We start from the raw sequence: 72,089 nt of genomic DNA, 5'->3' as shown, positions 1-72,089 counted from the left end.
GGGTTGTTGTTTTTTCTGTTCAGTTTGGGAAGTTTCTATTTATTGATCTATCTTCAAGCTCACTGATTCTTCCCTCAGCCATGTCCAGTCTACTGATATGCCCATCAAAGACATTCTTCATTTCCATTACAGCATTTTTTATTTCTAGTACAGTTAGCCATCCATAACTGCAGTTCTGCATCTGTGGATTCAACCAACCATGAATTGATCAGCAGTTGGTTGAATCCACAAATGCAGAACCTGTGGATACAAAACCTGTGGATATGGGGGGCAAACTCTACTATGCCATTTCATACAAGGGACTTGAGCATCTGCAGATTTTGGTATCCATGGGGAGTCCTGAAACCAATCCCCATGGATACTGAGGCATGACTGTTTTTACTTTTGAATCTTTCTTAGAATTTCCATATTTCTGCTTACATTACCTATCTGTTCTTTCATGTTGTCTACTTTTTTCATTAAATTTCTAATATAGTAACCATAGTTATTTTAAATTCTCTGATACTTTCAAATCTGGGTTACATCTGAGCCTGTTCTGATACTTGCTTTGTTTCTTTAGCCTATGCACTTCCTTATTGTGGCATGTCGTTTTTTTTAAAGCTGGATATGACATATCACATAATAGGAATTAAGGTAAATAGGACTTTATTGTACTGATTTCTGTTAATCTGCCTAAGAATTGGGTTGTTTTTAATATTTGCTGTAGTTGTAGGTGTCAGAAGCTTCCAATTCCTGTACCATCCTTGTTTTTGTCTCCTGTCTTGACTTTGCGTTTCCCTTAGTACTCTTTCTCCGAGAAGGTCTGTCTTATAGCTCTTTCAGCTGTAATCTGTTATAATGCTGGAAACTGTTGGTACAGTGAGAAAGTGTGGGGGACAGGAAGAATTCTATAATCTTATGATTAAATCTCAGTCTTTTAGTGTGTCTTTGTCTCTGGTGACGACCTTTACAATAGTTTCTTCAGTGATATAGCCCATCATTACCTCAGGTGATACAGGAAGGCTAGAGGGGACTGAAGTTGGAGACATGTCCTTCCCCCAATTGGAATAAAACTCTGATAGTATTTTTCCCTTGAGAGTAGGCCTTTGTCATGGAGAATACTTGTATATTTCACAATGATTATACCCTCCCCTCCCCCTTCCCCACCAGAGACATGAAACCATTTTCTTGGGTCTTTAATTTTATAATCTTATGGGATGCCTGGAGTTAAAACCCACAAAACTGTGGGAATCTTTCTAAGACTGCATCCCGCATTTTTCACATCCCCATGGTAGTCTGTACTCAGCCTCTAGCACTCATCAAAATCACCATTCAATTTTTCCTATCAGTTTATAACTTTACTGCCTTTTGCTCTAGGTAAGTGGATCTCAGCTGTGTCTCTCTGAATTCATCTGTCTCTGTAGGGTGGTGGTTTGCCCTTCAATCTCACTTCTCTGATGGGTCAAAGAAAAGTCATTGATTTTCAATTTGTTCAGCTTCTTCTTGTTGTAAGGACAGGAGTGACGACTTCTAAGCTCTTTACACCGTTGGCACTGAAGTCAGAAGTTGGCTGTGAAATGGTAAAAGAAAGAGACATATATATGCTGTACCTTATTAAACTTTGCCTTAAGCTTTAAGCCCAGGAGAATAGAGTAGGAAGCTCAACAGATTGTAAAGTATTAGTGTTGAGTCAACAGAAAGGGACAAACTGTCCCACACATCAGGAAACTAGTATACTTAACAGAGTCAGTGAATATTCCTAAGTGTAATAATTACATAAATCATAGAAGAGATGTACAATACAAAGGCATAATAATGTTTTGCAGTGTTAGACGTGTATTCTTGAATAGAATTACTATTTTATACCAAGCAGGTTATTATTCATGTCGCTTATAAACCTATAAATTTTCACCAAACAATAGCACCCACACAATTAATTCACATGTCTGCTGGTTCCCAAGCACCAGATTTTACACAGCTGCCTGGAATTTTGGCAGAGAACGTCCCAGATGCTGCCAAGATTGTGAAAGAGGAAATGAGTCTTAACCTAGCTGATTTCAAATTTTAGGAGGCAAGATTGTACATTTCTGAGTGTTTAGAAAATGTAGAGTTGGGAGGTGAGAACAGTGGGTGAGGAGGAGAAAATTTCTATATGATTGAGACTAAATTCCTAATAAGTACTCATTAATAGAATGTAGGTTTAAGTTATAGTCCTATGTTCAATAATAAATCAAACAAATATTTTATATGGGTTTAATTGTGTGGTTCTGCCTTATATTTGTCTTCCTTTCCTACTGGCAAATTTTTCACAGGATAACTATCTTTTTCCCACCCAAGCCATGCAAAACCTGACCATTTCCTTCAGTAGTGTTGACTTTTGAAGCTCTATGTTTTTGTTTACATTAATATAAAGAGCTCCTCTGCCATTAAAATCTTACCATTTTTTTCAGGAAGATTAGAATGAACCTTGGGATAGTGGATTAGAATCAGAGATACCAGTATAAACTCCTGGTTTTCATGCAGACACACAGATACAGAAATGAAAAAAGATGTCTGTGTACACTTGGTCAGTTTATATACATATATTTCTAAGATTTTAACATCAGGGAATGCTGAATGTAGTTATGTGGGAAGTCTATTTACTATTTTTGCAACTTTCCTGTAAGTCTAAAATTATTTCAATATAAATAAAGGAAAAGAGAAGAGCTCTAAGAGTCCATATAACATGTAAAAATGTTTAAACAAACTAAAAAACTTGCTATGACTTTAAAGCCTAAGTCAGCGGGACCTTCACCAACATCCCCAGAAGTCATCTGTCCTTTTCCCCATACGTCTAGAGGCTTGAACCTCTATGATGCAATTTCAGAGATATTTTTTCTTATTCCTAATGGGATGAGTTAAGAAAAAGGTTAGATGTGAAGGAGAAACCTGGTAACGCTCTAACAAGTAACTCCTCATTCCTTCCCTGCCGCATTCATGGAGTAGAATTCCATTTGGAATCCAATTGAGTCTCAGAGCAAGTATGCTAAGTGGTCATTCTTTCCCAGCAGCTGTGGAGCAGAAAAACCTGGCTGTAGTTATTGGAGATGCACAAACCTGGCTTGAGGCAGGAATTTAGGAGTGGATTTTAAAGGGAGCTCATGCTCCCAGGAAAGGATTTTTTTTCTCAGCTTAAAACAAGAATCAATCACACAGAAATTGTAAGTATCCCCAAACTCTTACACTCAGATTTTAAGTTCAGTAAATAATTGTGATGTTTATCCTGGGAAAGGAATATATTATAGCAAAGGAGTCTGGATTGAGAATCAAGAAAAACCCATGTAACTCCAATCAGGTCTATAATACCAGATGTGGGCATGCTACAATCCCCCTGTATGCCCATTTCTAATAACTATAAATACCCTTTTCCTGAAAGGAAGATGTATCCACATTGCTGTCTATAGCTATCATGTGTTAATTTTTCATTGTTTCAAAGTTTTCCATTGTATAACTATACCACAATTTATTTGTCCTTTATTGATGGACATTTGCCTATCATAAATTGTGTTACAATTAATATTCTTGTACATGTAGCCTATTGCACACATGCAATAATTTCTTAAATCCTAGTTTTTGTTAGATTTTATGGAAATAAATAAAGACCAGCTAAATGAGAAAAGCAAAACTTGTTTACCGAGAACTTGCTACGGCAAAAGTGTCCGTCACTGTCACTTGCATTTTGGCAAAGATTCAAAGGCAGGCAGAGGAGTGGGAAATTTTTACAGGAGAAAAAAAGGAAAGGCTACAGGTATACCATGATTAGAGGCTGTTGGTGTGGGGAAGATATAGGGGTACATATTTGACTTTCTCTTTTTGGTCCTAAGTTGGAATTGGGGAGTATTAGGGAGGCTGTCAGTTAATAATCAAGTCCTGATCATTTGGGGTCAATTATTACAAGAATTACTGTTCAGCTTACTGGATTGTTACTAGAGAAGAAATCTGGCTTCCTACAAGTCCTTATTATAGAAGGCTGGCTTCCTGGACTGTTTCTTGTAGATAAAAAGTTGATTTTCTGGGCAGGTTGCTTTAGGTAGTGGGTCAGAGCTCTATTTTTATATATGGTCTGACCATTGTCTATTTGTATATTCAGTCTCTCACTTTTGTGATTTCGGTCAATTATCTAGTTTTCTTGAGCTTCAGAGCATAATAATAAAAATAAATTTCATATTTTTGTCAAAGCAGAATAATATGTTGAATACCTACCTAGCTCTTTGACACGTATAAATATTCTCTCTTCTTTACATCTCTTTCAATTCAATAGATGCTTGAGTGTCTATCAGTGAACTTCAAGCAGCATTGCCTGAAGTGTAGATGTTAAAAAAATTCAAATATCAAAGTGCTGGAATAGTCATCTTGATATTCTTTCAATTCCAAGCATCCATGGAAGTGCTCCCAGTTGTAGCATCTTTGTGTTCTTTGTAAAGATAAAGATCCTTGGGTAAGGGCCAAAGACCTTGCCCAAGGTCATATAGTTAGTAAGTAGAACTGAGATTTAAATCTTGTTCTGATTATAAATTATATGCATAATTTTTTTCTTTCCTATATATAAATGTCTCCCAATACTTTAGATATTTTCCTAACTCATCAGACCACAGGAATACTTATAAGGTTATAATGTATTAATAGAAATCCAACAGAGAATCATGAGCAATAATAAGCAATTTGAGTACAGTGGATAGCTAAAAATGATTTCACAACTGAATTGTTGCCAGCAATGATAAACATTCATTTTTCCAATGAGTTGCTTTTAACTTTATAACAGATAAAAATAGAGAATTCAAGTTAAATTATATTTTGTATTTTATTTTGAGTACCACTTAACATGAAAATCCTATTTTATACCTATCCATTATAGTAAAGAGAAGATGAACCACCCGGTAATAAGCTGGTAGTCTTGAATTAGGATATTCTAAACATTATTAATGCTTACATCTTGGAAAGATTATCACTTTTTTAAAACAAAGGCTGTGGTTATTTAATTTATTTTAAGGAAATCTGAATTTTTGCTTATTTCACTCCGTCATAGTTTGAGAACCTCAAGATTTTGTTTTGTTTTGTTTTCTCCTCTTAGCCACAGAATATGTTTTAGTATAACTTAGTTATTCAAAATAAATATGTAAGACATTGCATTTTAAATAATGAAAGGATACAAAATATGTTTGATATTTCCTAACATAATATTAAAATTAAATTATGGAAGGAGATATTTCTTTCATTATTTTTTCATAAGAACATCTATTAGCATTTTCTCAAGGACCTTTTAGGAAATACTCTTGTGTTAAAGCTACAGGGACTAAGCTCTCAGCATAAGTGACAATTAGGATGCATTGAAATTTTCCGACTTTGCCACGCTTTTTATAGCTGATCTTCACTCTCCTCTTATCCTACCAGCTGTTACTGAGAAGTTGGATTTTTTAAATAGCACTAAACTATAAAGAAAGAGGCATTCAATGTTTGAAATATTCCAACCGGAACATCAGTTTGTTTATACCTCCAACATAGAGTAGTGCTGAAGTTAGCTGATACTTATCACGGAGGGTTTTCTCCACCACGACTTTTAGAAAATAATTTTATGCATGTCTGATCCATGGAAATTATAAGGCATGGAATTATGGAATCCTTTCTACAGCTTAGTAACATTTGCCACCTTGTTACTGTCCTTTCAGAAAAGTCTAGGCCAGCTTCCGTCCAGCCCCTGTGGAATCAGGCTGGCTCGTTCCAGTCACCTGGCAAGAAAAAAAAAAAAAAAAAAAAAGCCTGGCAAATGCTGCAGCTCAGAAAGGTTTTATTCTGTTTACAAGAGACACGTTTACAACATAAGGATATAGAAAGAATGAAAGCAGACGGATAGAGACAAATATACCAGGCAAATAATAACCAAAAGGAAACCAGTGTAGCTATTGTAATATCAGACAAGATTTTTAACAAAAGAATTTCTAGAAATAAATAGGGTCACCTCAAAATGATTAAATACTTAATTTATAAAGAAGATATAATTCTTAATTGTATGCAGATAATAATGCAGACAACTAATAACACAGACTCAAACGACATATGATAAAAGTTACATAACAAAACAACAAAAGTCAATTTCTCAATGAATATTTGAAAAATATAAATGAAAACTTGATCTAATTGTATAGTATAAAATACTATACTCCAAACTTTAGAATGTACTTTTTTTTTTTCCAATTACTGAAGGAGCATTTACAATAATTGACCAACTCTATACCATAAGGCAAATCTCAGCACATTTCAATGGACTGAGATCACAGTGTGTGTCTTTTAACCAAAACACAATTAAAATAGAAATTAATGATTTAAAAAAGATAGATAGAACAAAAATTTTTACTTTTTAAAAATTATGATATGAACTTTAAAATAGCCTGTGGATCAATGAAATAACAATGGAAGTTAGAACATGTGTTTAACTGGATGCTAACACAAGTACGACATTTCAAAACCTACAGATTGCAGGGTAAGCTGTTCTTAGAGGAAAATTTTTATCTTTAAATTCATATTTGAGAAAAGAAATGAGACAGAAAACTCAATCTTAGCTCATCTATCTCAAGAAGTATTTTTTTAATAACAGCAAATTAAATTCAAATAAAATAGAATGAAAGACATAGAGAATATAGATACCAATGAAATAAACAAATATCCTGTAGAGAAGATCTAAAAAAAAGTCAAATGTTGATTGCTGGAAAAGGCAAATAAAATTGCAAATTCTTGGTGAAATTATCAAGGGAAGAAAAAGGTAAGAAGGAAAACAGATTTGTTTCACTTTAATGATGGAGTGTGGGTAGAATGAAGAAAAGAGATTGTACTTTGCAAAGCAGCTGTTTATAAATGATCCACTTTTATCCACAGGGATTTACTATACCAGCTGGATTTTCCTTATGAGACTACTTATAAAACTCTCAATTGCTGATTAAAAAAAAATAGGTATTGTATCTTCCTCTAACGTGCTAACACAATGCAGAACATAGCCTCTTTTCCTCCTTGAAGTTCTATACAAAGACAGAGAGAAATTCCTCAACTCTATCGGTGAATGGAACCAAAACACTTGAATTTCTCTCTATGTTTACAATAGGCAAGAGAATGTGATTTGAGTTATTTGTTCTGACATGTCTTGTGGCTTGTAATGAAACCAAGCATATATGAAAACACACTTGTTATGAATATGTTCACTTTTGTGCCCAAAGAATTTAAAGCATAAGATACAATGATTCCTGAAATCTTTTAGTAATAACCTAAGTATCTGTACTTTAAGTAGAGGAATTGGATAGATCTTATGCTTGGATTTTGAGTGTTGTTACGTTTTTTGTCTAAATATTGTAGAATCTGAAACTGGGCAGCAAAATATATGGAAAGATATAAAAATACAATAGTAAACACTGCTGTCAAAGATTTCCTTATTGGCTATGAGATCAGGTGTACATTGTTCATTCTGATGTCCTAAACATTCCACAAAATATTCCGAATCCCTTTCTCCCACTTAGTTACTACTACTATTTACAAGAATCCTAAGCACAATCAGACTATTCCATGCTCCCCACAAATATCTCTGACATTCCTGGGATATCTTTGCTCAGACAGTTCATGATGAAACCATATTATCTTTCAAGTCTCCTCCATAATCTCTTTTCTTAATTCCCTAACAAGATGTGATTTTTCAACTCTGCAACACCATAATACCTTTCTTATATTTCTTGGGTAACTGTTTGTTTTTTTTATAAATTAGGCATCATCATTTGAGAACTTGTCTAATTTTTAATTGCTTAAGGGCTGGACTTAAGGGCTAATTGCTTAAGGGCTGTCTTCAAGATATTTATATGTTTATTATCATGACTTTCACTGAATTGAATCAAGTTGTTTGGAACTAAAAAGATAGTAAATGAGAAGTGAGAAAATGGGAGATGGTGAGGAAAAAAACATTGAAAAAACATGTGGCTGGTTGAGAGGGTGGAGTTTGCCTGGTGTGGGGGAGGGAGAACAAGAATGAAAAGTTCAGTTTTTTTTTGGCTGCTCTCATGTATATCAGATCACAAAGGGGAATTGAAAGAGCCTGAATTTTGGAGGCAGAAGACCTTGGTTTGAACACCATACCTTCCTGAAAACTTGGTTTCTATATTGGCAGAAGAGGACTAATAATTTCTTCCTTGTTTGATTCTGTACATAGGATCTTAATGAAATCATTACATATTCAGTTATTTATTATAGAAAGCTTGATTCTCATTTTATGCCTCGTACTCGACAGAGGAATATTTTTGATATGGGGGGAGACATTTTCTAATAAAAGTCATACAACGTAAGTAGACATATTATGAATAAAAATGATAATGAGAAGAGAATAACTAGCATATATCAAACTCCTTAGGTACCAAACATTGTGGTAAGGATTTCACACAAATATGTCATTAATCCTTACAATAATTTGATTTTTATTCCTGCTGTAGAGTGGAAGGAACTGAGGCACTGGGAATTCAATTTACCCAAGTTTACACTGCTGGTCAGTGTTGGAGCCAGGACTCAAATCCAGATCTCTCAAACTCAGAGGTCATGCTCTAACCACTCTCCTGTATTACCACACCAGAGGCAACACTGAGATTAATTTACTTGTACCTAGAAAAGTTATGGAGAAAGCACGTCTTGGACAAATCATTTCTTTCTCTGAAAACCTCAGCTTGAAATGAAGATAGGTAGTGGTAGAATCAGAGCCCCAATTAAAAAAGACTGTTTTCCCCTCATAAGTATCAAATTATAAACATTATGGTGAATCTAACTGAATACAGTTTGGTGCCTTTTTGCTTCTTTCTAATTGAGTTGTAATGAGCTTACAGCAAAATAAGTCTATAAGGAAGGGAGACCTAGCCAGACCCAAAGAATGCTTTCCATGGGATATAAGGTAAAACCCTGTATATTTTAAAATTATGCTGTGGTTCAAAAGTGTTTGGACTGTACAGGGATTTTTGACCACCAGCATTGTTGAGAAACTGCTAAGACTGCAGAAAGGGAATTGTGTGTACTGCAGAGAAATCTGGCAATTAAAGATGAAGCACATATTGGTACCTTTAGCTCAGTAATTGTACAATCACAGAACAAAAAAGGAATCTCCTCCCTGGAGACTTTCATCTTAACAGCATTTGTGTATTGCCGCATCTGTACCTACCCTCATGTCATCTGTCTAGCCAGGGGCGGATGCTCCCACCAATTATCATATTCAAAAAGAAAAAGTTAAACAGCTAGAGAGAATCCACATGATAAACAATCATTAGTGGTCTATGTGCGGAGGAAACAATTCATATCACGGTTTTTATTTATTTGTTTGTTTTTGGTGTATGTTGCCAATTTTTCCTTCTAAACAGTCCTTATTCAGTGTCAGTGGTGTGCTTGTATTCTTAGCTCTTGCAAAGAACAGTCAGCAACAAATCTATGATAATAGCTTTGTTATTTTTTGCCCCTAGAATTAATCTTGGTCTTAAGTAGGAGAGCAGTGCTGAGCCCTAAACTTCCTTGGTTATAGTTGTATCATATTTTTCTCTGACAATTTCCTGTCTGGTAAGAGTCAGCTGACAGTTAACAGTTGATGAAGTGGATTAAAAGTCAACAGGTAACAGCAAAGTAACCCAGAGTTAGTAACAGCTGGAATTCTCTAACACACCAAGGCTGGAGGGACCAAGGAAGGAGGTGGTAAACTTGCGCTTGGGGTCCAGGGTCTCCTAGCAGAAGCTGGAACCGTGGGGGATGATAGCTAAAACCCAGAAGTGGTGGAGATAGTGCCAGAGATGATTCACAAGGTAGGGCAGGAAAGAGGGAAATATTAATAGCTGGTGTCTCCCTTCCTATATCTCCCCATTTCCTGCCAATGCTTCCCATTAGCAAAAAGCCTGCAGACTCATAACCTGGTTATCACAGTCTGCAAGTGTTAGTCTCCTTACAATGTCAAGCAGCACATGGGAAGAGGGAGGGATTGATCTGAGGATAATAGGCCTAGGACTGGCAAGGGACATGGAAATAGATGGAAGGGAGGGATCTTTTTGGAGACATTGAAATAGTTCAGTGGCTTAGACCAAGATAGTGGCAGAGAAAATGGAGAGAAACAGATGATTTGAGGTGTATTTAGGAAAAAATAACCCTCAGCATGACTTAGTGACAGATTCGGTTTGAGAATTAAGGGAAAAGAAAGTACTGTGAACAACTTCAAACATTTTCATAGACTGGGTTAGTTTTGTAGTTTCTGCGGAACGATAAGGCTGATGCTTAAAATAATCCCTGAGTGTTTAACCGAACTGTTCCTCCAATTATTAATAAGTAAGAAAGGGTAGTCAGCAATCGGCTAGAAGTTAGACAACAGAGAAGGAAGGAGATGAGCTGCTGCCATGGGTTACCATGGTTATTGTTGTTGGTTATTGCTATCAGGAAGCTAAGGAGAGAACAGAAAGTTATATAACCAAGGAACAGAGGATTTATGGAATAACTCAGCTTCTTGATATCACTTGAGGCTGAAAAGGAGTATTGTTTAACAGTATTCAGTTACAAAGACTAACTCACTAGAGAAATGGGACAGCTACTGTAGTAAGCAGTTATGGTAATAATTACCAGGTGTGTGTGTGTGTGTGTGTGTGTGTGTGTGTGTGTGTGTGTGTGTGTGTGTGAAGTACTTGAAAAATATTTTGAGGATATCTACAAAGAGACAATTAGCCAGTCCAAAAATAAGGCTTTAAATTCAACATATCAGAACAAAGGTGGAGACTAAGCTGTGGTCTAGAGGAATTCATGAGCCAAAACAAACGGCTGCTGACTTGTCCCATGCAGTTGCCCCTGCATTTAAGTGGGGAGAAGTGGAGAGGACAAGAGGGCTCAGTAGTCACTAGACCTGCCCTTGGTAGCCGTTGCCTGTAAACCGTTAGCATAGAGCCAGAACCTTGACACCAGATGCTTCTGTTACCATTAGTTTATAACATTTTAACTTTAGTAACCATGTGAGAAAAAGATAGCAGAATCAATTTTATTAAAAAGAATCCAACATTATAATGATAAAGTATCTCTGCAGCCTGATAAAGCAACATTACCTAAGTGCTTACCATATGTATGGCTTTGTGCTAGTTCCTGAAAGGACTACAGAGAAATATAGGGCACACTTCAGCACAATCACAAGATCCTTTCATTTATAATTTTAGTAACAATTAATTAGCTCTAGCAACACTGAATTCCAAGCAAATTCACTTTCCTGGTACATATTGACATTTCGCATACACTAAAACCTCTAACTAAATTTGTGGGGAAAAAGTCTACTTCAAGAACCAGAAAAAGTGAATATATAGGATTTGAATAGATAGTTGAAATGTGAATATTACCAAACTAGTATGGAATGAGAATTCGATATAGACTGACGAGTTATTAAACAGGTTGTATCAGAGAAGCCCCCAAGTGTCATCTTGACCTACATACAATCTCTGAAAACTGAAAAGAAAACTATTAGAAGCTACATTCCTGTACCAAGAAAAAAAAAAATCGAAGGACTAATAAAATAACAGTGCAGAAAAGAAAAAGAAAAGTATCGAATGTTCTGCATAGGAAAATAATTGAAAACCAGTTAGGAAAAAATCAGATGACTTGCCAGAGCTGGGGACCTGAAGAGCAGGGTGCAAATAAGATTATAGAAAATATATAACGGCAAATTGACCAAACTACTGAGATTGATCGAGCAATCCCACTTTTTGGTAGTTATCCAAGGAACTGAAATCAGGATCTCAAAGAGATAGATGCGCTACCATGTTTATTGTAGCATTATGCAAAATACTCAAGATAGAAACAACCAAAATGTCCATTAATGGGTGAATTGATAAAGAACGTATGGTGTGTACATAAAATGGAATATCTTGCATTTTGTGTTCTTTATTAATTTTTTATTGAAGTATAGTTGATTTACAATATTGTGTTAATTTCTGCTGTACAGCAAAGTGAATCAGCCATACATAGACATATATCCACTCTCTTCTAGACTCCATTCCCATATAGGTCATTACAGAGCACCCAAAAGAGTTTCCTGTGCTATACAGTAGGTTCTTATTAGTTACCTTTTATATGCAGAAGTGTGTATATGTCAATCCCAATCTCCCAATTTATCCCCCCCACTTTCCCCCTTGGTAACTATGTTTGTTTTCTACATCTGTTACTCAATTTCTGTTTTGTAAATAGGTTCATTTTTACCATTTTTTTAGATTCCACATATAAGCAATATCATATGATATTTGTCTTTCTCTGACTTACTTCACTGAGTATGACAATCTCTAGGTCCATCCATGCTGCTGCAAATGGCATTATTTTGTTCTTTTTTTATGGCTGAGTAATATTCCATGGTTTATATGTACCACATCTTCTTTATCCATTCCTCCATCGATGGACATTTAGGTTGCTTCCACGTCCTGGATATTGTAAATAGTGCTGCAATGAACACTGGGATACATGTATCCTTTCAAATTATGGTTTTCTCCAAATATATGTCCAGGAATGGGATTGCTGGATCAATTTTAGTTTTTTAAGGAATGGTAGCTCTATTTTTAATTTTCTAAGGAACCTCCATGCTGTTCCTGTATTGGTAATGGCTGTACCAATTTACATTCCCACCAACAGTGTAGGAGGGTTCCCTTTTCTCTACACTCTCTCCAGCATTTATTGTTTGTAGATTTTTTAATGATGGACTTTCTAACCAGTGTGAGGTGATAACCTCATTGTATCAAAACTATCTTGCATTTTGAATCAGTATTTTATCCATGCATGATTGTGTAATATTAAGCACTGATTGTTTGTAAAATATTAGTTCACTAGGTTATACAGATTTTCCAAATGAATGGTACTATCTTTCCACAATATTAACAAATCAACTTTGTTAACATCACCAATCTCAAAAAGAAAAATCTTAAAAAATTTTTTTTTATTGAAGTATAATTTACAATGTTGTGTTACTTTCTGGTGTATAGCAAAGTGATTCAGTTACAATGGACATTTAGATTGCTTCCATGTTTTAACTCTTGCTAATTATGTTTTAACTCTTGCTATTACGAGCATTGGGGTACATGTATCTTTTCTATTAGAATTTTCTCTGGATATATGCCCACGGGTGGGATTTCTGGATCATATGTCAACTCTATTTTTAGCTTTGTAAGGAAACTCCATGCTGCTTTCCATAGTGGCTGCACTAATTTACGTTGCTACTAACAGTGTAGGAGGGTTGCCTTTTCTCCACACCCTTTCCAGCATTTATTGTTTGTAGACTTTTTTTTTTTGCGGTACACGGGCCTCTCACAGTTGTGGCCTCTCCCGTTGAGGAGCACAGGCTCTGGACGCACAGGCTTAGCGGCCATGGCTCACGGGCCCAGCCACTCCACGGCATGTGGGATCTTCCCGGACCGGGGCACGAACCCGTGTCCCCTGCACCGGCAGGCGGACTCTCAACCACTGTGCCACCAGGGAAGCCCTTGTAGACTTTTTAATGATGGCCATTCTGACTGGTGTAAGGTGATATCTCATTATAGTTTTGAGTTGCATTTCTCTAATAATTAACGATGTTGAGCATCTTTCCATGTGCTTATTGGCCATCTGTATGTCTTCTTTGGAAACAGTGTTTATTTAGGTCTTCTGTCCATTTTTTTAAATTAGGTTGTGGGTTTTTTGTTGTTGTTCTTGAGTTGTATGAGCCATTTGTATATTTTGGAAATTAAGCCCTTGTCGGTCACATCCTAAAAATCTTTAAGCACTAGAAAGTTATCAAGTTCATAATAGCAGATACACGTTTTCCAAGTTGCAAATAGATATACATTTTCATCTGAAAGTGCAAATTTTTACCATTGGCAACAAATATTCTCAGTTGTTTTCCTTGAAGTGACAGCCTCACTTCTTTTATTTTCAAGAAAATGTTTGCCTAATACCCAAGGTTTATTAACCATAGTTTGTCTTTCAATCAGCCTTTCAAGTAAAAATGGTGTTCCATGAAAAAAGCAGCTGGTTCAGTTTGCAACTCAAATAATCATACAAGAGCTTTTCCTTGAAACAGCTATCACACTTCAGTATGACAGGGAAGTACTTTACGCCTATGTCTCATTTTGTCACAGGGAATATTGACAAAGCCTGTAGTCAAGGGCTGTGATCTAATAAAATTAATAATTCTTAGTGTTTCATGAAGGACATTCTTTGATGAATTAGTTACACTGATGTGGCAGAGAATATTATATAATGATTACAAATACACTGTGGTGTCAAAGCCTTGATTCATGTTTAGATACCAGAAGTTTCACCAGCCAGTGCTTTTTCACCATCAGTGGAAATGGCACATAACATCTGAGTAGTATTATAAAAATAGTTTTGATTTCAGAAAACTCCTGAATAAGTCTCAGTGTTCCCCAGAAGACTGAACATCAAACTTTGAAAACTACTAAATTTGGGTGATTTTGCTGCAGAACTGGAAAAAACTAATTTTATGATTCCCTTTATCACATTGACAAGACCCAACACATTTGTCCCCAAATCCAATCTCATATCTGAGATACCCATGAAGGGTAAATGTTTGTATTAATACTGAAGTTATCAAATTGTCTAGATAATTGAATAAAAATATTTTATCTGATTATGGTACTATTATTTAAGTGGAATGTCTTCAAGTACCTGATTACCTTTTACTAGAAACACATATTTGCAAAATATTTTATAAAAATTCTATTTGAATGATCAATAACTCAAAATTTTATACTAATTCTAAGAAGTCTCACCTTTTACTTTCACTTCTAAGTGAGGACTTTCACTGGGTAAATAGCGAAGAATTCTAGAAGATAAACCTATATCCCATTTTTTCCCCATATCATTATCAAGAAAAGAATAATAGTAGGTAATGTCACTGAGTGACTACCAGGACCAGGAAGTATAACTATTTATTTAATACTAACAACAGGCGGCTTTCCTGGTGGCGCAGTGGTTGAGAGTCCGCCTGCCGATGCAGGGGACACGGGTTCATGCCCCGGTCCAGGAAGATCCCACATGCCGCGGAGCGGCTGGGCCCATGAGCCATGGCTGCTGAGCTTGCGCGTCCGGAGCCTGTGCTCCACAATGGGAGAGGCCACAACAGTGAGAGGCCCGCGTACCGCAAAAAAAAAAAAAAAAAAGGTTAAATACTAACAACAACCCAGTGAATTAGGTAGTTATTATTCCCAAGTAAAGCTGAGGAAATTGAGTCTTAGAGAGAATTAATGACCTCACCAATGTCACAAGTAGTAAGTGAAAGACAACTTAATCATGAAGCTATTTAAGTGTCAGTGTGAATCCCTGACTGGTTAGTCAAGAAAGCTCATGTTAAAGTAGGTGACTTCTCATTTTTGGAACTGTTAAGTGGCTTTACTATTCATCAGCACTGATAAGCCTGTCACATAATCTAGTCCTGGTATAAATTCATGACAAAAGAATCTCTCTTGGGAGGTTCTCAGTCTCTCTTTGCTATGACCTGTGAGCTGAATCACAGTTACAGAAAGCCTGACAACATTGCCTCAAGGTCTGGAGGCTTGGCAGAGAAAACAGGACCTCATGTTGAGCTTCAGAAATTATAACAGATTTTACACTTGGTTAGGATTGAGACTGAAAGAGGACCTGGAAGTTAGTTCTTTGGGGGACCTAGGAAAAATTCTCTAGTGATAAATGGAATATAACCTCTGAAAGATACTCCAGAGTATGGAGCTTACTTGGGAGAAGTATGTGACTTATGATATCTGTGGCCCTGCATCAGTGAATATCTTGTCTTTGGAGGTAGAAGGGGTGACCACTTGTCTAGGATGCTAGAAAAAGTTTTCAGCCTAGGCCAGGTTGTCCCATTTGACTTCTAGGACCTTATCTAGTCCTGGGTGGAAGAGAATTTTGAACAAAGGAAAAACACTGTCTTTGTCCTCACCATTTTCATTTCTACAGCTCCTTTCCTGTCAGCCGATTCATCCTTGGAGTTCTACAAATGTGTAACTAAGGAGGTATTTCATCTTTTATTCTACATCTCTGCCACCTTACAATGAGTGTGGAAAAATCAGAAATAAAGAATTCTCCTTTTTTAAGAAGCTGTGAAGCACACTGTATGACAATGTTAAAGTAAAAGAAGAAAAGTTTATTATTAATTAATCAAGAAGTTTTTGATTGTCTGCTCTGAGCCAGGAACGGTTATTGAAACTGGAGATGCACAGTGAAAACAGAAAAATTCTCCACTTTCATGGAGCTTATGTTCCACTGGAGAGATGAAAGATATGCACATAAACAAAGAAACCCCAAATATGTATAATATATAAGATATTATTTTGTTTATAGAAATATGTAATATGCACATTGTATATTTGATATATATGTCGTGATAAGAATTATAAAGAAAAAGCAGGTAAGATGTTAGAGAGTGATGAGGGGTTGGGTTATATGTTGTTTCATTTAGGTTGGTCAGGGAGGATTTTTGGACAGGGTGACATTTGAGCAAAAATCTGAATGTGGTGAGGGAATAAACCATGTGAGTATCTGGGGGAGGAGCTATCTACTCAGAGTGTATGACAAATGCAAATGTCCTCAATTGGGAATATGATTTTCCTAACTGAGAAATAGCAAGGAGATCATTGTGGCTGACAAAGAATGAGCCAGGGAGAGGAGATGATATCAGACAGGTAACTGAGGGTCAAATAATATGGTAGGGCCTTACAGGCAATGGGTCAAGGTGTGGGATTTGAATTTTATTCTGAGTGAGATGTAAAAGCCTTGGATGGTTTTGAGCAGAAGAGTAACGTCATATGAATTGGGTTTTAAATAATCAAGCTGTTGTGTGGAAATTAGACCGTGAGTGAACGAGGATTGAAGCCCAGTGACCAATGAAAAAGTCCAATGAAATATCAGTAATCCAAATGAGAGACTATGTGACTTGGAGGAAGGTGGTGAGAAGTGATTAGATTTGAGATAACTTTTGAACTACAGCTGAGAGGTTTTGATAATGGATGGATGGAGTGCATGAGATAAAGAATAAGGCCACTGATATTGTCAAGGCTTTGGCCCAGAGCACTGCAGAAACAGAGTTGTAGTTAAACTGAGGAGACAGAGACCTTCTCAAGTTTCTGTTTTGTTTGCTTTGTATCAAGAATTTGGTTTTTCCCTTTTGTAGTTTGAGATTCCTGTTAGACAGCCTATTATTGGGTAAGTAGCTGTGTATCAAGTCTGGAGTTCTCGGAATACACTGGGCCTGGAGTTTTAAATTTGAGATGGCTTTAGTTGAGAGGGAAATAACAGCAAATCATGAAGGAGAACCAAAGGAAGCTGCATATTGTTTTGAGAGTTGTTTCCTGTTAAGATTTACCCCAGTCTGGGGGATGGTTTAGCCAGGGCAGTTTTTCAGCTGAGAACACTGCGTTCTAAGATACTTGGAAGTTTCAAACCATGTCTCACCATCTTTACAAAGCTAAGTGCTGGCCTTATGACTGTGCCAGAGTAGACATCGGTTCACTTTAAAAAAACAAATTTGCTAGTATTAGGTAAGTGTTCAGTGCATACTATACATAGATTATTGTGATCACTTAATTAGTAATCTTGGCTGAATGAGAGGCTGATTGGTGTAAAAGGACAATGTATTAATAGTTAAAGTGAAAACATGTGCTTCAAAATTTCAACATAGAATGTAAGTTAATTTAATTTTTAAAAATTTTCTGAACAACACATGCTTTTAGTTTGTTTTTATTAAATTTTAATTTTCTTTTTACATCTTTATTGGAGTATAATTGCTTTACAATGTTGTGACAGTTTCTGCTGTATAACAAAGTGAATCAACTACATGTATACATATATCCCCATATCCCCTCCTTCTTGCGTTTCCCTCCCACCTTCCCTATCCCACCCCTCTAGGTGGTCACAAAGCACCGGGCTGATCTCCCTGTGCTATGCAGCTGCTTCTCACTAGCTATCTATTTTACATTTGGTAGTGTACACATGCCAATGCTACTCTCTCACTTCTTCCCAGCTTTCCTTTCCCCACCCATGTCCTCAAGTCCATTTTCTACATCTTTGTCATTATTCCTGTCATGCCACTAGGTTCATCAGAGCCATATATATTTTTTAGATTCCGTATATATGTGTTAGCATACAGTATTTTTTTTTTCTCTTTCTGACTTACTTCACTCTGTATGACAGACTCTAGGTCTATCTACCTCACTACAAATAACTCAATTTAGTTTCCTTTTATGGCCAAGTAATATTCCATTGTATATATGTACCACATCTTCTTTATCCATTCATTTGTTGATGGACGCTTAGGCTACTTCCATGTCTGGCTATTGTAAATACTGCAGTGAACATTATGGTGCATTTCTCTTTTTGAATTATGGTTTTCTCAGGGTATATGCCCAGTAGTGGGATTGCTGGGTGGTATGGTAGTTCTATTTTTAGTTAAGGAACATCCATACTGTTCTCCATAGTGGCGGTATCAATTTAAATTCCCACCAATAGTGCAGGAGGATTCCCTTTTCACTACACCCTCTCCAGCATTTAATGTTTGTAGATTTTTTGATGATGGCCATCCTGACCTGTGTGAGGATACCTCATTGTTGTTTCTTTATTTTTTTTGTTTAAATCTGTGCATTTAATTTAATTAATTTATTTATTTCTTATTATTATATTTTTTTGCAGTATGCAATCTCTCACTGCTGTGGCCTCTCCCGCCGCGGAGCACAGGCTCCGGACGCGCAGGCTCAGCGGCCATGGCGCACGGGCCCAGCTGCTCCACGGCATGTGGAATGCTCCCAGACCGGAGCAGGAACCCGTGTCCCCTGCGTCGGCAGGCGGACTCTCAACCACTGCGCCACCAGGGAAGCCCCTCATTGTGGTTTTGATTTGCATTTCTTTAATGATTAGTGATGTGGAGCATCCTTTCATGTATTTGTTGGAAATCTGTATATCTTCTTTGGAGAAATGTCTATTTAGGTGTTCCACCCATTTTTATTTTTTAAAAAATTAAAAAATTTTTTTTACATCTTTATTGGAGTATAATTGCTTTACAATGGTGTGTTAGTTTCTGTTTTATAACAAGTGAATCAGTTATACATATACATATGTTCCCATATCTCTTCCCTCTTGCGTCTCCCTCCCTCCCACCCTCCCTATCCCAACCTCGAAGTGGTCACAAAGCACCGAGCTGATCTCCCTGTGCTATGCGGCTGCTTCCCACTACCTATCTACCTTACGTTTGGTAGTGTATATATGCCCATACCACTCTCTTGCTTTGTCACAGCTTACCCTTCCCCCTCCCCATAACCTCGAGTCCATTCTCTAGTAGGTCTGTGTCTTTATTCCTGTCTTTCCCCTAGGTTCTTCATGACTTTTTTTTTTTCTTAAATTCCATATATATGTGCTAGCATACAGTATTTGTTTTTCTCTTTCTGACTTACTTCACTCTGTATGACAGACTCTAGGTCCATCCACCTCATTACAAATAGCTCAATTTTGTTTCTTTTTATGGCTAATATTCCATTGTATATATGTGCCACATCTTCTTTATCCATTCATCCGATGATTGACACTTAGGTTGTTTCCATCTCCGGGTTATTGTAAATAGAGCTGCAATGAATATTTTGGTACATGACTCTTTTTGAATTATGGTTTTCTCAGGGTATATGCCCAGTAGTGGGATTGCTGGGTCATATGGTAGTTCTATTTGTAGTTTTTTAAGGAACTTCCATAATGTTCTCCATAGTGGCTGTACCAATTTACATTCCCAACAGCACTACAAGAGTGGTCCCTTTTCTCAATGCCCTCTCTAACATTTATTGTTTCTAGATTTTTTGATGATGGCCATTCTGACTGGTGTGAGATGATATCTCATTGTAGTTTTGATTTGCATTTCTCTAATGATTAATGATGTTGACCATTCTTTCATGTGTTTGTTGGCAGTCTGTATATCTTCTTTGGAGAAATGCCTATTTAGGTCTTCTGCCCATTTTTGGATGGTGTTGTTTGTTTCTTTGTTATTGAGCTGCATGAGCTGCTTATAAGTTTAGGAGAGTAATCCTTTGTCAGTTGCTTCATTTGCAAATATTTTCTCCCATTCTGAGGGTTGTCTTTTGGTCTTGTTTATGGTTTCCTTTGCTGTGCAAAAGCTTTGAAGTTTCATTGGTCCCATTTGTTTATTTTTGTTTTTATTTCCATTTCTGTAGGAGGTGGGTCAAAAAGGATCTTGCTGTGATTTATGTCTCATAGAGTGTTCTGCCTATGTTTTCCTCTAAGAGTTTGATAGTGTCTGGCATTACATTTAGGTCTTTAATCCATTTTGAGCTTATTTTTTGTATGGTGTTAGGGAGTGATCTAATCTCATACTTTTACATGTACCTGTCCAGTTTTCCCAGCACCACTTATTGAAGAGGCTGTCCTTTCTCCACTGTACATTCCTGCCTCCTTTATCAAAGATAAGGTGACCATATGTGCATGGGTTTATCTCTGGGCTTTCCATCCTGTTCCATTGATCTATCTTTCTGTTTTTGTGCTAGTACCATACTGTCTTGATTACTGTTGCTTTGTAGTATAGTCTGAAGTCAGGGAGCCTGATTCCTCCAGCTCCAATTTTCGTTCTCAAGATTGCTTTGGCTATTCGGGGTCTTTTCTGTTTCCATACAAATTGTGAAATTTTTTGCTCTAGTTCTGTGAAAAATGCCAGTGGTAGTTTGATAGGGATTTCATTGAATCTGTAGATTGCTTTGGGTAGTAGAGTCATTTTCACAATGTTGATCTTCCAATCCAAGAACATGGTATATCTCTCCATCTCTTTGTATCATCTTTAATTTCTTTCATCAGTGTCTTATAATTTTCTGCATACAGATCTTTTGTCTCCTTAGGGAGGTTTATTCCTAGATATTTTATTCTTTTTGTTGCAGTGGTAAATGGGAGTGTTTTCTTGATTTCACTTTCAGATTTTTCATCATTAGTGTACAGGAATGCCAGAGATTTCTGTGCATTAATTTTGTATCCTGCTACTTTACCAAATTCATTGATTAGCTCTAGTAGTTTTCTGGTAGCATCTTTAGGATTCTCTATGTATAGTATCATGTCATCTGAAAACAGTGACAGCTTTACTTCTTCTTTTCTGATTTGGATTCCTTTTATTTCCTTTTCTTCTCTGATTGCTGTGGCTAAAGCTTCCAAATCTATGTTGAATAATAGTGCTGACAGTGGGCAACCTTGTCTTGTTCCTGATCTTAGTGGAAATGCTTTCAGGTTTTCACCACTGAGGACGATGTTGACTGTGGGTTTGTCATATATGGCCTTTATTATGTTGAGGAAATTTCCCTCTATGCCTACTTTCTGCAGGGATTTTATCATAAATGGGTGTTGAATTTTGTCGAAAGCTTTCTCTGCATCTATTGAGATGATCATATGGTTTTTCTCCTTCAATTTGTTAATATGGTGAATCACACTGATTGATTTGCATATATTGAGGAATCCTTGCATTCCTGGAAAAAACCCAACTTGATCATCGTTTATGATCCTTTAAATGTGCTGTTGTATTCTGTTTGCTAGTGTTTTGTTGAGGATTTTTGCATCTATGTTCATCAGTGATATTGGCCTGTAGTTTTCTCTCTTTGTGACATCCTTATCTGGTTTTGGTATCAAGGTGATGGTGGCCTCGTAGAATGAGTTTGGGAGTGTTCCTCCCACTTCTATATTTTGGAGGAGTTTGAGAAGGATAGGTGTTAACTCTTCTCTAAATGTTTGATAGAATTCGCCTGTGAGGGCATCTGGTCCTGGGCTTTTGTTTGTTGGAAGATTTTTAATCACAGTTTCAATTTCAGTGCTTGTGATTGGTCTGTTCATATTTTCTATTTCTTCCTGATTCAGTCTTGGCAGGTTGTGCCTTTCTAAGAATTTGTCTATTTCTTCCAGGTTGTCCATTTTATTGGTATAGAGTTGCTTGTAGTAATCTCTCATGATCTTTTTTATTTCTGCAGTGTCAGTTGTTACTTCTCCTTTTTCATTTCTAATTCTATTGATTTGAGTCTTCTCCCTTTTTTTCTTGATGAGTCTGGCTAATGGTTTATCAATTTTGTTTATCTTCTCAAAGAACAAGCTTTTAGTTTTATTGATCTTTGTTATCATTTCCTTCATTTCTTTTTCATTTATTTCTAATCTGATTTTTATGATTTCTTTCCTTCTGCTAACTTTTTTTTGTTGTTGTTCTTCTTTCTCTAATTGCTTTAGGTGCAAGGTTAGGTTGTTTATTCAAGATGTTTCCTGTTTCTTAAGGTAGGATTGTATTGCTATAAACTTCCCTCTGTTTTTGCTGCATCCCATAGGTTTTGGGTCATTGTGTCTCCATTGTCATTTGTTTCTAGGTATTTTTTTTAATTTCCTCTTTGGTTTCTTCAGTGATCACTTCGTTATTAAATAGTGTATTGTTTAGCCTCCATGTGTTTGTATTTTTTACATATTTTTTCCTGTAATTGATATCTAGTCTCATAGCATTGCTGTCGGAAAAGATACTTGATACAATTTCAACTTTCTTAAATTTACCAAGGCTTGGTTTGTGACCCAAGATATGATCTATCCTGGAGAATGTTCCATAAGCACTTGAGAAAAATGTGTATTCTGTTGTTTTGGGATGGAATGTCCTATAAATATCAATTAAGTCCATCTTGTTTAATGTGTCATTTAAAACTTGTGTTTCCTTATTTATTTTCATTTTGGATGATCTGTCCATTGGTGAAAGTGGGGTGTTAAAGTCCCCTACTATGAATGTGTTACTGTCAATTTCTCCTTTTATGGCTGTTAGTATTTGCCTTATGTATTGAGGTGCTCCTATGTTGGGTGCATAAATATTTACAACTGTTATATCTTCTTCTTGGATTGATCCCTTGATCATTATGTAGTGTCCTTCTTTGTCTCTTCTAATAGTCTTTATTTTAAAGTCTATTTTGTCTGATGTGAAAATTGCTACTCCAACTTTCTTTTGGTTTCCATTTGCATGAAATATCTTTTTCCATCCCATGACTTTCAGTCTCTATGTGTCTCTAGGTCTGAAGTGGGTCTCTTGTAGACAGCATATATATGGGTCTTGTTTTAGTATCCATTCAGCCAATCTGTGTCTTTTGGTGGGAGCATTTAGTCCATTTACATTTAAGGTAATTATTGATATGTATGTTCCTATTCTCATTTTCTTAATTGTTTTGGGTTCGTTATTGTAGGTCTTTTCCTTCTCTTGTGTTTCTTGCCTAGAGAAGTTCCTTTAGCATTTGTTGTAAAGCTGGTTTGGTGGTGCTGAACTCTCTCAGCTTTTGCTTGTCTGTAAAGGTTTTAATTTCTCCATCAAATCTGAATGAGATCCTTGCTGGGTAGAGTAATCTTGGTTGCAGGTTTTTCTCCTCCATCTCTTTAAATATGTCCTGCCAGTCCCTTCTGGCTTGCAGAGTTTCTGCTGAAAGATCAGCTGTTAACCTTATGGGGATTCCCTTGTGTGTTATTTGTTGTTTTTCCCTTGCTGCTTTTAATATGTTTTCTTTGTAATTAATTTTTGACAGTTTGATTAATATGTGTCTTGGCATATTTCTCCTTGTATTTATCCTGTATGGGACTCTCTGTGCTTCCTGGACTTGATTAACTATTTCCTTTCCCATATTAGGAAAGTTTTCAACTATAATCTCTTCAAATATTTTCTCAGTCCCTTTCTTTTTCTCTTCTTCTTCTGGAACCCCTATAATTCGAATGTTGGTGCGTTTAATGTTGTCCCAGAGGTCTCTGAGACTGTCCTCAGTTCTTTTCCTTCTTTTTTCTTTATTCTGCTCTGCAGTAGTTACTTCCACTATTTTATCTTCCAGGTCACTTATCTGTTCTTCTGCCTCAGTTATTCTGCTATTGATCCCATCTAGAGTATTTTTAATTTCATTTATTGTGTTGTTCATCATTGCTTGTTTCATCTTTAGTTCTAGGTCCTTGTTAAATGTTTCTTGCATTTTGTCTATTCTATTTCCAAGATGTTGGATCATCTTTACTATCATTATTCTGAATTCTTTTTCAGGTAGACTGCCTATTTCCTCTTCATTTGTTAGGTCTGGTGGGTTTTTATCTTGCTCCTTCATCTGCTGTGTGTTTTTCTGTCTTCTCATTTTGCTTATCTTACTGTGTTTAGGGTCTCCTTTTTGCAGGCTGCAGGTTCGTAGTTCCCGTTGTTTTTGGTGTCAGTCCCCAGTGGCTAAAGTTGGTTCAGTGGGTTGTGTAGGCTTCCTGGTAGAGGGGACTAGTGGCTGTGTTCTGGTGGATGAGGCTGGATCTTGTGTTTCTGGTGGGCAGGTCCACGTCTGGTTGTGTGTTTTGGGGTGTCTGTGGACTTATTATGATTTTAGGCAGCCTCTCTGCTAATGGGTGGGGTTGTGTTCCTATCTTGCTAGTTGTTTGGCATAGGGTGTCCAGCACTGTAGCTTGCTGGTCGTTGAGTGAAGCTGGGTGCTGGTGTTGAGATGGAGATCTCTGGGAGACTTTCGCCATTTGATATTATGTGGAGCTGGGAGGTCTCTTGTAGACTAGTGTCCTGAAGTTGGCTCTCCCACCTTAGAGGCACAGCACTGACTCCTGGCTGCAGCACCAAGAGCCTTTCATCCACATGGCTCAGCATAAAAGGGAGAAAAAGAAGAAAGAAAGAAAGAAAGAAAGAAAGAAAGGAAGGAGGGAGGGAGGAAGGAAAGAGGGAAGGAAGGAAAGAAAGAAAGAAGATAAAATAAAGTTATTAAAATAAAAAATAATTATTAAGAAAAAAAATTTTTTAAAGAAAAGAAAAAAAAAAAAAAAACGGGCGGATAGAACCCTAGGACAAATGGTGGGAGCAAAGCTATACAGACAAAATCTCACACAGAAGCATACACATACACACTCACAAAAAGAGGAAAAGGGGAAAAAATCATAAATCTTGCTCTCAAAGTCCACCTCCTCAATTTGGGATGATTCGTTGTCTATTCATGTATTCCACAGATGCAGGGTACATCAAGTTGATTGTAGAGCTTTAATCTGATGCTTCTGAGGCTGCTGGGAGGGATTTCCCTTTATTTTCTTTGTTCTCACAGGTCCCGGGGCTCAGCTTTGGATTTGGCCCCGCCTCTGCTAAAGGAGCAGCTGCTTCGGGGACTCTGGCTCACTCAGGCCGGGGGAAGGGAGGGTTACAGAGTGTGGGGTGAGCCTGCGGCAGCAGAGGCCAGCGTGCCGTTGCACCAGACTGAGGCGCACGGTGCATTCTCCCGGGGAAGTTGTCCTTGGATCACGGGACCCTGGCAGTGGCGGGCTGCACAGGCTCCCTGGAAAGGGGGTGTGGATAGTGACCTGTGATCGCACACAGGCTTCTTGGTGGCTGCAGCAGCAGCCTTAGCGTCTCATGCCCCTCTCTGGGGTCCATGCTGTAAGCCGCGGCTCACGCCCGTCTCTGGAACTCCTTTAAGCAGCGCTCTTAATCCCCTCTCCTCGCGCACCAGGAAACAAAGAGGGAAGAAAAAGTCTCTTGCCTCTTTGGCAGGTCCAGACTTTTCCCCAGACTCCATCCCGGCTAGCCGTGGTGCACTAACCCCCTGCAGGCTGTGTTCATGCTGCCAATCCCCCCTGCGCTCTGACCGAAGCCTGAGCCTCAGCTCCCAGCCCCGCCCACCACGGCAGGTGAGCAGACAAGCCTCTCGGGCTGGTGAGTGCCGGTCAGCCCTGATCCTCTGTGCAGGAATCTCTCCGCTTTGCCCTCCGCACCCTGTTGCTGTGCTCTCCTCCACGGCCCCGAAGCTTCCCCCTCTGCCACCTGCATCTCCGCCCGCGAAGGGGCTTCCTAGTGTGTGGAAACCTTTCCTCATTCACAGCTCCCTCCCACTGGTGCAGGTCCCATCCCTATCCTTTGTCTCTGTTTATTCTTTTTTCTTTTGCTCTACCCAGGTACGTGGGGGTTTCTTGCCTTTTGGGAGGTCTGAGGTCTTCTGCCAGCATTCAGTAGGTATTCTGTAGGAGTTGTTCCACGTGTAGATGTATTTCTGGTGTATCTGTGGGGAGGAAGGTGATCGCGTCTTACTCTTCTGCCATCTTTCCCTCGTCTCCTGCCATCTTCCCCTCGTTTCCTTCCACCCATTTTTAGATTGGACTGTTTGTTTTTTTGATATTGAGTTTCATGAGTCACTCGTATATTTTGGAGATTAATCCTTTGTCAGTTGCTTCGTTTGCAAATATTTTTTCCCATTCTGAAGGTTGTCTTTTCGTCTTGTTTATGGTGTCCTTTGTTGTGCAAAAGCTTTAAGTTTCATTAGGTCTCACTTGTTTATTTTTGTTTTTATTTTCATTTCTCTAGGAGGTGGGTCAAAAAGGATCTTGCTGTAATTTATATCATAGAATGTTCTTCCTATGTTTTCCTTTAAGAGTTTTATAGTGTCTAGCCTTACATTTAGGTCTTTAATCCATTTTGTGTATGGTGTTAGGAAGTGTTCTAATTTCATTCTTTTATATGTAGCTGTCTAGTTTTCCCAATCTCAAGAAACAAGAAAAATCTCAAATAAACAACCTATCGTTACACTTAAAGCAATTAGAGAAAGAAGAACAAAAAAACCCAAGTTAGCAGAAGGAAAGAAATCATAAAGATCAGAGCAGGGCTTCCCTGGTGGCGCAGTGGTTGAGAGTCTGCCTGCCGATGCAGGGGACACGGGTTTGTGCCCCGGTCCGGGAAGATCCCACATGCTGCAGAGTGGCTGGGCCCGTGAGCCATGGCTGCTGAGCCTGTGCGTCCGGAGCCTGTGCTCCGCAATGGGAGAGGCCACAACAGTGAGAGGCCCGCGTACTGCAAAAAACAAAAACAAAAACAAAAACAAAACAAAACAAAAAGATCAGAGCAGAAGTAAATGAAAAAGAAATGAAGGAAAAAATAGCAAGATCAATAAAACTAAAAGCTGGTTCTTTGTGAAGATAAACAAAATTGATAAACCATTAGCCAGACTCATCAAGAAAATAAGGGAGAAGACTCAAATCAATAGAATTAGAAATGAAAAAGGAGAAGTAACAACTGACACTGCAGAAATGCAAAGGTTCATGAGGGATTACTACAAGCAACTATACGCCAATAAAATGGACAACCTGGAAGAAATGGAAAAATTTCTTAGAGAAGTACAAACTTCTCGGACTGAACAAGGAAGAAATAGAAAATATGAACAGACCAATCACAAGCACTAAAATTGAAACTGTGATTAAAAATCTTCCAACAAACAAAAGCTCAGGACCAGATGGCTTCACAGGTGAATTCTGTCAAACACTTAGAGAAGAGTTAACACCTACCCTTCTCAAACTCTTCCAAAATATAGCAGAGGTCGGAACACTCCCAAACTCATTCTACGAGGCCACCATCTCCATGATACCAAAACCAGACAAAGATGTCATAAGAAAAGAAAACTACAGGTCAATATCACTGATGAACGTAGATGCAAAAATCCTCAACAAAATACTAGCAAACAGAATCCAACAGCACATTAAAAGGACCATACACCATGATCAAGTGGGGTTTATCCCAGGAATGCAAGGATTCTTCAGTATATGCAAATCAGTCATTGTGTTACACCATATTAACAAATTGAAGGATAAAAACCATATTATAATTTCAATAGATGCAGAAAAACTTTCAACAAAATTGTTTTTTTTTTAAAAGAGGGTTCAAAAGCCATTAAAAGTAAAAACAAATTTTAACACACCCTGTTGAAGTTGGTGAATAAATAAGCTCCTTCAAGAGTTAAGTAATGCCATTTTCATACAAATGATACATTCAATAAACATTACTTTTATCTCTTAATTTTAAAAAAATATCTAATGTCCATCTGAAGAACATATTTTTAATCTAATTTTATCCCAAGGAGAAAGTCATTTGTTCTTACAGATTCAGGATTTACTCACATTGTTCCTATCATAATAAATAGTTTAATATAAACCATAAAGCACATTGCTGATAAAAATGGATTAGAGTTTTTGAAAATATCTTTAAACAAATCATTAAAAAGTAATAAATATGAGAATTAAAACATAAAGTCTATCAGAAAATTTCATGTTTTCTCTTCTCCAGTAAAATCAAAATATGGTGTAGAGGCTGCTCTTTTCTAGCTTTATTTTAATCATCTTCTGATATATTTTAAAAACATGGGAATCCAATAGAGGTGATTGTCTCAGATCTTGAAAATTATAAAAATTAAGAAAACTCCCCTCCAATCTTTTACAGTGCTCTACACAAGACACATTCATGTTTGTATGTAAAGAATAGAAGATGTCAAATATCTACTGTGTTCCAGGTATTGAGCTAGACATTTTCTTATAATTTTCTGACAGTCCCATGATTGAGCTCATGGGGTTTGTCAGGTCCACAGTAGTGCACAGAAACAATGATTGGGTTACCTTCACCAGGTTGCAGGGAATTAAAAGATTTATGACTTGCAATAAACTGTGGGAGGAAAGGCATGAATGTTACAAGACTTATGAGAAAAAACTAATCTTTATAAAAGTAATTTTTCTTTCTCTAGCAAACCTATAGCTTAAGTTAGATTTAGAGGATTAATCCTGATATTTTCTTTAGAGGATATTTTTTTCTGAGCTGGACTCCCCTACAGTGAGGTAGCGGTTTAAATTTAAAAAGATTAAATAACCCAGGAACTTCATCTCAACCTACTTAATTTCCTAGGATTCCTGGCCTGAATACTAGGCGGTTTTATAAATGTACAACAACCTAAGATCGTGGGAGGGTTTGAATCTATTTGTGCAGCAGCTAAGCAATGGAGTGCGAAAAGACCAGGATTTGGACTCAGAAGATCCAAAGTTAAGTCTTGGCTTCAACATAATTTTGTGAGTTTGGTTAAAACTCTTCCTTTTTCCAGATCTCAATTTACCTATTTGTATATGAGGAGATTGAGGATTATACTCGTCAGGACTTTTTCAGAAGCAAATGTCAGAAATTCAAGTTGAAGTGCATTAAGAAAATAAGAAATTTTTTGGTGCACATAACTGAAAAGTCCAGAGTTACAACTAGTTCTAGGTATGGCTGGATCTAGGGGCTGGAATTATGTTGTCAGGTTCTGTTTTTCTACATCTTGCTGCCCTACTTTCCTCATAGAGTTGGCTTTATATATTCATTTATTTTTGGCTGTAGGCTTTACTCTTTTCATCTAGCAACCTCTAGAGAAAGAGAGTTTCCTTTCCTAATAATAATTACAATAAAAGGATGGAATCTCTTTGGTCCAACTTGTTTCATATGCTCTGCCTTAAATTAATCACAATTTATTTGTTTAACTTATTTACTAATTATTATTTGAACTCTACAATGGGATAGGTACTATGGTCCTAGACATCTGTGATACAATGATGAACAAACATAAAAAAATATGTAAATATATAAATACTCCACCTCCAGAGTGGGACAGCTAGGCAATACACGAATACATGAATAAATATATAATTTTCTGCCTTGCTTGTCATGTTTTAAGGAAAACTAAAGCAGGACAAGGGAATAGAGAGTGATAGAGCCTATTTTGTATATGGTGATCAGACAAGTCTTTTCTAATACAGTGATATTTGTGATTCTTCTGGGAGAAAAGTGACTCTGGAAGAAAATAATAAATTCAAGAAGCTTGTTTATTCTGTCATGGAATAGCAAGGAGTCTAGAGTGGATGGAGCAGGATAATTTAGGAGGAGAGTGGTAAGGTATGAGGATAGGAAGGTGGTGTCAGGTTTTATCCTAAGTTAGAAATTCTGGAGGATTGAGAACAGTAGAGAGACAGGAGAATTATCTAACCTATGTCTTCAAAGGATGACTCCTGTTAGCATTTGGAGAATAGGCTGTAAGACACAGGACTGGAAGCAAGGGATCATTTGGGAGGTTATTCCACGGGTATTGGTAGGAGATGCTTGTGGCTTAAACTACAGTAGCAGGTGGAGAGAAATGGTCAGATTCAGGACAAATTTTGAAGGTAGAGTTGACAGGATTCACTGATGGATTTAAAAATCTTCCTTCAAGAGAAAAACCAAGAATCATTAGACAGGAAGAATTCATCAGACACTCCAGTCTTCCTCAGCATGTACTGTAAATATACAATTGAATATGCATGTCTAAGGGATTCTTGGCTATTTTTCTCTATATTCTATAATAACATTTGTAATGATATTTACAGCTCTGGCATGAACATGGACTATACTGATGTTCCTTTCCATTGGAAGTGGATGTTAGGGTAGGCCATTTGAACCACACCTATTGAGAGTCACGTAGGATATTTCTCTGAAACAAACCTTCATGCTGTTACTAAGGGAGAGTGAATATTGGACATAAAAAAAGTCACAGAATATGTCTAGTATAAAAAGATGGTTAGTGTAAAATTATCGTAAACTGTAGAGCTTTTACCATACCTTCCTGTTAATTCTCAGAAAAAGAAAAAGTTGTTTTAATCTTTGTAGATAGCAAAGCACCTACCAGATTCCTTAATCTGAAATTTGAAACTTTGCATATGCATCATCTCCATAACACTTTCTCTTCGCTTCAAGTACACTGGGTCACTTCCCATAACTTACACATTTTGTTCACTGCACTGCTCGACCCCTACACCTCTGCACACTCTGCTCTCTACTGGGAATGCTTTTCTTTCTTTTACCCACCTGGTAGATTCTTGACCATTCCTCAATGTTTCCCTCTCTATCAGCTTTCTCAGACTAAGTCTCGTCCTGCCTCTGGGCTCCATGCAGTACTTTAACATCAATAGTTTCACCTCTATTATAACATGGTCATGATATGTACATGTGTTGGCTTCTCAAGGATACGTATCTCAAATTGACATTGCTGAATCACAGTGAAAGAGCAACTTTTACTAGGCATTTTAAAATTAGCTCTCTATAGCAGTTTATCAATTTACACTTATAAATGAGGGTGAGCACTCCTTTCTTCATAACTAAGCCAACCCTTGGCATATTTAGATTTTAAGATTTTCACCAATCTGAAGAACATGAAATTAATCATTTTTCCTGATAATTAGTGGTCATTCAAGTTTCTTACCACAAACCTGATTCGTATCCTATTTGATTTATTTTTATGTTTCTTTTTATCCATTATTTCTGTTTTTGTGGCCTGAGCTATACACTGCACAGCCTATAGGGGGCATCATTCATGTAGACTACTGTGAGAATGGTGTCAGTCTGAGTTTTTTCAAAAAGATGGCTCTGAGGCAAAGACTATGTTTTATTCATCTTTCTACAGCAATTCTGTTTGGGTCAAGATTTGGCACAGAGTAAGCACTAAATTAATGTGGCATTGAATAGAGGATAGTTTCACTGAACATTTCAGCAAAATTGCTTTGTTTCCAACATCTTATGAAGAAGTAAAATATGTAGTAATGTGGCTGCATCTAGACATTATTTTTATTGTATCTACATTTTCTGTTTTATCCTTTGTTTTTAAGAAGGTACATTATCAGAAAATGTGCATGTCTGTATGATACATTATGATAACTTGGCTTCTTAATTTTCTAACATGGGGCTCTCAATGCTGAGTCTATATATTATTCTGGAAGACAGACAAAGAGGTAGGTTAACATACAAAATCAGAGAAAGACTCTACCCAATCAACTGTGCACTTGAAATTGTCAAGGTAAAGGCTTCAATTTCCCCAAAAGAATTATGCCCGAGAACCACAATCCTTTACATTTGTTCAATATTTTTGGTTTACAAAGGACATTCATGTATATCATGTCATTTGACTTCCACTAAAATCCAATGGGTTAAGTTGGACACATATTACTACTGAAGCTAAGAGGTATTGGCAACTTGGTCAAGGTGTTGTAGCTAATGAGGCAGGCAAAATCTGATTTTCATGGGCAGCAATGTGCCCATCTGTGATACTATACATCCCAACTTCACTCGTTGCTAGATGTGACCACAGAAACACCATTTTATCCAGTGAGACATAAAAGTGGAAATTGGCTGAGAATTTCTTTGTTTTATAATGTATTTCTTTATTGTCTTTTCTAATACACTATTTGCTACAAACCAAAGAATATGTATGTAATATATGTAAGTGTCGAAGAATAATAATTATATAATGAACACCTGTAACCCACTCACTACCTAACCCAAGGAGTAGAACATAACCAACAACACTTATATGCCTGTAAGTTCTTCACCTATCCAACCACTGTTTTCTTCCAGAAGTAACATTATATTGAATTTTGTGTTTATCATTTCTGTTTTTCTTTTTCCATAGTTTTATGTATAATGCCTTAACAATATATTTTTTAGTTTTGCTAGTTTTGAGTTTTATAAAAATGATATTATGCTCAGTGTGTTCCTCTGGGACTTTCTTTTTTTCACTCAAAATTATTTCTTAAAAACATCCATTTTATGTACAACTATATTCTATCTATTTTTACTGCCATAAGATATTCCATTGTGTGAATATACCACAAATTATTTACTATTCCCCTACCAATGGACATTTGAAAGGATTCCAATTTTCTCACTATTACAATTACTACAGTTGTTATTCTTATATGTGTGTCCTTGTATATATGTAAGAGTTTCTCCAGTAGTGAATTTTTATATGAATTTGGGTGTTTAAATTTACAGTATAATGCAATATTTCAAAATTTGTTGGACCAATTGAGAGAGACCTACCACCATTGATCCACATTCCCTTCAACACTTGTATTATTAGACTTCTTAAATGTTGCCAATCTAGAGAATATGATTGGGTCTAAATTTGCATTTTTATTAATTTTATTAATAATCATTTATTATTAAGGTTATTACTAAGGTTGAGCATATTTTCATACTTTTAATGACTTTGCATCATTTATCTTTTGTGAAATGACTTTGCATGACTTTTGCTTATATTTCTATTGAGTTGTGTTTTTATTAAAAAACAAACAGTATATATATATATATATAATATATATATAATTTATTAGTATATATATATAATTTTGTATACAAAATTTATTGGGGTTTCTTTTAGATTCTGGATATTAAATCTTTGTTTATTATATACTATGTGGTGGTTATCTCCTCCCCATTATAGATTGTCTTTCTTTGTTCCTATTATGTCTTTGATGAACAGAAGTTCTTCAGTTTAATGTAGTTGTATATATCCTTTTTTAAAAATATGGTTTGCTTTTTGTGTCTTATTTCATAATAAAAAAATCCTGTAATTCATGGTAAATAATTCATTCTCCTATTTTTTTATTCTGACATTTTTTAAGTTTTGGTTTTCATATTCAAGTTTTTAACCCAAATGGAATTGACTTTTGTATATGGTAGGAGTTAGAGATTATTTTTCCCCCACATGGATACCCAATTTCCCCACAACATATATTGAAGCATCCCTCATAACTCCACTGATCTGCAATACTGTCATGTCTTATATCACAGTTTTACATATGCTCGAGCTATTTTGAACTGTTCATCCCACTGTTCCCATCTCACTGTTAAGTTAGTTTTTCCTTCCACTGGGGATTTCTGAGAAAGTTTTGATTTTCTGATATATGTGCTATTACTTTCTACCTTTCTCTTTCTTCCTCTTTTTCTTCTTCATCTTTGTATGTTGAATAAGGCAATGAGGGTGAAGGAAGAGTAGCAGTCTTGAAGCCATAAAGTAGCTATGAGAATGGAAGCCACATACTAAGAATGATAAAGTATGAAGATAGAATATACCTGGTTATTTGGCTGTATTACAGATTCTTCGTGCCATATTTGGATTACCTACATCTGGATGACTTGTTATATGAAACAAACAAAACTCTATGTGGTTAATTCTCTGTACTTTTATGTGAAATTCAGGAGGTGCGCTATTTACGTTTCTCTTCAGATAAGAATCTGCCATAGTGGGGACAGTTTGCCAATGGCTTTCAGCTGCACTGCCATTGGGATCTGCTGCAGCCTTCCAGCTGAAGCCACACTTTTGCTGGACAGCTCCCAGATAATGACTAAGTGCAGCAGGGGTGCTAGAGCCTGTCCATCTCTGCCCAGTGCAGGACTCTTCTATGGACATCCTTTAAACTACAGCTCCCCATGGACTGGCCCCAAGATTTTCTCAGAGCTGCACATCAGGTTGAGGCTTTTCCTGCAGAATTATCCTCCCTTCCCTCTCTCCTTTCACAAGTGTTAGACCAGGTTGTATTGACGAACTATGGCCCATGGGCCAAATTTGGATCACATCCTTTTTTTTTTTTTTCTGTATGCTCTGTAAGCAAAGAATAGTTTTTGCATTTTAGACAGTTGTAAAACAAAAAAAGCAAAGAAGAATATGTAACAGAGACTATATGTATCCCATAAAGCCTAAAATATTTACTATCTGGCCCTTTACAGAAAGTTTGCCAACCCCTGTAAAGGCTTTCCTGTCTGTTCCTGCTTTCTTTACCCTTGCTCTTCCACAGGAATTAGCATTCCACCTCTTGCAGTTCTAACCCTGTCTTGACATTCTGCTTCCCAGAATACTTAAACTGAGACATTTGGTCTCTGCTACTACATTAAATTATTAAAATGTAATCATTAAAAAGTAGATTAGTAAAGGGCAGAATCAGGACCAAAATCCAGGGCAGGCCTATGACTCTAACACACCAGACTTCTTTGAGGATAGTTTTGAGAACACTAGAATGAAAAATTTGGAAGATAATAAAATATTCAATAATGGGTAAAATAGATTTGGTTTCTACTTTTATTGCCTTTTTAACCTAGTGATTATATAGGTATCAACTTAAATGTCCAAAGACTGGGACGTATTTTCAACTTGGTAAGTCACATGAAACAAATGTTTGACTTCTCTCTTCTTTTGAAGACACTTTCTTCCCTCTAGATTTCCACACTCCTGCCTTTTCCCACTGTCTACTGGTCATCTCTACTTGGATGTGCAATAAGTATCTTAAATTTAACATGTCCAAAATAAAAACTTCTGATTTTCTCTTCATACCTACTCTCCTGTAGTCTTCCCTCTCTGGTTTTTGGCAGCTCCATCCTATCAATTGTTTGGGCCAAAAATCTTGGAGTCATCTTTGACTCTTATTTTAACATGACATCTCACATCCAGTCAATCAGCAAAACTGGCTGGCTCTACTTTAGAATGTTATCCAGATTATAACCACTTCTTACTACCCACTGCTATCACCAAGCCACCTCTTGCCAGAATTATTGGTAATATCCTTCTGTCTGAACTCACTGCTTTTCTCCTTGCCCTCCTATAGTCTATTCTCAACACAACAGAAAAAAATACATCTTAATTTAGATCTTGTGCCTTCTGTGCTTAAAACCTAACACTGTTTGTTCCCTTTACTTAATAGTAGATGAAGTCCTTACAATGGTCCACCATGCCCTATACGATTTAGATTCCCCTTCTCTTCAAGACTTCATCTCTTATTACTCTCTTCTAGCTTAAAGTATTCCAACTACATTGGCCTCCTTACTCTTTTTATTCCACTTTTGAGCATTTAAACCTGCTGTTTTTTTGGAATGTTCTTTCCCCTAGATAATTGATTTGCTTCTTATTCTCCTTGATGTTGTTTCTTAAACATCACCTTTTCACTGAGGACTTCCATGACCTTATTATTTTAAATTGTTACCCTCTTCCAACCTTCCCAGTCTTGCCTACTTTAGTTTTTATCTATATGGTTTATCACCATCTAATATACTATATATTTAGCATGTTTATTTTACTGTCTATGTTCCCATATAGAATGTAAGTTCTAGGAGCGAAGGGTTTTTTATCTATTTTATTTATGGTGGCTACGTTGCACAAATCCAGGGCCACCATTTCCTTTGTGGCAGAAAATACTTGGCAAATAATAGCTTCTTAAAAATATTACTAAATGAATGAATGAATGTTTATGAACTCTGCATGGTAACAGTATATTACTATACACTTGAATGGAAAACAAAAAGAAATCAAAATTATTTTTACTATGTGATACTATGAAAAAAAAGTAAAAAATAACAACAGGGCTTCCCTGGTGGTGCAGTGGTTGAGAGTCCGCCTGCCGATGCAGGGGACACGGGTTCGTGCCCCGGTCCGGGAAGATCCCACATGCCGCGGAGAGGCTGGGCCCATGAGCCATGGCCGCTGAGCCTGGGTGTCCGGAGCCTGTGCTCTGCAACTGGAGAGGCCACAACAGTGAGAGGCCCGCATACCGCAAAAACAAAAACAAAAACAAAAACCCACCAACAAACTCCAAAGCTTATCTTTGGGAAGGAAAAGGCTGCTAGAAAATATCACATCAAATTATTAATAGTTTTGCTTTTGAATAATATGGCTATTACAATCTTTAAAATAATTATTTCTACTTTTCTATATTTTTCTACTTCATTATTAATACATTTTAATTTTATTATCAGGAAAAATAAATATTGTGGTAAAAAATAATTTTCAAAAATAGATTCCTCTTTCCTTGCTGTATTAGAGGTCATTTTTCTTTCATGTATTCCACTCCCATCTCCAAGGAAATATTCTCTGCTACCCCTGACCCTTGTTTCAGATGTCTGCTTATTTCAGGTCTCTCATAGGCTGTTGGACTTTTTATAGTTAGGCAGCAGCAATAGACACCTGGGGAAAGCACAACGTTAATGGAAATAGGAAACTTAATGGGCAAAACTGATTAAAAGGAAAAAAGCCCCTTTGGGAGAAGAAAGTGCTCTGGTCCAGGTCATCTCAGCTAAGAAATACTTGTCCAGTTTTCAAACTTTATCTTTCCCCAACTGGTTAGAGTGTGTGTGTGTGTGTGTGTGTGTGTGTGTGTTTACTTTTTCTTTTTGGGGGAACAGAGAATAAAAAGCAATAAATCATGGAAATTATTACATAAATAAAATCAAATCACAGAAATGTTATTCAATTAAAAATAAATGTAGCAAGATTATACTTTGGCTAAGGACTTTCCTGAAATTATCATATAACAAAGGAAAATAACTCAGTGATTATAATACGATAAACACTTATACTCTTGAGCTAATATTATTTGTTAAACAGAAAGCTGTTCTTTAAACGAGAATTTGCTTTGTATTAATGACTATCGGTGGTGACTTAAAAAATAATAGAAAATGACAAGAAAGAAGGTTATTTGCCAAAGAAATATGATAACAGCTTCTGAAGACCATCTCCGTTTAACTCCTTCCCTCCTCTCACCAAAACAAACAAACAAAAAAACCCCTAAAACCAGAAAATAGAACCATAATGTTAGAGAAAGGGTAGGAGACTTCAGAAATCTTATACCTGAGCCACACTCAAAAGGAAGGAAAAAAACCCATTACCAGATTTTCCTAGGATTAACAACAGGCTTTAAAAGGTTGGAATGTGGGAATGCTATGGAGTTTTCCCTGGACCTGGGCACGGATCCACATAGAAAGTACTAATTGATGAGCAGGAGAAACAACATGGTTTGCAGGACAATGGCATCCATAACGAGGAGCTCACACAGAGGGGGTGTCTACTTCGTATGACTGACAATCCAGGTTTTCTCTTAAGAGTACTTGTCAGGAGCACTTAGGAATTGTATTACCTCTCAAACTTCATGGGCTGGACCCCTCCTCAGAAATTTAAATTCTGTAGAAAGAGTGGGGATTCTGATGCATCTGCATAATTTAAAGGGACTGAGAATAATCTTAGTCTCTCACCCTTAAGGCTAATGTCCACATAGAGCTCCACATAGAGCTTCAATCCTTTGTTTACAAGCCTGTCTCTTTGATATGTAAATTGCTTACAGAGAGGTTACAACTAAGGCTTTATCAATTATTGATATTTTCAGATAACAGGTGAATGAGTTTCATCACTTGCTTTCCTAAGAAGTAGTTTTGGTAATAGTCATTACAAAAACAATAATGGATTTCTGGCTGTCCTTCTCTCTTCCAACTTGTGAGAAACACAACTGCCTTAAGCTTTCACGATGATTTACAGTTGGTGATTTTATCCCTTAGTCATTTATTGTAGCATGTCCCCTTTCTATGGATGGGGAAAATGAAGTAACGTCTCCTGACGTTCTCTTGTATCACCACCCTTGACGAGGAAAAGCATAGTTGGAGAGAAATAGGGCATTCCAGTGGGTGGAGCCACTCAAAAAGTTGACAGGTGGTGGTGCAGAGGCACCATAGCTATTTTCTAGTAACACATGGTGAGTCAGATCCTATCCCGGGCCATCTCTTCTTCCAAGCATGGCAATCTTGAAATAAATGATTAAAAAAAAAAAAACAAGGGTTTATTTTATATTAAAAAAACACCATTTATTGAAAAAGAGTAACACTTTATACAAATTCCCATTACAAAACCCTAAAATACCTATTTGTCTGTTTCCAGGTATGGTAGCAGAGTACAAAAATATCAAAATTGGATACATTTTGGTGTAACCATTCTGTTGGCCATTTTGGACTATAGATTTCAGAGTTTAGCAACTAGTAACCACATGTATTTATACTTGCCCATCATTAGGATCTATGTAGGTAGCAGAAGTTCTTTGAATTATACATTCTAGGAGCACAGACTTTCAGGTTTGGAAGACACACTAAAATTTACTAGGTTCAAATCATAGGATGCAGTCCTTTGGATAATTTCCCCTATATGGTTTCACTATGAGTTACATTCCCAAACTACCTATCCTAGCAGTGTTAGCTGCCAGCTAATAGCAATACCTCTGATAACATCGCATAACAGATATCCACCTTGTATACCCTTGCAAGTTACTAAAAGTAAAAAAATCTTCCATTCTTTGGTTTGCCAACATGTACACTTCTGTTTCACCCATTACATCTGCAAACTTGTCCTAGGTCAAGTCCGCATTCCTGAAAGGAGAAAAGCTTAGCCACAAAAAGCATCAGGCCATAGTGACTGAAGAAAACTAAGACTGCCCCAGAATCCTTTTCACTTAGTAATCTGAAATTCACTTTAGTGTCTCAACACTCGAGAGGTTGGTTAAAGCAAGAAACCTATTGCTTACAGTTTGTCTCTTTTCAGTCATCTGAAAAGTAATCCAAAACCTATGCACTTAAATTCCTTAATTCTTTCCCTTAGTATAATACTTTTTACCTCACAAAATCACACTTACATGTATCCCATCTCACTGGATCCCCACAACAGCCCTGAGAGGTAGGCAGGTCAGGAAGTACAATCCTCTTTTTATAAGTGAAGCAGTAAATCTAGGGCAACCAAGTGCCCTGCCCAAACTCACACTGTAATTGAGAGCACCAAGACTCACATCAGGTCTCCAGACACCAAAGTCAACACCCTTCCCATTACATCATTTTGCTCGAGTGAAGGAGCATTTTCCACAGACTGGAAAACTAAGGGCAATTGTTAAAACGGAACAGAGCACCAACAGCATGGTGGCCACCGCTGAAAGGAAGGAAACGGGCCTGTGGAGAAAGGAAGGTGCCGAACGATGGGATGCCTGCGTGTAGGTTTGGTTCAATGACTTCTTAACAGACAATTTAGCAAACAGAGACACTACTTAGGCATATTTCATGTTCAAAGAATGAGCATAATATCAACTAATTAATACTTACACCGCTCTAGCAGCTGGTTAAGTATCATTATCTCAATTTAACAGATGGGAAAAGAGGAGAAAGATTAAGTGACCTGCTTACAGCTACAGAGAGAATATTTGTCCTCAGGCTGTCACTACAGAAAGTCTAGCACTTCATTCAGACAAAAAGCTCATCCCTCTCTGGGACGAGGTAAACTATACGAGAAAACAATACAGTTTGAGGAAGGGGACAAGAAAAAGGTAGTTTGGGAGGATATACGACTGTGAATAAGTAGGTCAAAAAATTCAATCAATAGAATTGTGTCACAACACTTGGGAAAGCAGCACACAGCTCCTCAATGGGACAAATATTTTCAAAGCAAACAAGTGTGTTACAGGTCAGAGTACAGGGAGCATATGGGAAGGTCAACAGGAATATACCATCTGGTCACACAGAAAGATCTGCTCCCAAAACTCTGATCTGTAAGAGATTCTTACTGACTTTAGGAATTAAACTGCAGGCATATAAACGTGTTATCAGAATCGAGAGTTAAGCCCAATCTCACAAAAAACAAAGTCATGAAGAATGACTGAATGGTGACAGAGCAAGCGCTGTAAGATCATAGTAAAAAAAAAAATATGATACAAACATATGAAAAGGGCACATGTGAAGAACTGAAATAATTCATACTTGGTAAAGTAGGTCAGGTCTTCTGTGAAAGACATTAAAAGCTGATGAAGGAGGGTAAATGATATTTGACCTATTATATATGCATACATAAAGAAAGAAGAGAAGAATACCAAATAAACTACTTATTTAATCAATATAAATATATTTTTCTTTTTTTAGATATATTTTAAGAATGCTGGTACCAACATAATGAGGCTTTACTACCTAACTTTTTTATAGAAAAACATGTACATGTACATATCTATATATATTTAAGGAATGCCCTCTCCCCACATTTGAGATGATGACTCAGTGGGAAGCAGTAATACAAATAGAAAAGGCTTCCCTCTTATGTTGAGGAAAGGAGATAAAATAAGACTATGTCATTTTTAGCAATGGGTATTTAACAAAATATGTTCTTTTGATAATACCACAGTTCAGACTACAATAGTCAAAATCTAAGACCTTAACGCCAATACAGTATTTCAATGTTCATTTTCTGATTGTTCCAACAGGGTTGTCTCCTTTTGCTTCTGTGTCACACGTAGTCTTTCCCACTGGAAGGTGCAGGTTTTGGATAGGGCCTTGGTGTTGGGTACGATGTTGCTTTCTGGGGACAGGAGCAGCAAAGTAGGGCACCTCCCAGAAGGCAGAGGGAAGCAGCAGCCCAGCCAGTGAAGAGAGCCTGACCAAATTCATACCTAAAAAGAAGAGACAATGTATTTGCTTAATCAGTGAATCACTGGAAACTTCTCTAATATAATTAAAGAATGAAATCAATATCACACTCATTATATTTTTTCTGCTGAAAAAAAAATCCCCCATGATCCCTTTAAGTGCTGCAAAGTACTTTAAGGTTTGTGGACACACACACGAGAATGTTCACATTGCAGCTGTTGACAATTTGCAACAGTAGATCAGGCAATGTGGCATGCAACGCCAGGTTAATTATACAAATAGTTCCAAAGACTTTTTCATGTGTAGGAGACTTGTAAAGCATGTTTATATATACCTGGGAAGTCAGGTTTGGACAATGGTTCCTAGGCTATAACTTAACAAGTCATGCTATCACCAAGTAGCAACCAAATTCTACAAAGAAACTGCTAGAGGGTGCTGGAGACAGAGTTTTCAATAGTCAATCACTGATAAGCACTGAAATCTGAAATTTATGGTTTTGCGAAAAAGACTTCTCTAATCAGCTCATAGATCATTCTAGGTTAAGTTGATCCAGGTGGATGTATGAAGCCATACTTCTGGGGAGAAGATCTGTGACTGATGGTGGACAATAAGGAGAGAGAAGGGCTGGAGCTAGAGTTATAAGGCCTGAGTTTGAATTCTGATGCAAACTCTCAACTGCTAAACTGTGGGCCAGTAACTCCTCTTCTCAACCTCAGCTGCTGCTTCTCTTAAAGCAGGATGATTCCATCTGCCTCACTGGACTGCTTTCAGAATCATGTGAGACAATGTAAATAAGCGTACAGTGCCTAGCAATTTATAAAGTGCTTTCATATCCATTACTGGTAAAATTTTAGCCTACTGACCTCCAGCAGATTCTGTCCTTACAGTGTAGATCTTATGGGATGGGTCCCAACACAATCACTGCAGTATGTGTTCTCCTCTATGTGGGTGATTTTATACAAAGAAGCATACCTTATCTCTCCACCACTGGGATTTTTCATCCATTCGTCTTAGCTCTCAACAAACAATAATTACATCTTAACATTCTGACTCAGAATATAGTTATTCGGCTTTAAAGATGTGAACACAGTGAGACAAAGAGCCGTGTCTCTGATCAAAGGGTGTCATTACGTGAGAGCCAAGAGTCAGCACTTTAACTTCCACAACTTGCAATATTAAGAAGGAGGACCTTTCTAAAGTTATTTTTATGGTTGTGATGGAACACAATATTTCAAAGTGCTAACTTTTCTTTTTCATAAATAAATTGTTTTTTCATAAACAGGATTAAACCATTAGAAATGACATATTATTTGTTAACCTCTACAACAGTACTATTTTTGCAATCAGTCATAAATTGTGTTTAGTTACAAATAATCACAAGTGTTAAAGGTTTCAGAATACACTTCAAAAATAAAATTTCAAACATGTTGGTATCTTTATTCATCTTAAAAACATTTTTTAAGTATGAAAAAAGGTCCAGCATACACTTGGAAAGTATACAGCTTAGAACTTTTCTACTTCGAAGTTCATTTTGTTATCAATACAGGCTGTTAAAGCAATGATCAGACTATTTTTAACATGAGGCACAGGCCATTCAAATTATTTTCAAGTTTGACAGAAGTTCCATAAAATTCTGGATAGCAAATCTGGGAAGCTACGGCACAAGCTGGACTTTGCAGAACACTAAAAGGGTATTTTCTCAGAGAACAAACTATTTTAGGAGTGAACAGCATTACCTGGCATTGACCGGGGTCATGGGGTCATAGAATTCTTGAACAATTCTATTGCCATACCATGCTGTGGCAACTAAAATAGCCAGACCTACAGAAATTCAAAACAAAAGACTGTTAATCACTATGGAACACTGAGCATAAATATACGGCTCATTAAATTTACAAGTATTTTACAAGAATTAAATCTCATCAATAGTGCTGACATTTTTAATTTAATCCATTTTAATTCAGACGACTTTAATTTAGGGAGATTAGAGGTTCAGACATGATTTATTCTAAGTATTCTCTTAAGACAGATGAAAATATTAGGTGGGAGTTAGGCGTAGTTTATAATGTTCATGTCATTTTATTCACTTAGAGTTGAAGGTCACCAGTACAAACAACATTCTGTTGGAAATATTCAGCAGGTTCATGTCATTTAAGATCTCTTTCAAATATATTGTTATACATCACTGTGTTAGACTACTTTTGGTAAAACCAAAGTCCTTATTAGTAAAGCTAGTCACTTACAATACAAAAGGGAAGATGAAAACCCTTCTACATTCTTCTTGACCAAAACTCAAAATTCACATTTCTTTTTTTTTTTTTTTTTGTTGCGGTACACGGGCCTCTCACTGTCGTGGCCTCTCCCGTTGCGGAGCACAGGCTCCGGGAGCGCAGGCTCAGCGGCCATGGCTCACGGGCCCAGCCGCTCCGCAGCATGTGGGATCTTCCCGGACCGGGGCTCGAACCCATGTCCCCTGCATCGGCAGGCGGACTCTCAACCACTGCGCCACCAGGGAAGCCCTAAAATTCACATTTCTGAAGAATCAAAATGAAAGTAAATAGCTAGATAGCAGGAACAAGTAGGACCTGTCTCAGAATGCACTAGATCACCTGAACTCCTACAGCCTCACTGGCCAGATGTGCCAGGTCTTGCCATGAGATTCGCTGTAGTGCCACATCAGATCAATAGGTGCTGAACACTCAATTTCTCATGCCTTTCACATTTCAGTAAGGCCAGAGAAACTACCTAGTCAAAATAACCCACTCTATCATTCATAAGAAGTATACAACACCTTGATTTTTCTTTTCCAAAGAAATTAAATAACTTCTTTTTATAGCCATTCTAAAAATTCATCAATTTAGACTGATTAAATATTTCTATGCTAACCCCTCTGCTCCCTTCCTCCTACAGAAAAAGTGGTCCAACCTAATTGCCTCTAATACTTGAGAGAAAACACCATTGCTTTGGCTGCTCAAGCAGACCGTGCAAGTGCTGTAGAACTTGCAAGCCTCACTCCCTAGGAAGTCCCTGAGACCGGGGAAGTGATGTACCGGAGTTACAAGAAGGCAAGCGTAGGAAGGGTCCTACACAGTAAGTGCGTTCACAGCCTTTGATGTAAAATCAAACTGTTGGGAATAAAATGCTATCTAGGATTAATTTGAATAAACTTTAACCAAACCTTTAGCAAAGCCATAGGCACTCTTCCTTCCTTATTGATGAAATCCACATACTTTTGTTAAAGAGAAAATGAGAAAAAAGTCTAATTCTAGTGTTTCCTAGTGGTAGATTATATCACTGGTGTTGTTACTAGTATATATAATAGTCTATTGTTTTATATATAAACACAATCTTATTTAATATAAACCTTATTATAAGGCTTTACAAGTGACCTGTCCATGTCTTCTTCTGGCTTTCATTTTCTCAAAGGTCACATATCAACACTTGAATAAAGCAATACATACACATTCATTTTCTATGGAAAATGTAATCTCACTCTTTTGTCAAGGTTTTTTTCCAAGGCCTTTCTCTATTGTTTTCTTTCTTAACTCATTTACTTATTCCTTACCATTCCAACATTTCGCCTCCATTCCAACTGACCTTTCTATTCACTGATCTATGGGTACCACTTGTTTATTCTGGAGTCAGATCTGCCCACGTGGAATGATGCCCTCATTTTCCTCCAATAATCCCAGTCTCATTCATTCCTCACACACCTGTATGACTGACACATTCTTTATGTTCTCTCTCACCATTCCCCATCTTTCCCACATAGCATCGGAAGAGACACTACAGAAATTTTCTGAATTACACAGAATTGTTCCTCAGTGTTTGCTAGATAGAAAAATCTCTCTTCACCTGGGGAGAATGGTTCTACCAACCAGTTGGCACCTGAAACCTCAAGGAATAGACCTGTCCACTGTGAATACAGATTTTCATTTGGTTCCTATTTGAGAATGTGAAACTCAAACGGACTTAAGGTTCCTATGTCTTCAGATTTTAAAGGAAGTGAATTCAATCGATTCAAGTGCCACAAATCCACCATAATCTCAGGAAAGCAAAAACTATACCTTAACCCATGTCAGAGAGAGTTTAATAAGGTCTAAGGGGAACAGGGCCTCTCTTACCTGAAATAAGAAAGATCACGCCCCCAATGACAGCCATCCGCATCTTCTGTGCCTCGTTGTCTTCCAGGCACTTCATACACTTCATGCCGATAGTGGCCACAAAGATGGCTACTAGTCCCAGCAGGATGCCAATCACCATCAAGGCACGGGTTGCTTGCAGAGTGCCTGACAGAAAACATTTTAGAACATGTAAAAATCACGCCTAGACCAACAAGAGAAGAGTGGTAGAAGACCAAGTATATTTCAATGTTGTATGGAAGAGAGAAAATCTAACCAGAAGTCAGGAGACTCTGCTTCTAGGGATGTTTCTGCAGGTAACCAACATAGTTTCTTCTCCAGAAAAACAAATACCTGGCTGAATGATGAATAAGAATTCCTCCAGCTCTAACAGTTTATGTTTTCAACATTAAACTCAAAATCCTCTGAAAAAATAATTAATGATTTGGTTGAATAGGTTTAGCTGAACTAATACATTTTTAATCCTTACTAATGGAGTTTTTAATTCTGAAATAACAATCATATGTGTTATCCTTAATGTTAAAACATTTATAATTAAAATGGTTTACAATATATCTTGGTTAATAGTCAATAGTTTTATACTCCACTCATCAAGCTGCAGAAAATCTGGGTGGGTGAACTTGGAAGACAACTAGTGAATTTCTCATAGATTATCATGGCTGGATAAGCAACACTTGTATCTCCAGTGATGCGGGTGGGGTGGGAGATATGAACACCATTTTTTTAGAACAAAACATAATAGCCTTTGAGATGTTATTTTGGAACATAGTAGGTTTATATTCGGAGATATCACCAGTTTTTAAAACTATTTAAACTGCTATATTGTAAAATAGCAGATAATTCAATGTAGTATTTCTCAGGATTCCACTAATTTTCTAATTTCCTGTTATTGTCATTGGCATACTAAGTCACGATCAAATCGATAGGGCCAAGTTTGAGATTATGCCAGTAAGTATCTTAAAGAGTAAAAAGGTGATACCATCACTGTGGCGTAAAGACACACAGACTTTCAAAGAAAAAAGAGCTGAAACTACGCTGGTTAGATGAGTTTGATTAATTCTATCTTTATTTCCTCCTTCAAATAAAGATCATTATCTCTTTAACAGTGTTAACAGGTGACAAGTCTTTTTGCATATATAAATATTTACATTGTAACTAAGCATGCTATCTTGGGTGAGCTACTTATTATTCTTTGGGACCATCTTTTTATTATGTAAAGTGTGAATGACAGTTATCTCTAAGGAGAAGTTGGAACAATTGACTTCTTGATGGTCTTCAAAAGTGGCTGACATAGGGCTTCCCTGGTGGCGCAGTGGTTGAGAGTCCTCCTGCCGATGCAGGGGACACGGGTTCGTGCCCCGGTCCGGGAAGATCCCACATGCCGCGGAGCGGCTGGGCCCGTGAGCCATGGCCGTTGAGCCTGCGCGTCCAGAGCCTGTGCTCTGCATCGGGAGAGGCCACAACAGTGAGAGGCCCGCGTACCGCAAAAAAAAAAAAAAAAAAAAAAGTGGCTGACATCATGGAAAGGTTTTATATCTCACTCTCTATTAAGACCTAGGCTCAGGGTCAGTATTTTCAGGGTTGAGAACCTAGGCTACAAATCATAAAGACTAAAGATTTCTAAAACATCAATTTTAAATTGTTAATTTTTCCATCCTTGCCATAACCAGGCAATCTATGATAAAATCATAGTAACCACTTTCTGAAAGTATCAAAGGCATTTTTTTAACTGCGTTTGAGAGATATTTTGGAAGTCAAGATAAATTTTTACTTGATTCAATTAAAATTAAATCATAGGCACTTCCATGCTCCCCTCATAGATCTACTTCCCCATAAATGTGTGTGCGCAAGTGTGCACCCTACCCACACACTTACTGTAAGATTCCAGGGTGGTACAAGAACTCCTGAATCAAAACACAGGTTTCACGGACCATGGGTTTGTGACACTTCTTCCTTGGAATCACAAACCATACTGTGGCATGAAGAGGAAAATACTAAGGACTCCACAGTTATGGTGTGTCCTTCCTTTTGGTTTACCGACAGTTTTTGCAAAGACAGTCATTACTTAGAAGGAAAATAAAAAATAACTAAGCTCTTATACATAACACAGATTTCAGATTTGGTCCTAAGTTCCACTTAGAAGGAAAGCATTTCAAGCAAAGGAACACTGGAAGAGGAGATACTGAAAGTCACAATGATCCACGTGGAGGACAGGGGGAGCACCTGTCCGTTTGCCGAGGACTCTCTCAGTTTTAAAGCTACAAGTCCTGACTCCTGAGAAGGTCTTCAACCCTGGACAAACTGGCAAAGCTAGTCACTACTGGAGGATGGCAGGATGTAAAAGTAAAATGAGGTGGGTTAGCAAGGTAGGCAGAAGGCATTTATCATGTAAGACTTTGCAAGCTAGGGGAAGGGGTTTGGAGTTTATTCTAAGTGTGATCAGAAGTCACTGGAGGGTCTTAAAGAAGAGGTGACAAGATTTTTACTCTCTGTCTTCATATGATAGCCCTTCAAGTATGTATAGCCCCTTACATCCCTCACCACCTTTTGCTTTGTTTGTCCATTAAGCTCAGTTTTCCAACCCTTTATCCACCACTGTGGTTGCTTTCTCTGATCTCGAAGTTTTCTACTTTGTTCGAGTTATAGGGCCCCAAACCAGACCCAGCTTCTATAATCATTCTGATCTGTGCTTCATGTGAAAACAGCAGGCCATCAGCCCAGCAGGTCTAAGCACTTGGATCACAAGGTTTACTCTTCACGAGGAGTCTGCTGGACCTCAATCTCCTGAGTCAGGCTTGTATAAAACCACCCAGGCAGGGAGCGTACATGGATCAACCGCTCCAAGGCTCCACCTGCACTCGTCTGGAATTATCTCATTTTCACTGTCTTCATCTCTAAGTTTGTTCCCCTTTCAGTTCTCAAAGAAAGCACATTTAATTCATGCCCCATTTTACTCATTCCACTACTTTTACAAAATTTCTAAGGGGGAAGGGACAGATATTTTGTTCCGTGTGCTACAAACCCTAGTATGTTTTATTTCTTTATAGAACAATGTATCATTTTCATAACGCACAAAAAATCATGGAGAAAATGGGGGAAAAAACCCGGGGGGAAAACCTATACTCAGGAATCATGTAAACCATATAGACCAAGGGGATCATGTTTTGTTTTGAAAAATATGACAAAGCAATAGTGTTATTTTGTGAAGCAATTTTTTTTTTTTTTCATTTACGTCCTGGTATCCACTGACTTAGGAAATGTCACAAAATCTCATCTTGCATCACTGGAGACGTCTGGATGAATTCTTAACTATAGTGATATGGGGGGGGGAAATGTAAAAAATACAAAAAAAAGGCTGAGAATCATAACAGCATGAAAACTCACTAGTTGGGCATATGTAATGGTGAATTACAGATCAAAGTAAGCAAGTGTTGTATTACAAGTTATGAGGGTTTTATGTGCAGATAGAATCTAAACTGCACAGTTTTAAGCTGGAACCATATGAATCCTTCAAATTAACGTCTTATGGAAGCCTTTTAAGTCAGAGATCTAAAATATGCAATTGTGAGCTCCTTGATGACTTGGCCAAATATTTGTTCATATTTCCATCCAAAGCACTAAGAACAGTACCTGGCAAGCATCATGGATTACTCAATCTGTGTTCAGTGAATTTAAATTTGAACATGTCTTTATCCTTTAAAAATTCTACTATGATAGGTAAAAATACTCTTTTGTGTTAAGCTTCATCTTTGAAATAATACTGAGAAACGCCTTCCTAGAAAGCCTCAGAATACTAAAATCTTGCTACATAAAGCCAGATCTAGTTTAGATCATTAAAAGCTAGAAACTCATCTAGGGCGAAAAAATTCATACTTTTTGTTTAACCCAATATAATTTTTAAAAATTTTCTAAATTATGCATCTAATTAGCTTCCAAGATGAAGTTTTCTTCTGGTGGAACAATGATCAGTAGGGCAGAGAAGTTGAGAAATATTTGAAAGCTGCAAAATATTTTAGACTAGACAGATACAGTCTTGAACTATTATCTCTGAGTTGACCTGATCGGCTCAGATCTAGAAGCAAATATGTTCCTTTCTGGCCCACTAAATTTGCAGATACCTCTACAATATTATTATCAGCGACTAAAGAAGTTGTCTTTGGAGCAAACATTCAACAAGTTACACTATTTATCCTCATCATTATCAGCAGTACACGGAGAAGGCAGTCTTTTAATTATATTATACTTAGCTAGACTGATAATCTTGAGATTAAAGACTCCTTAAGGAGTTCTTACCACTTGCAACCTGAAAGTATAATTTGAAAACATACTTACAAAGATCTCTACTTATGAGACAAGAAATGAGTTAGAAGTTACTGATCTACTACAGTGAAGTTAATCAACATAAGCGTAGAAAGACAAGCATAGACAAGTCAGTGGAATGTTTTTTTCTAAAGCTTTTCTAAAGTTTTACTATACAAGCAGCAGAATCTCCTTTAACTACGTGACGTTGTTCATGCTGTTTACTAGCCATATTGCTATATTATTACCCTATGATTATATATCATAAAGTAGATTTTAATTATGTCTCTATCCTCACACAGTCTCTCTTTGCATCAGTAGTTCCTTAATAAGTATTAGGCAAATAAATAAACTGACCACTGGCTGACTAGAACAAAAATCCTCTTCTCTCCTCTGCAATTAAAGGAACTCATCACAGAGTGTCACAGAACTATACTCCCATGACTTCTTCCCTTATTAAACTGCTCACTTTTGCTCAAGTTCAAAGTTTCTCAAGAGTCCTCATTGTTAGCATTTCCATTTGATTGACTATGAACTGGTGGCCGTTGGATGTGACCTTAAGACTCCAGCACAGTCAATAACTGTAGTCTGGGAAGAGACAGGGCTCACCACTTTTTCAGGATGTGCCAAGCAGTTTTGCTACCTTGTTTGTTTCTTAGAGAAATTGCCTCATGATTAAATGTACGCTTCCATGTTACCTCTGTGCCTCTTACTCATCACTCCAATCAAGGGAACCTAAACCATGCCCCTTGCCTGTTTCTGCTCCATCACTGCAGTTATTAACAAAGAATGTTGGTACTGGAAGGAATCAACATTTGCATCTTACCAATCTTCTTAGCTGCATTTCTAGGAACACGGATAGGGCCTGGCTCATGTTTGTCGAATGGATGAATGAGTCATGGATTCAGCTCCCCATTCCTCCTACTCTGCCCTATTTCATAAGCGGGGAAACTACAGCCCAGAGAAATTGAGTGGATCACCACTATAAACATGGCTAGTTAGTGCAAGACCAGGGTAAGAACTGAGTACTCAAGCCTGGCTTTGGGTTTTGACTGTCTTCATTCCAAAAGTCAGAACTAATTCTTGAAACGGATCTGAACACAAATGGCCCCTTAAACACCCTTGGTTCAGCAGGCATAATGCAGTCTAGGGAAGTGCAAGCGGGTGCCCTCCTCTGCCTGTGCTCCAAAGACTGTCCAAGTCAGTGATTTTGTTCTTTGTTTGAGCCTAACATCATGGTGAGAGTGCTGGGAAACTTCACCCACAACCAGTACTTATTAAAGCACACCAACACACATGTGGATTCATGCAAAGCAAGTTGAACAGCCTAGAGGAACTTATAAACAAATTACAGAATCCCAAGGCTAGATGAGACTTAGAGAAAGTCTAGCCTAACCTCCCATTTGTCTGGGACTTGGATTTTTCCCTACAACATTCCTTCAAAACGCTTACTTATTCCTCTGCTTTCACACCTCCCACCATGCAACCTCCTGGGGCAACCCAGTCTTTGGACAGCTCTAGTTATTAAAGTCAAGCCAGAAGAAGCAATTAACTAAGCACATGAAATAGGCACTAGCTTGCCAAAAGTTTGAGAATTGGATCAAAACAAGGCAAGATGTACAGTTTAATCAAGAAAAGTCGACTGCAACTCTATCTGACACTCTTTTTTGTATATTCCAACTATCAGTCATCAATGTCAATAAACATCCATACTTGGATGGAAGTGAAACTGTCTCAACCATAGTAAAACCACAATCCACGGTATAAGATTTGTTTCCCTGGGAAGTTCCCCAGTTACATTTTCATAAACTGCTTTCCAAGAACCACCTAAAGAAGCCTGGCTGTATCTCCTTTCGTATATTGGCTTATGCACACCGTATCCCTATAGACGCGGTCATGTTCTTTTTACAGCTGAAACTAATTAGAGAAAGGGAATAAGGGATTTTAACATATCTAGCGCTACAACCTTGATAAATCCCAGAATCTCGGCCCTAAGTTGCCAAAGGGGCTCCACTGGCAAAAAGAACAAGGTACAATTTCAAGAAACTTCTAGCTAAGCTTTTTACCTAAAAGCACTTTGTGGAACACAACTTGTTCCAAGGAACACTGCTTATACGTACAGATAATCCTGTTCACCTCTAGATGTCACAGAACTATACCAAAACCAGCCAATGAATCACCTCCCCAGCTCTCTACATCAGGTGGGTGTGAGCACACTGTCCAGGTAGAGAAATGGAGACAGGTAGGTTCTCTGGCCTCCATCCAAAGACATCTAGTTAGTTACTGGCAGGTTGGAGAGGGTACAAATGAGTCAAGTTTCCTTCTGGGAATCAGTTTTGAGAGAAAGGCCTCTGCCCCACCTTCAATAAACTCTGGCTTTAACGAAAATGAAAAGAAATCTGATCTGGAGTTTAAAAAAATTCATCAGGAAGAAATCTCCAAAATGTGTATGGGGTAGAGGGAAGGTATTGTTTAGATCTTCTGCTACAGCTTTAAAAACTGTAACAGCTACATTAATTAGGAATAAGCGAAAATAAAACATTTTAACACATTATCATGAGTAGGGATGACCTGTTTGAGTATTGACAACATGGATCAATCTGATTTCATTTGGTCCTTTAAGGCAGTTAACAGGAAACCTATTTAAACGTGTAGAAAATGAACTATTTTGATCAGAGGAATCAGAGACCTCTCTGGAATTGCCCTTAGAATGGTCTCCATCTGCCAATTCCTCAACATGACATGTCTGATACAATTCCTTACATGTATTTATCCATCCATGGGTAGATTCAATGATAATATAAAGGTGTGTACCTAATATACTCCTTATGTTTGGCATAAAAGAATCCTAATACGGTAACTTTGAAAAGCTGAAATGACAACACTAAAAAAACTACTGTATGTACACTGACTCACCAAATTCCAGAGGTACTCAAGCGGTTTAAACAGATTTGGCACAGATTTAACAACTCTAAAGTATATAGCTTTTGACTAAACCACACGCAGGAGGTGGACAAAACAACTGAAGTAAAGTTGAGCGATGACAACACTGCTTACTATCAGAACACAAAGGGGACTTGTGGGCAGGCTTGCCTGTCTAGGCGAAGACTAAGGAAGCTTTTCTTCGATTTAGTCCAAGTGCATGACAGACACAAGGTTCAGGACAACTAATGTAATATCTCAAGGAAGATATTCTAGCCATGAATTGTTATTACCTAAGTAAGTGGGAATTTAATGAGTTTCTGACAAGACACTCAAAAGCTTTTATTTAAAAAAAAAAATGAAAGGAAAAAATTCCTGTCGTCTTTCCACCATCTTTAGGACTATTTCTCTCTATATAATCCTTTCCAACCCGACAGAATAAGAAGCCAATATCCATCACACAGAAATTCCTTTGTGGAAGGCAGAAACTCAAGAGAAGACCTGCCCTCGCTCTCCTGAACGCTGAGCTCATCAGCTGTGTCTCCTTTGTGGCATTTGTCTTCAGTGGCTCCATTCTTCCCTTCATATTATGAAGGGAGGTTATTTAGAACTTCTCTTTGTTGTCATCCTCCTTCCACCTGCCACCCACCTTCACTTTCCAAAATAACATTATACAATCTGCCTCTTCTGAACACTCCTGGCCTGAAAGCTAAACCCTCTGGAGAATCTTAAGAGGCTTCTTCAAGGGACTTCCCTGGTCATCCAGTGGGTAAGACTCTGCGGTCCCAACGCAGGGGGCCAGGATTCGATCCCTGGTCAGGGAACTAGATCCCACATGCATGCCGCAACTAAAAGTCCTCATGCCACAACTAGGAGCCGGCATGTCACAACGAAGACCCCTCATGCAGAGACTAAGACCTGGAGCAAGCAAAAAAAAAAAAAAAAAAAAAAATTAAAATTGCTCCTTTATTTGAAAAAAAAAAAGAGAGTCACGCCAGGGGATGCATACAGGCTTCCTCACACTTAGTGGATCTTAAAAGTCAAAAGAATCAAAAGATTCAAACTCAGATGAGTAGAAGACATTAGGTTGGGACATTCCATGTAGGAATGTGATTTCTCCTATGAAAACCCACAGTAAAGATAGATTGAGAAAAAAAAATCCTATGTAATAACTTTGGGATTATCTATTTAATTTTACAAACTGGAGAAGCTACCAGTCTCCAAACTTTTCAAGGCATATCATTTTCTTGACCCAACTCTACAGTTCTTCAATTTTCACAGAATCTGAGAATGTCCAGGAGAGGCCTAAGAGCTCAAGTTAGAGTTTGGCCTTCACTCGCTCCATCACCACCCCAGTCGTGGGCATGTAAGATGAAACCACACCTACAGAAAAGTGTCACCCAGGGTGTCAGAGGAAAAACAAGAGCTTAGGTCTGGGCCTCCCCTTCCCCAAGCCACAGGTCTCTCTCACTTCCTCACGGCAGAGCACGTGATCAGAAGACTTGATCCACTGAAGGTTGATAGACATGTAATCACGCAACAGGGTCGTTTGGTAGCTACTACTCCAAAACGGAGCCACTGGGGGGTTGAGTCCCTGGGTCACAGCTGCGGTAGTAGGGAGTGCACTCACTGTTCAGATTCAGCAAGGAGTCGAAGATTTTGCACTGGATCTGCCCGGTGCTCTGCGACACGCAGGACATCCACAGCCCCTCGTAGATGGCCTGGGCCGTCACGATGTTGTCGCCAGCGTAGGAGTAAATCCTCCACTGGGGCAGCGCCGTGCTGACGATGGAGCCAATCCAGCCCAGGAAAGCCAGGATGAAGCCCAGCAGCTGCAGCCCCGCGTTGGCCATGGCTCGCTCGGGCTCCCGCACCGGCTCGGGGGCGGCCGGTGCACAAGCAGGAGTTTGCAGGTGCGCCCCGGGACTCCCGGGGGTGGCGGAGCTGCGCGGAGGAAGTTACTGCGGGGAGCCCTGCTCCCTGCGTCGCCGCTGGAGAAGCTCTGGGTCCGGGTCCGGGTTGGAGCTGGAGTTGGTAGGCGAGAAGCAGCAGCTACTTCGGGGCCGGGATTGAGACGCCGAGCCCCTGGGCGCCGCGATTTAAAGCAGCCCCGCCCCGGCCGGCCCGGCCGCCGCGCAGCTCCTCCTGGCGGTTTCGGGGCGGCTTACGGGGAAGCGAGAGGGAGAGTGGGAGCTCGCGATGGCCCACGCGGCCGTGGCCGGAAGGTCCCGCCCCCTAAGGGGGGACAGGCCGAGGAAAAGCAGGCGCGCAGAGTGTTCCCGAGCTCGCTTCCTCTCTTTTCTCCCCTAGCTCTTTTCCTCTGTTGGCCTTCCCAGGCTTTCCATTCATTCAATCTACGTTTATCCAAAAATGACTCCGTATGTCTAAACAGTAAAAACGCATAAAGATGAAAAATAGAGACCTTAAGGGGCGCACGGTTTCATTTTCAACTTTTTTCCACTATCTGATTAAAAGACATTTCCTATCTCTCTCCACCCCTCTTCCCTCCCTCACACACACTTACCTCCCTTCGGTTCAGCCTCCTTCTCCTCCTTTCCTCCCTCTGCCCCCTTCTTCCCTTCAAGATCTCTCCTAGAATCATATTTTTGCAAGGGTTGTAAGCAATCTTTATACTTTATTGATTGGGAAACTGAGACCCAGAGAAGAAACGTGATTTCCATAAGCTCACACAGCAAGTTAGTAGCATATGCAGTACTTGGTTCTCAGCCCACTCTGCTTTCTAACTACTTCTCAGCTTGACCAAAATATATGTCCTTTGATCTATTATCATCCTTATGAAAATGCAGCCTACCCTGTCCCACCCCTACACCTGTACACACACACACACACACACACACACACACACACACACACACACACAACACACACACCCCAGCCTCTTCCCCACAGCACTTTGTCTTAGAGCAGCGATTCGTTCTCAAAGGGACCCGACCAATGGGCCTCTACTCCTCCAAAGTGTGTTTCATTAATGAATTATCAGATGCTATTCCTCAAAGGTGACAGCATCCCCAAAGTCCCCACCCCCAGCAGAAAGAGGCCTGGACTGGGATTAGGAAGTCCAGGTTCAGACGCCGTTTTTGCAGTGACTGGCTATGGCCAACACCTCAGGTTCTAGTCTAGTTCAGCCTTTGGTTTCCCTGTATGCGTCTCTAAAGCTTCCTTCTTAGTAGTTACTCAGAAGTGTACCTCAGGTGTTGTGGTCTGGAATAATTAAAATGTTTTCCCGGCTGCTTTGTGTATGTGGTGCCAGTGTGATGGAACGAGGAGCTTCTATGTTTTAGTAAGAACAGAAACACCTGGGAGGCAGAGATAAACATGCTAAGGAGAAAACAAGATATGTTCCGATATTTACTATGGCAGCTGCCAGTTTGTAAAAAGGAGGGAACAATTTAAAAAAAATGTCAATAGTGTGAATGACAGGAGAGAAAACAACTCTACCCCTCGGGAGATTTTGGTAATGGGGGAGGCTATACACATGTGGGGCAAGAGGAACATGGGAATCTCTGCACCTTTTGCTCAATTCTGCTGTGAACCTAAAACTGCTCTAAAAAAAAAGTCTATAAAAAAGCAAAACACCCAAAATCCTACCACCCTCACTTCCACCTGGCTGTATCCAGATATCTTTATTTATTTTATTTTTTTTGCGGTATGCGGGCCTCTCACCGTTGTGGCCTCTCCCGTTGCGGAGCACAGGCTCCGGACACGCAGGCTCAGCGGCCATGGCTCACGGGCCCAGCCGCTCAGCGGCATGTGGGATCCTCCCGGACCAGGGCACGAACCCGTGTCCCCTGCATCGGCAAGGACTCCCAACCACTGTGCCACCAGGGAAGCCCCCAGATATCTTTTGAAGGTTTAAATCCAAAGGATAAGTCTGCACAGAGATTTGGGGACTAGCAATGAATAGGGTAACACATGAGCTGGATGAAGAGATTTAATTTGGAGTAAGCAAGATTAAAACAAGTGGGTGATGTCCCTTATCTAAAAGCCACCTCAGATCCCAGGAAGGCTCTCAGGCAGCTCTGTAGGGCAGGACCACATCTAGGTTGAGTCTTCAGAGTCTGGGCCCACAGTTAGCAGTTCCTTCTATGTCCAGATGAATGTTCTGTGGGGTCCTGTCATTACAGATGAAGAGGTATCAATCACTTCTGATTTATTTGTTCCCCAGGACTATTAAGCTCAGAGGAGATTCTCATAATATGCTATAGGACCAGACCACCACCATGTGAATCAAATAGTCCTGTCTTTTTTGTTCCAGTCAGTTCAGAATTAAAACTATTTTTAAATTTTTTTCTTTGTTGTTCAGATTAGATTAATGAAGACAAGATTTGAGTTCAATGAACATACTTGTGCACAGGCCTTTTAATCTACCTTGGGACCTGTTTTTATCAACCTACAGTTGTCAGGGAATTAGAAGGATGAACTCTATGGTCCGTATGACCCCGTGTTTTTGTTTTTTATTATTCCAGGTCTGTGTGAGGCTGATTACTTCATTGCCCACAGCGCACTTGTGAGGCTGTGGTGGGTGCTGTTTACTCCACTGTGACCCATGCCTGTCTCTGGCAACCCTAATCCTGTCTAGTTTTCCTTCCTTCCCTCAGAGCAGATAGGTGAGATAATGGCTCAGCATAAATCCATCAACTCAAGAGGAAAAACAACTTACAGACATTGTTTTTTAATACGTGAGGTGTAAACAATAGAGAGGGCACTGTGACCAAGAAGTTTCTAGAAAGACCATTGATAGTGTGGCGAATATCCTGGCCTGCTGAGTAGGAAAATCTGCTGTGTACCCTCAGACAAATTACTTCCTTTCTTTTTCTCAGTTTCCCTATCAATAAAAGTTAGGAATTGACTTCTAAAAGGTCACCCAAGTCTAAAGCTTTGTGACTATACCAGTGGGCAACATACTGTCATCACCAAATGTTTAGCTCAGAGGTTTAAATACACCACGTGAAGGTGACAGAGACACAGAGATGTCAGATCACTTTCCCAGGATTGGATCTGGTAAATGGCAGTGCTGGGATTCCAAACTACACACTTTGACCCTGAAGCACATGCCTTTAAGCACTGTCCTACAGGGGTTCCCTTGTCAACCAAATCAACTAAGGATCATTGGCTTTTAGGGATGAGGTATCCTTATCATGTGTTTCTCCACCAGTGAGATATTCCACACTATGACTGCCCTCCTGCCTTTTCCCATCCTTTCTCAAACTCTGCTGCTGCCCACTAAGATCATACATCCGGGGGATCCAGAATCATGTGGAGGGTGAGGTGTTGCTACCGAGGAGGGAAATACGGGTGAAAACAGCAAGTAGCCTGCTGGTTTACTCCGTAAGTGAATGATGCCTGGGCTCAGCCATGATCCTGAGAACGAGGAATAAGCATAAGACACACAAAGAGAGATGCAAGTAAAGGTGAGACTAAGAATGATAGAAGAGGGTAGAGACAAAGAAACAATCCCAAGAGGAAGCATGGCAGATTCTCAGAAATGGGGAATGATGAGCGTACGAAAGCCACTGGGAGGTCAGTGTTTCACTTAGTGACAATGCGTGTTACTGTTGACTTTTCAGGCTTTCTCAGGTCATAAAAGCAGAATGGATGAACACACTTCTAAGTAAACAACTGGCTGTATAATTATTTAGGGCTTGAGGGAGGAATCAGAGTACAAATGTGAAAGTTTAACGTGAATTCTAGTATTAGAACATGAAGGTTACCAATACTAAAAACGATGGGTACCTGCCTGTCATAACTACTATTTAAAACAGTCCTTTGAGTCCCCTTGGAGTTTTTGAGAAAGTAACAATGTGTAAGTGGTTTAAAGCACAAACTTTTGAATCCTGGTTCTATCACTTACTGGTAGAGTAACTTTGGAAAATTTATGCAACATACTTGAGCCTTAGACTTTTCCTCTTTCAAGTGAGTAAGTAAAGCTCTACTTCATCGTGTTGTGATGGTTAAGCAAGGTAATATGTGTGCATTACTTAAAACAGTAGTTAGTACCTAGTAAGCACGTGAAATGGTGGTTAGTATATCAAGCAGAACAGATATATTTAATTTACTAACCCTGTCATTTACAAATGAGCCTCACATTTGTTCAGAAAGACTCTTTTTCTTGCCTTGATTATGTTAGAATCCCACTTAATGTCACAGTTAAACCATGGTGACAGGATAGGAACTGTTTCTAGCAGGCAGATATTTTATATTCAGAAATCGAAAAGGCAGTGATGTAAGGGATGGGGGGCTTTCGATGAGATTTTTGGGCCCTTTCTCCTGGCCCTCGACAGTTTTCCCCTCCAAGTCCTGTGTAGTGTCCTTTCTGAGAAGGGATGAGCCGAGAGCAGAGGGAGGTTGGAGATACAGTACCGGATGACTGCAGATCACCATGCCTCTTCAGAAGGTTAGGTGGGAAAATCCTTAGTTTACGATTCGTATTGTCTCTGTCTAGTTATCATGTGGACATAAATTTCCCCCTTAGTCCCTCCCATCAGCTCCCAGCCTAGCAGATCTAGCTCTTCAGAAAAGAGAGAGAAAAAAAGATGGAATTTTTCTATAAAATCTACTCTTTGAATCATAAAAATTTACTTTGAAGCAAGCTGGTGAAGGACTGTTCACTTACTTTATCCCTTTGCTTGTGTTCTGTTTAGGGGAAGGTTTCCTTTTAAATATCAGAGATGTTAGAGACACCCCACTAATTTGACCACCAAGAATCAAGGTCAGGGCTTCCCTGGTGGCGCAGTGGTTGAGAGTCCGCCTGCCGATGCAGGGGACACGGGTTGGTGCCCCGGTCCGGGAGGATCCCACGTGCCGTGGAGCGGCTGGGCCCATGAGCCATGGCCGCTGAGGCTGCGCGTCCGGAGCCTATGCTCTGCAACGGGAGAGACCACAACAGTGAGAGGCTGGCGTACCGCAAAAAAAAAAAAAAAGAATCAAGGTCAAATTATGTTATTTTACTTTTAACCTCCTTAATGTAACCTTGCCTTAATTAGGCAAGGTTCTCCTGAGAAACAGAACCAATAGGAGATATAGATAGATAGATTCCTTTATTAAACATGATGTTAGACAAGTTATATACATATAATATATAATAATATGTTACATATTATATGTATATACATAGAGGAGAGATTTATTTTAAATAATTCTTTATTTATTCTTTATTTATTCTAACCTTTATTTTAAAGAGTTGGCTCATGAGATTGTGAGAGCTGCCAAGTCTGAAATTTGTAGGGTAGGCCAGCAGGCTGGAGACTCAGTAAGAGTTGATGTTGCAAGCTTGAGTTTAAAATCTTGCAGGCTTGAGAATTCTTTTTTTTTTTCAGAAACTTCAGGTTTTGTTCTTAAGGCTTTCAACTGATTAGACGAGGCCCACCCACATTATGGAGAGTAATTTGCTTTACTCAAAGTCTAGTGATTTAAATGCTAATCAATCTAAAAAAATACCTTAACAGCAACATCTAGACTCGTGTTTGACCAAACAACTGGCCACTATAGCCTAGCCATGTGGAGACATAAAATTAATCAATACACTAACTAATGCTTACTGGTCATTTAGATTCTAAGACCTTTATCAGTATGAATTCACTTAGTACTCAAAAACAGCCAGTGAGCTAGGTATTGATCACAGCAGATGAGGAAACTGAGGCCCAGATAATCAAAGTAGTTTGCCCCAAGTTACACAGCTGGTAAAGGGCAGACTTGGCATCCAAACTCAGTGGATCTGGCTTCTGAGGCAGAGAGCTTATGCGGTGGCCCATGCTAACCTGAAGCACATGCTTATCTTCACCCTCTTCGCGAGTCTCCAAACCACCCGTACAGGGACATCCACAGACTGAGCCCTCAACAAGGCCCCAGACCAGAGTCGTATCAGAGTGAATAGTAGGTGCTCAGGAAGTGTTGGGTAATTAAGCGAATGTGTGAACAGATGAGTGGAGATGACCCTTGTATGCCTTTATGTGATTTAAAATATTTACGCTTAGCCGCTCAGCTGCCACATATTGACTGCTTAGTAAGTCTTATGTCTTATAATGGTTGGTGTGGGAGGGAGACGATGTGGACCTGAACCAGCACTTAACAGTGAGAATGGAGAGTGGGGAGAAGTGAGAAATTTTGCAATGGGAGAAGCTGCCTTATTGTACCATCAAATGAAGTATAAGTACATAATTAAAATCCCATAACCCACTGAAAAATAACCACAACTAGCTGAAATTAATTTTCCGAAGATGTGTGTGTATGTGCTTTTATGTTCTAATTAGAAAGTAAACTCTCAAAAAAGTCTGCCGCTGTTTCAGCCCTCCCCTTCATCCCATTTTTTGTCCCACCTGTGAAAGCCTTAGAAAAGACTACTTATTCTATGGAAGTTGCACAAGGTAGAGGTTAAAGCAGGTTGAACCAAAATCAGTGAGTAAACAGGAGAAATACAAAGAGGACAAAGAACACGACATTGCAAAAGCCCCACAGTTGGGAGTGAATTTGAACTGATTTCCTGTTACTCTGACCTGTAATATCAGACACATGTGGGATCAATGCCACTGGATGCGTGCAGTTTGCTGGTTGGATACCCTTGACCTTATTGCCGGCGGAGGCCAAACCTGCTGGAATTTGGCTGAAAAAAGTTGTTATCTTCCCCCCAGCAACTGTCTTCCTCTACCTCCTTGATATTAATGGGGGCTGCCACCACATTCCCACAGACTTCATTAAATATTTACCAAGTACATAATCTACTAAACAGGGTTCCAGTACTTTAGCAGGCAAAGACTTGTTTCTGACTTGCTACATTATCTTGGCAGAATAGGGGAGAAACATTTAATTATAAACCAGACACTAACTGTGCTGTCCAATTTATTAGCCCCTATTCACATGTGGCTATTTAAATTTTAATTAAAATTAAATTTAAAAATTCAGTTTCTCTGGCCTACTTGCCACATTCAAGAGCTCAGTGAGTGAAGGGCTATACACTGGACAATACAGATGTGGGGTATTCCATTATCTCAAATTCTTCTACTGTTTAGCACTGTACTAGAGTGTTCTGGTCACGCTTCTACAATCGCTTTGACCAAATGCACAGGTTGTACATCTAAAAATGTTCTTTTTATATTCCTTTAAAAATGAGTATATTCATTTCCTGTGGATACTGTAACAAATTACCACTAACATAGTGGCTTAAAATTATACATTTATTATCCTACAGTTCTGTAGTTCAGAAGACTGCAGTGGGTCTCACTGGGCTAAAATTAAGATGTCTGCAGAGCTTCCTTACCTTTCTGTAGGCTCTGTTCCTTTTTTTTGCGGATTCGGGATGCCACCTGCATTCCTCGACTTCTGGCTCTCTTCCTCGACTTCTGGCTCTCTTCCTCCATCTTCAGAGTTGGCAACTTTGGCCTAAGTCCTTTTCTCACTGCCAACTCTCTTCTCTCTTTTTTGCCTCTCTCTTGCACTTATAAAGACCTTTATGATAACATTGGTGGCATGGGGATAATCCAAAATATTCTCCACAACTCAAGGTCAGTTGATTAGCAACCTTAACTCCATCTACAGCCTTAATTCTTCTCCCATTGCCATGAAATATGACATATTCCAGGTCTGGGGAATTAAGGTTCAGACATCTTTGGGAGGGGCTATTATTCTACCTACCTTAATGAGTAAATGCTTTATAAAGTACAGTGATTCTCCTTGAAAGGAGAGGCAATGTAAATATATTATAGACAATTATTCATATGTTTCTGATTTAACAAAAACTCTAATTACATATAATGAAATAATTTAATTAAATAATAGTTAATTATAAGAAAAATAAGATATTAATAAATATTATTTGCACCAGACACTAAGTTCTAAGAGCTTTACATTTATGAACTCAGGAATGAATGAGTGAATAGAGACATTAATGGCACCTTAATAGTAGTGTGGGATAAATGGAGACAGAATATTAATCAGGAAAATGGGCTTCTCTTCCTAGCATAGTCACCTACTCACTTGTGCAGTTTCTCTGGATTCAAGTTGTTCACAAAGATAAAAGTAGAAGACCAGATAGAACTATCTCTACAGTCCTTTCCAACTCTTAAAATTTTCCTTTTTGTATTAAGTTAGAAGAAATAAGATTGAAAACAAACGATAATATTGAGCAATGCAGAGTTGCCCCATTTTACTTCAAAATAAAATAGTAGGTACAGGAAAACTAAACAGAGATGATTTAATCATAGAAAATATAGCATGTTTTAATTTTTGTTACTAAGATATACTATGATTGAAGAGGTAAAGAAATTGGGTGAAAATAGTCACACTGAGCCTGGGAACTGTGGTTGCATCAACTTTGCTTTACTAAGGATCAAGATTAGAAGGAGGATCACCAAGACGGCACTTGTATTTCCAGTTGGTTTAGACTGACATTATTAGTCTGAAACATGTTTAAACACATTTCATTTCCTTGCTTTATTTTAATCAGAGTGCTTAGAAAAACAGATGACTATTATTGCCATTAGAAGAGCTAAACTCCTGTCAAAAGCTATCAGACGATGCAAATAAACCTTTGCACTCAACAAAGTTCATAAACAACCAAGACTCCCTGTGCTGAAGCAGTAACACATGTGGTATGCGGCAGCTCACTGAAAGATCACCCCAGAGAATAAGATAAAAGCTTTTTCTCCATACAATTCTTCAAGAGAAGCTTGTTGAATTAAATAAATCTTGGGTTTGAGAACCCTGAAGAGCCATCATTTTCAGATCAAGGTGTTTTAAAACTATTTTGTCTCAAGGCTGTTCGTCTAGAGATTAATCAGATTCTTAGAAATGTTTTTGCCAATGATACTCATATATTAACAAATTAGCAGCGTTGAGTACCTTAAACACATTAACTTAAACGTATCCTTACTCAAAAACTCTAGATAATATTCCATATACTAGAAACTGGAAATGTTCTCTGATCTGAATTGAAAGCTAATCAGATAAAACCACCCTAAGTCTATCTCTATCTCTATCTCCTTATCTCTTTCTATATAAGCTATCTATTATTTGTCCATCTATGATATTCTGTCAAATATTGTGCAACCCATTGAACATGCCACACTTATTAAAATTCCATTTTATTGTAATTTTCAATTCTTTATGTGATTCTAAGAAAGAAAAGTATGCTCCCTTTCCTGGAAATTTTATGGTTTGTCACTGTCTCTTACACTCGTTCACTCATTCAATCATTTATCCATCTTTCATATTCTTCAAGGACCTATTATTTGCCAGGCACTGGAACTATAATGATGAAAGGCTCATATTACAGTGCAGGTGACAGGCACCTGACCAAATCATTATAATGCCCTGTGGGGAGTCCTATGAAAAATGTAGGTCAAGTCTTATAAAAACAGAGTGGAGGGGCATCTAAAATTTGAGACAGGAATGAGAGGCCAGAGCTGACATTAAAAAAGATGTTACTTAAAAACTGACCCTTGCAGGCTATGAATGAATCATTCATTATTTCTTCCATTCATTCACTCGTTGCTACTCTGTGGCAGAGCAATTGAAAAATAAAGCCATCTCTCTTCTCGGGTAATTTAAGATCTATTTGAGAAACCGACTCATAAGAGCTACAGTAGAGTGATTGTTGTTAGGATAAACTCTGTGTGTGTGTGTGTGTATGTGTGGCCCAGTATGGGGAAGTTGTGGTAGGGTGGCAGGAAGATGTAATGAGATTGGGAAGGGGAATGTCAGGCAAGAAGAAAAGTATTTCAGAAATAAAAGTCTGAGAAATGTTGGCCAGGACATATGTTATATCAGGTAAATAGCCATGAAGTATAAAGCTTCCAGGCAGGCAAGGAAGAGAGACTGTGAAGAGCCTACCATGCTGAGGACTGAGGCTTAATCTTTTAGGTTATGTGGGAGCCCCAAGTGATTTTATGCAGAAGCACAGGACCTTTTCTGTGTGCTCCCCTGCATCCGTCATGCAACCATCTCTACCCTGCTCTGTGTCCTAAGAATTGAATCTTTATAGTTGCATCTGTGGTCTCTTGCCCTCTGACTTTGATCAAAGAGAAGCACCTTTAGGAAATCAGAAAGCTGGAGGGGAGGGGGACCGGTGTGTCAGAGTGTTACACTCATTCCCCAGATGCTGCAGGAGTTGACTACTGACAACTTATATTTTAGCAGTAATGGGGAGAGCCTTTAGCTAGTGGGTACTGCCTTACCAGGAGATGCCTAGAAAGTTATGCAATCCTCCACTTTGCCAGTGGTCAGTTATCAGTGGTCGACTAATATAAGCATATAACAACCCAGCATCCTTGGATATAAGAGGTGCAACCTCTATAAACAATTGAGAGTTCAGAGCTCTTCATGGGTTCAGGTTGAGGATGAATTTCTCTTGAAACCATATCTTTGTCTAGCTTCTACTTTGCCCTGTCCTCTTTTCCTCCCCTCTTTAAAGGTTTATCCTGAGAGCATTCCCTGAATAAATCACTTGTTTTAGATTCTCTGCCTCAGATTCTGCTTCTAGGGAACCCGATTTAAGACAATTCGTACCAGAAATGGTCCTATAAAGCAAACTCTAAAGATGTAATTCTGGAGTTGGATCATATACCAGCTGAATGGCAATGAAGACCCTGTCCCTAATGACAAGCAGTGTGTTGATAGTTTCTTGGATGTCATAGTAGTACAATTGCTAAGATGATGGAAGTGCACTAGCTTTTGCAGGGTCTCTGACATTTGAGAGATAGAGAGAAAATAATAAAATTAAGGGATATGGAATTGGGTGACTACTGGTGAGTGCCTCCTGGTGCATTCTGGAGAGAAAATAACTTATCATCTATTAAAGGTAAGTGTGAAAGTCAGAGGTCTTCCTTGGCAGTCTTTAGAGAGATCCTTATCACCTGCAACTGAAAGGCCTACTGAGCTGCTGAATAGGCAAAGGACTTGATATTGACAATAGCAGAACTTCAGAGAAAGCTGAATTCACAGCCTAGGTGACTCTGGATGCCATGATAAGACACACAAGCTTCAGAGAGTAGGAAAGATAAGCCATACAGAGATCCAGTGGCTTGTCACATCTGTGACCCTTTTAGGGAGTCAATGGTCTGGGGCACTGGTCCAAGGTAAAGGGGAAATTATTTTACCTTGTGCATTCTACCATTAAATAAGAAGCAATGTGGAACAAACATCACACTGCACTGAATGATTTAGCAAGTGGTGTGGAAAGCTTCCAGGCTTCAGTAGGGACCCTGGGCAAGAAAGGACATGTGGAGGCCATAGTACAAGTAGTCCTACCACTTGGATCATGTAACCCAGAAGATCCTATAATGGTGCATGAGTTATTTGTAGGAGATGAAGATATTCATGGAGTCTCTCACAAGCCCCAACAGAAGAGTTTCAAACAGGCAACTGAGATTTTGGAGCAAGAGCATGCCATCTGCTGCAGAGAACATCATTCAAAATGCAGCTGCTGGGGGCTTTCCTGGTGGCGCAATGGTTGAGAATCTGCCTGCCAATACAGGGGACACGGGTTCGAGCCCTGGTCTGGGAAGATCCCACATGCCGCGGAGCAACTAGGCCCGTGAGCCATGGCCACTGAGCCTGCGCGTCCGGAGTCTGTGCTCAACAAGAGAGGTCGCGATAGTGAGAGGCCCGCGCACCGCGATGAAGAGTGGCCCCCGCTCACCGCAACTACAGAAAGCCCTCACACAGAAACGAAGACCCAAAACAGCCAAAAATAAATAAATAAATAAATTTATTTTAAAAAAATGCAACTGCTGGAACTCTACTCGGCATGGTGTATTAGTTCAGGTTCTCTAGAGAAACAGACCAATAATACACAAAATATATTTTATAAATACAGATAAAATTATATACATGTGTATCTATGATAGGACTTGGCCTTGATTATGGAGGCTAAGAAGTCCTCCAATCTGCCATCTGCAAGCTGGAGACCCAGAAAAGCTTGTAGTATAATTCAGTCCAATGCCAAAGACCAGAAAACTAGGAGAACCAATGTCTGAGGAGAGAAGAAGATGGATATCTTAGCTCAGGCAGAAAGCAAATGTACCTTCCTTTTGCCTTTCTGTGCTATTTAGGCCCTAAGTGCTTTGGGTGATGCCAACCTGCATTGGTGAGGGAGATCTTCTTTACTCAATTTACTGATTCAAATGCGAATTTCTTCAGAGACACCCTCACAGACACACACATAAATAATGTTTTACAGATATCTGGGCATATCTTAGCCCAGTCAAGTTGACACATAAAATTAACCATCACAAGTCTGCTTTTTGTCAACTTGGCATCTAAACATATGTTTAATTTTAATTTTATTTTATATTTTTATCGAAGAATAGTTTACTTAAATATTATATTAATTTCTGGTGTACATGGTGATCCAATGTTTTTTTAGATTATACTCCATTTAAAGTTATTATAAAATATTGGCTATATTCTCTGTTCTGCACAATATAATTTATAGCTTATTTATTTTACACATGGTAGTTTGTACCTCCTAATCCCCTGCCCCTAACTTGCCCCTCCCTCTTTCCCTCTCCCCACTGGTAACCACTACATTGTTCTCTATATCTGTGAGTCTGTTTCTCTTTTGTTATATTCATTCATATGCTTTTTTTTTTTTTTAGATATTACATATAAAAGATACAGTATTTATCTTTCTCTATCTGACTTACTTCACTAAGCATAATACCCTCCAGGTCCATCCATGTTGTTGAAATTGGCAAAATTTCATTTTTTTGTGTGGGTAAGTAATATTCCATTTGTATATATATATTCCACTGTGATATATGTAAATATACCACAACTTCTTTATCCATTCATCTGTTGATGGACCTTAGGTTGTTTCTATATCTTGGCTATCGCAAATAGTGCTGTTATGAACATATAACATAGTGCTGTTATGAGGTGCTTCGACTTAGTGTTTCTGTCTTCTTGGTGTACATACCCAGAAGTGGAATTGCCGGGTTATATGGTAGTTTTATTTTTAGTTTTTTTTGTTTTGTTTTGTTTTGTTTGTGGTATGCGGGCCTCTCACTGTTGTGGCCTCTCCCGTTGCGGAGCACAGGCTCCAGACGCGCAGGCTCAGTGGCCATGGCTCACGGGCCCAGCCGCTCTGCGGCATGTGGGATCTTCCCGGACCGGGGCACGAACGCATGTCCCCAGCATCGGCAGGCGGACTCTCAACCACTACACCACCAGGTAAGCCCCTTATTTTTAGTTTTTTGAGGAATCTCCATTCTGTTTTCCATAGTGACTGCACCAATATACATTCCCATCAACAGTATACAAGGGTTTCCTTTTCTTCATATCCTCACCAACATTTGTAATTTGTAGTCTTTCTGATGAGAGTCATTCTGAAAAGTGTGATGTGATGTCTCACTGTGGTTTTGATTTGCATTTCTCTGATGATTAGCAATGTTGAGCATTTTTTCCTGTTCATGTTGACCATCTGTATGTCTTCTTTGGAAAAAATGTCTTTTCAGGTATTTTTCCCCATTTTTAAATTGAGTTGTTTGTTTTTTTCATATTGAGTTGTATGAGCTGTTTATATATTTTGGATACTAACCTTTTATCAGTTATATCATTTGCAAATATTTTCTCCATTTAGTAGGTTTTCTTTTCATTTTGCTGATGATTTTCTTTGCTGTGCAAAAACTTTTAAGTTTAATTAGCTCCCATTTGTTTATTTTTCCTTTTTTTCATTTGCCTTAGGAACAGATAAAAAAGCATTGCTACGATTTATGTCAAAGAGTGTTCTGCCTATGTTTTCTTCTAGGAGTTTTATGATTTATAGTCTTACATTTAGATCTTTAAACCATTTTGATTTTACTTTTGTATGTGGTGTGAGAAAATATTCTAATTGCATTCTTTTACATGTGGCTGTCCAGATTTCCCAGCACTTCTTATTGAAGACACTGTCTTTTCCCATTGTATATTCTTGCCTCTTTTGCCATAGATTAATTGACCATAAGTGCATGTGTTTATTTCTGGACTCTCTATTCTGTTCCATTGATCTATGTGTCGGTTTTTGTGCCAGTACCATACTGTTTTGATTACTGTAGATTTGCAGTATAGTCTGAAATCAGGGTGTATGATACCTTCAGCTTTGTTCTTTTTTTCTTAAGATAGCTTTGGTGATTTGGGGTCTTTTGTTGTTCCATATAAATTTTAGGATTATTTGTTCTAGTTCTGTGAAGTGTCATGGATATTTTGATAGGGATTGCATTAAATATGTAGTTTGCTTTGGGTAGTACGGACATTTTATCAGTATTAATTCTTCTAATCCAAGAGCACAGAATATCGTTTGATTTGTGTCATCTTCAATTTCCTTCATCACTGTTTTATAGTTTTCAGAATATAGGTCTTTCACCTCCTTGGTTAAGTTTCTTTCTAGTTATTTTATTCTTTTTGATGCAATTTGAAACAGGATTGTTTTATTTCTTCTTTTTCTGGTAGTTCATTGTTAGTATATAGAAAAGCAACAGATTTGCATATATTAATTTTGTATCTACAATTTTACTGAATTCATTTATTAGTTCTAATAGTTTTTTGGTGGAGACTTTAGGGTTTTCTATACAGAGTATTATATTATCTACAAATAGTGACAGTATTACTTCTTCCCTTCCATTTTGGATGCATTTTGTTTCTTTTTCTTATCTAATTGCTGTGGCTAGGACTTTCAGTACTATGTTAATGGAAGTGACAAGAATGGGCATCCTTGTCCTGTTCCTGATTTTAGAGGAAAAGCACTCAGCTTTTCACTAACTATATGATGTTAGCAGTGGATTTGTCATAAATGCCCTTTATTATGTTGAGATATGTTCTCTCTATACCCATTTTGACTAGAGTTTTTGTCATGAATGGATGTAGAATTTTATCAAATGATTTTTTTGCCACTATATGACCATTGAAATGGTCATATAAATTTTATCCTTCCTTTTGATAACATGGTGTATGACTGATTGATTTGTGGATATTGAACCATCCTTGCATCCCTAATAAATCCCACTTGATCATGGTGTATGATCTTTTTAATATATTTTTGAATTCTGTTTGCTAATTTTTCTGAGGGATTTTACATCTATATTCATTGGAGATATCGGCCTGTAATTTGATCTTTTTTTTGTAGTGTCTTTGTCTGGTTTTGGTATCAGGGTAATGGTAGCTTTGTAGAATGAATTTGCAAGTATTCTGTCCTCTTCAATTTTTTAGAATAGCTTGACATATTAGCTTTTCCTTATATGTTTGGTAGAATACACCTGTGAAGCCATCAGGTTCTGACCTTTGGTTTGCTGGGAGATTTTTTTTTTTTAATTCTAAATTCAATTTCACGACTACTGATCAGTTTGTTCTGATTGTCTACTTCTTCCTGGTTCAGTCTTGGAAGATTGTATGTTTCTAGAAATTTATCCATTTCTTCTAGGTTGTCCAATGTATTGGTATATAACTTTTCATAGTCTCTTATGACTTTATGTGTCTCTTTAATATTGGCTGTTATTTCTACTTTTTCATTTCTTATTCTGTATATTTGCATCTGCTCTCTTTATTTCTTGATGAACCTGGCTAAAAGCTTACCAATTTTGTTTATCTTTCCAAAAAACTAGATCTAGGTTTCACTGATCTTTTTTATTGCTTTTTTTTTTGGGTCTGTATTTCATTTATTTTCTCTCTAATCTTTATTATTTCCTTCTTTCTTCCCTCAAGGTGTGCTACAAGCTATGACCTTGGTGGAAGGTGGGGCTGGAGAATCTAGAGCCAGAACCAGGTAGGAGCTAGCACTTCTCTTCTGCTTAGTGTCAACACTACCTTATTGGGGGTGGGATTGGGTCCCAAGTTGCTGGAGTAGAAGCCCTGAGGACCCAGTCTGAGCTGTTTCTGTTCCCACTAAGTGTGTTCTCTTTCAGCTCCCAGTACCAGCACCCTCACCCCAGAGGTGAGCAGTACTGGAGCAAGACAGGCCGGAGTGGACACCTGGTGTGGGCCAGTGTGTGCATTGCAGTGGTGCCAGCACACCAGTTAGAGTTCCAGACCAATCCTGACCTGCTGCCTTCATGTGCACCAGTAATGGTTGCCCTTGCCCCACTCAGATGCTGTGCTGAGTCCAAACCGGCTTTGTCCCCCTCAACTGCATTCTTTCCTCGGCTGTGGCAGCCTTTACCCTAGTGTGGAGCTGCACTGAGGAGCAAGAGGGGTTGGAGAGGGCTCTAGTCCTGGGCTGGGGTGCACGCTGGGATGGTTGCAGGAAACCAGCTAGAGTCCTGGGCAGTTTTAATCTGCTCCCCCCAGCCTGTTTCTGGAGTAATCAAGTGTGTGTGCACTCCTCATGAGTGGAGTCGAGGCTTCTTACAGTCCACATGTCAGTCCACTGGCTTTCAAACCAGATAAGGGGACTCAGGCTCTGGGTCTCTGACCTATGTGGTTCAAACTGCTCATTCCCCAGGCAGGATCTCTGAGCCTGTGTCATCCCCATTCTCTTCTGTGTCCCCTACTAGGGGCAAAGGTCCTGACATGATCACTTTTCTTCCCTTCCCGCCTGACTCCATGTGGATCTTTCTTACAGCCTTGGATGTGTAAAAGTCTTTCTGATAGTCTTCAGTTTGTTTCAGTGAGAATGGCTCCACATGTGGATGTATTTCTGATGTGTTCGTTGGAGGAGGTTAACTCTGCATCCTCCTACTCTGCCATCCTGGTCTCCTCCCCTATACATATCTTCTCAAACCATAATTAATCTCCAAATAAAGATAATAACAAAGTCATAATACCACTTTACATGATACAACTATCCTGCATACAACTGAAAATACACTAATCTTTTCTCCAGAGGAGGAAGTAAAATCCTTGAGTGATGTTTACTCTTCTCCAGCTATCCCATAACTTAAATACTATGATTTAAAATTAACAATACTTAAATGCTGATAGGAAGTCAATAAATCTTATGTTATATGGTAAGGAAATATGAGAGGAACGAAAACAAGGCTATTTGCTTAATATATGTATAAATACACACAAGACTTATTCATAACAAATTAGGAGGAGATACTCATGATTGTTATAGTCATTATTTCTGATGCTAGTCACATGGTCATAACTGGTATTTATAAATAACTTCTTCTACTACCCATTCTGTATTTCCTCTGCCTTCAGCAAACACCTCAGCTGGTTATGGTTCTTTATGTGGCAGTGTGACCCAAACTTTCATTTCCAAAGGATCTGGTAGTTCTTCCTGGATTATGTTGTTGTGCTTTTCCATTGACCTTAATCACAGGCATGTTAATACTAAGAGATGCCCTAATGGATCTCCTGTATTTCAGACATACTTTTCCTTTCCTCCGTTGTGGAGAAGTTGTGTCCAACTTTTCCTTGATAGTCAGGATCACAGGCAGAATAAATATCTGGCCAAGGAACATCAAGTAGCTGTGACAACAAAACTGCTCACTGCTGGCGACTGTCAGACCCACCAAGTCATAAACTTTAGCAGCCCAAGCAGCAATTATTTATAAAAATGGAAGGGTTACATCTTAGATCAGCCTTAAGCAGTTCCAAAGGGCATAAGTGAGCTGGAAAAATAAGTGTCTCAGACTTCCATGTCACCCAGCACAGTCTCAAAACATACCACTCACACAGCTCACAACTATGGTCTCATGGGATGATTCTTTATGACCAGCTTAGGAGAAGAAGAAAATAACCCAGATTGGTCCATGGATAGTTGAGCCTGGTCTTCTAGTTTGGGACCCAAATGGGCTGCTGTTACAGAACAGCCCACTCAGAGGAAGCCTTGAAAGACAGTAGTGATGAGAAAATTCGAACAGTAGAGAGGGCTTTGGTCAGTATTATTCATCACCCAATTTTGTGAGAGACATGTGACTCAAAACAAAGATATACAGGAATGCATA

General features: G+C 38.4%; 1 protein-coding gene across 1 annotated transcript; it reads right to left on the bottom strand.

Moving 5' to 3' along the window:
* Window positions 1–38,042: 38,042 nt before the first annotated feature.
* CLDN1 (claudin 1) lies at window positions 38,043–54,410 on the bottom strand. The gene is made up of 4 exons (XM_082840518.1): window positions 53,843–54,410; window positions 44,974–45,138; window positions 42,586–42,670; window positions 38,043–40,872 (listed from the first exon to the last, which is right to left on the bottom strand). Exons 1-4 carry the CDS (start codon window positions 54,063–54,065, stop codon window positions 40,710–40,712), a joined length of 636 nt encoding a protein of 211 aa, XP_082696644.1. The 5' UTR covers window positions 54,066–54,410; the 3' UTR covers window positions 38,043–40,709.
* Between the last annotated feature and the right edge of the window lie 17,679 nt (window positions 54,411–72,089).

Source organism: Leucopleurus acutus (genome assembly GCF_964270905.1).
Source record: "Leucopleurus acutus genome assembly, chromosome: 5".
NCBI lineage: Eukaryota > Metazoa > Chordata > Mammalia > Artiodactyla > Delphinidae > Leucopleurus > Leucopleurus acutus.
The sequence above is the reverse complement of the archived record's forward strand: the minus strand, read 5'-3'. Positions and strand labels throughout refer to the sequence as shown.

Coding starts and splice junctions, on each gene's coding strand:
- CLDN1 (XM_082840518.1), bottom strand. CDS start 54,065: ATGGCCAACGCGGGGCTGCAGCTGCTGGGCTTCATCCTGGCTTTCCTG. Junction 42,671..44,973: donor CGTGATCTTTCTTATTTCAG/GTAAGAGAGGCC, acceptor GAATTTCTGTAG/GTCTGGCTATTTTAGTTGCC. Junction 40,873..42,585: donor ATGACCCCGGTCAATGCCAG/GTAATGCTGTTC, acceptor TCTTCTTTTTAG/GTATGAATTTGGTCAGGCTC.